The sequence below is a fragment of the Strongylocentrotus purpuratus genome, unplaced genomic scaffold (genome assembly GCF_000002235.5).
Source record: "Strongylocentrotus purpuratus isolate Spur 01 unplaced genomic scaffold, Spur_5.0 spur5_scaffold_3, whole genome shotgun sequence".
NCBI classification, from domain to species: domain Eukaryota; kingdom Metazoa; phylum Echinodermata; class Echinoidea; order Camarodonta; family Strongylocentrotidae; genus Strongylocentrotus; species Strongylocentrotus purpuratus.
This window is the reverse complement of record NW_022145609.1, coordinates 33,365,465-33,437,553: the sequence shown is the minus strand read 5'-3', so window position 1 is coordinate 33,437,553 and position 72,089 is coordinate 33,365,465. Positions and strand designations below refer to the sequence as shown.

Here is a 72,089-nt window from a genome sequence, read left to right as displayed (position 1 = left end):
GTGATGTAAGGTTGAAAAGGTCAATTTACAATATTTGTAAAGTCAATATCGGAAAGGAATGAGGATGGAAAAATTGATGGGTGCACTATCAGTAATGTTCCTCCATCAACCTCTCTTATGCTGCGCTACCCATCCAAATTGATGAATCGCCTTCCCCAGAAAACAAATAAGGAGTCACAAGCTCCAAAATGGATGCAAGGGATATCTTTCCGTCGTAATGATGCGCAAACATTGAATCCTTTCTCCTCATAGCGACTTGTGTATTTTCCACAAATCACATCGGCCATCGTACACGTAATGCCTCTCACGTTGTTGCCGTTCTGGCAGTTGTTTGCTGTTGCCAGGGAGACGCTTTCTGAAAAGGTTATTTACACGTTGGCTGGTGTGTCTCTGCACAATCCTTGTACAGTTTACTCCATAGTAGAGCATCATTGCTATAAAATCATCTGCCGTAATCTGGGCCACTTCCCCTACCCCCCCCCCCAACCCGCCTCGTGCTCTCCATTCCCATGTATATTTAAAAAGTGTAGACGAAATTGGAGCCAATTCATCATGGATTTTTGTCCGCTCGCTCGTAATAGAACGAGAAAGACAACACCACGATGTAGGTTTATTGATCAAATCATTGTGCATGTACTGCCTATTGTACATATAATGGCTGCCTTCTGCATTTAAACATGCGGTTATGCTGCATCCGTGTCTTTCAGTTTAATATAACAATACCAGTAGATATTGCTGTAAGTGTAGAATGATTTACTGATACTCAAAGGTTGTAGTGGGAGTTGATCGTTAAGTATTTCTTGCTCATTGTGTATTTGGATCACCTTCTATACTTGAACATGATGTTTCATTGTAACACATGTTTTGATCATTAAAAAAAAAATGATCACTAAAAGCGAAAGCATTTATTAATTTTTATAAGTAAATATTTTTAACAATGCTTTTCTGTACAAAGGCTGCACTGCATATTGTGTAGTATGACTACTCTCAGCGGTTTACATATCAATAATCATTAATGCTTGTTTTGTCTCTAAAAATGCCAGCATATTTTACTTTGAAAAGGAAAATATTTCCGTAATATATTATTTGAAAATGAGATATCCATTCATCAATATGGGTACGGGTAATGTTTCCATCAGGTATAATATACCATTTAAAACATACAAATTTAAGAAAAATAGATATTAACTCTCAGTCTCACTGCAGTGGTAAATCATTGATAATGCACCGCATAATATGTCCCATTAAAGCTTTAGGCGCAAGGTGTACTCAAATATACCATTTAAAAACACTTTTAAATAGTAAAACAAAATGATTAAGAATCATTTATATCATTAATCCTGGCAATCAATTTATAATATCACTTAGTCCCATAGGGCTATTAGATAGGAGATATGCCAATTAAAAACCCTTCAAAATACACTTCAGTCCTCGATGTCTTTCATTGCTGCATTCATTGTATGCAAACCCACAGTATCGTTTCATCCCATCGGGCTGTAATATACAAGAAATCTACATGTATCGGTTACATCGCAATTTGTACGCACAATCTACGACCGCTTACCCTGCATTCTGCCTGACACAAATACGCAACACAATCACATATTTAATGCATCATTCCGCCGCCAACATAATGCCATCCACAATCCCTCTAAAATTCCCCCGATAAAGCATCGTTCCCCCTTTCGTCATCCCCGGTCCATTAAACAGAATACAGATTCTTTCTCAGTGCTGTATATTGCCTATGTGTAACCTACGTCCAAGGCCCTGTCTTGAATGCATAAAGAAAACAACGTCTGGAAATTAATTTCGATATATCTTCCATCTCGTGTTTCTCCCCCTTTTTATTCCTCTTCTCCCTCTTTTTATTATTTTTCTCTCTCAGAGTATGTTGCTTTATTATGGATGTTGTGTTTCACAGTCTAACACCCATCTCTATGCATCACTAGACCCATGTCAGTAAAGGTTATGTGATATCGACAAGAGGGGTAGCTAGAGGGAGAAGGGCACATATCAAATACAATTTTTTTTCTTCTTCTGAGATGCAGTTCAATAACGGGTTCTTGCTCATTTTTTAGACATGAAGGAAATGTATCTTGAATATAAAGCGGCAGTTGTGAAATAGACTGTATACAGATAAATTGCATATACCGGTAAACCCCCAACAATTTCTGGGCAGGTGGCAGAAATATGCTGTTTATAGTACTACCTTTAACAAAAGAACAATATGTTTAAAAATTGTAGAGTGTAAACGATGATTTTTAATCTAAATTGGAATCTACTATGAAAATTACTTTCACAGATTGATTAGAAAAAAAAGCATATTAAAGTCTTGTTCTAAATAAGAAATTTGTTTGTAATGTATGATGAAAGTGCTACTATAACAAAATTGGAGCAAATGCTACGTCAAAACAACTTAAAGATTCATTTGATATTGATATAGATATAAAAATGAGTCTTGTGTGCAATAAACAAATGGAGATGAAAGCTCTTCTATTGATGCCGGGTCCCAAATCCATTCCGTTTTCTTCCGGCGTAACTTACATGCAACTTTCTGCCGCCAGAATCCCCCTTGTGTTTGTAAAGGATTGATGGAGCAGCCGAAAATAGCATCAATTTGGAATGCTGCGATATGTGTATGTTTGTCGATGTGAAAGTTGACAAATAGAGTCCGATGTGAGAAGGGCTTTGAGTGCTGTAGAGCCTGGGATGATTCAATTGGGCATTCTAGCAAACATCGCGAAGGCTGACGGAGAAAATCGTTATCTGACCTGTCCGGATGGTAGAGAGCATCTGTTTTAAAGAGAATGTCACATTTGTTGAAGGCTGCAAAGTATCTTGTGAGGTTATTTAGCCATTTTGGGTTTACATAGAAAAGCATTTTTACTATAAAGTTGCAATGACAATGTGCTTTTGTCTTTTATTAGTTCAATATTTTGTCAACTCCCATAATAACAAATTCAAACCACCGTTAAAAATATTTAATAATAGTCCCACGTGTGTATTTCTAGGTTTGTGATCTTAAAGCAAAATGCTGTAATTTTACAATGAGTTTGATGGTCCCAATGACTCTATGAATGATTAAACGGGAATTGCTATTTTCTGCTCCCTGCTCTTATTTACTACAACCTCAGCAATGAAACATAATTTCTTTCTGAACGTGATGTAGGCTAAAGGTTTTGAACGCGAATAAAGGATCACATACCATTAGGATCAATTATTTGCTTATATCGAGTTAGTATTGACAGGAAAGACTCCTGAGGCCTCGTAGAAAAAGTGTAATGCTGTGCAATAGAAATTATCGTCTTGCATTCCCTCGTACTTATGCAGCAATGCATACAATACTCAAGGATGACCTAGATGCCTGCTATTTATCTCAAGTAAGTTCCTTGGGAAATTTGTAGATTATGAATAACGTAAACGATTGAATGGGTATGGGATAACCACCCTATGCTAAGTCTATTGTTTGACATGAAGCCCAGAAAATGATCCGCCCGTCGTTCCGATTGTTCTCCTGGACCCTATCCAGACACCTCGCCCCCCTCTCCCCATCCCCTCAATAAAGGAAGGGGGCAGAACAACATCGTCATGCCCTCGCCATCTCTCCTTCTCGCCTATTCAATCGTATCGACCTCGAGGGCAAGCGGACTGACCCTGCCACCACAGCTTTCATAGCGGCGACTAGCGAGGGCTCGTGTGGCGTGGCTGCGGGGTTGTACTCGACCCACAATGCCGTGCAGGTGCAGAAACCACGATGCACAATGGGACCCGGGGGAAAGGAAACAAAAGGCGATCGCTGCGAGGCTTACGTGAAATGTAGTTGTGGTATTAGACAAGATTGGCTACTTATTCCTTATTCATAGCCTCCGTTTCATCATCAATCTCCTTTACATAATGTTAATCTTGATCAGCCTACCGATGAGATAAGTTTTTGATAGGCATATCCGTCTTTGGTGCGTATTTTCAGGAATGAAATATGCTTGAGGATATTGTGTGGATAGAATTTTTCCCAAGAACTGGTAGTATCGGAATGTACATCTATTACGCATACTGTAATTCATATTGAAGAAATAAGGCTTTTAGAGTTGTTATGAAAATAGATTGAAAGTGATAAAATATTGCTTTTAATGACGTCTGCTTTTATGTTTCAATGGTTTTTCAGTACTTGGTACTTCTTAAGTTCCTATACATCCTGATTTTTATGGTTTTAGAAATCCATTAACTTGGAAGATCATTTTCACGAAGTTTTACAAAGCTACATTCAGTTGCATTATGAGTAACAATCTAAACCCACTCTCTCGCTCGCTATCATTCTCTCTTTCTGTTTCTGTCTCTCTATTTCTCTTTTTCCCCATCTCCCTCTCTCTTCTTCAACTATCTGCCTCCATCCAACCCTCATTCTCCATCTCTCCTCTATGTATCACCCTCTGCGCTCCTTCTCTCTTCCCATCTCACTTTCAGCGTGCCTCTGTAACTCCCTTGCCCATGCTTTATAACATACCCATCAGGCCATCACTTACTCCCATTTATTTCATCTTACACCGTATAAACCGAACTTACGGGAGGCCGTGATAGCATTACATGTCGCTGCGATGTGCTTTTCAATATTCATCTCACATGCATCCCGCCTTCGGGGATGTGCATTGCACTCCTCCATCTAGCGGCAGGTGTTATGTCAGCTTGTTGTACTTCGATTGAAGATTCTACCAGGATCGGAATTATTTCAGGACTGAATTGATCACATTTTCTTGTTCAAATTGGCAACAATCATATTAACCTGTTATTGCTACATGGTTTGTTATAGCAATAATGTATCTAAAAATAAAATACATTGATCAAATTTGTGTCAAAGCTGCGAGAAAAACCCTGCCAATATGTATTGAAAAAACATTGATTCTCAACCTCTCAAAATTTTGCCCATTTAAGGATTTAAGAGCTTATTTTCCGTTAAGAAAATTCCTGGTGTCAACAATATTCATTTATAGAGAGAGAGAGAGAGGGGGGATTTGGATGTGGTTGTAATTTTTGCATCAATGATGAATTGATTTCTGGGGCCCAGTGACAAGGTTAACTAATTCATGGAATTATTATTTATTTCATGTTTTTTCTCACTGGTTCAGATCAGTGCCAATGTGGAGTTTATACCCTCATAGGACGTAACATAAAGACATGAATTCAACGTAAACCGGTAGATTTCTTACGTGTGCATCCCACATCTGATATTGATATGTGCATCAGGGATCCTCTTGTGTCCATTCGATGCAGTGTTTAGAAAGAATCCTGAAATCCAATCTCTTGTTTATCTGAAGATCTTTGCGGCAAAAGCCACCTGGATAATTCTCAAAAGTATGGTATGATTAGATTACGCGGCTACCTTGTGTGCAAACTCAAGTGCAAGAAATGCATTAGTTCTCAATATTTTTCTTCTTCTCTCTCTTTAGTCATTTCATATTTAGAAGACTGGAAAGATCGTAGAATAGGACTTGTTTATGGGTGACTCATTAACAGTCACCTGATAGTTACCTTGCCGAACTCCAAGTACAAGAAATTGTTCTCATCACTTTTTCTCATTAGTCATTTCTCATATCGTCCTTCCAGAGCCTGAAGGGCGTTAACTATGTGTTAAAGTATATGAGTTAACGCCCTTCTGGCTACAAACAGACAATGTAGAAGTATGATGAGATTATAGTGTGTGGTTTCATGGAAGGCTCATTAACATAAAACAGACACCTGATGGTGCCCGTTTATAAATGCTCCTGTTGCTTCGACATCGCAGCCTTCGAGTGAGCGAGCGCCAAGAGCAGAGAGGATGTTGAGTTCTGAGCAAATCGTTGCAGCCTTGGGAAGGCCGTTGTTAATGAAAAAGGTGGTGACAGTTTCCATGGATTTTCATTAGCCTGATGAGGGAGATGGGGAGGGAGGGGGTCGGAGGAGGAGAGAATAGGTGGTTGGGATGAGGGAGATGGGGAGGGAGGGGGTCGGAGGAGGAGAGAATAGGTGGTTGGGATGAGGCAGGTGTTTCAAGGAGGAGGAATAGAAAGAGAGAGAGAGATGGAGAAAGATAAAGTCAAGGGTAAAGATGAGGGGTGGAGACAAATGAACTTGATTCAGATTTTTGGTAGGGAAAATAATGGTGTATATAGGGGAAGTGTAAGAAAGATGGGTGTAGAGAAAATAAATAATACTGGAACAAAGAAAGATTGTGTGAGGAAGGTGATGGGGGGCACAGGAAGGGGTCCAAGATGGAGAGATGAGGGAATGTATTGAGTGAATAAAGCAATGTTTTTGTCACACTAATAATTTCTCAGAAACTAGTGTCCCCATCATTTCCGATTAAATATAATTTTGAAGCGACACCCACCAACCTGTAAGACTGTTCTAGCACCATTGATTTTCCAAATGGTTCTTTTCTAATCATGCTTCAAACTCCTTATGATAATGCTGTTATGCTCTAGAAATTATTGCCCTATTGTCCAACTTCCTACTCTAACCAAATTCCCACTGCTGAATCAAAAGCTTCTTTGCCTTGATCCACAAAAACCATTGCAACCCAAATCCTTAGCATATATCTTAGGCAAAAGAAAGCTGCGAGCAAATGTCGGGTTACCAATAAAGCTCACATAGTCCCAGGGTGTGATACAGAATTTCCCTGCCAGCTCTCCCTGCAATATCACATGCAATATGTTTAGCCCAAATCACCTGGATTTAGAGTCGTTGGAGCTCAAATTTGTGGGGCAGCAGCGAGGCGAAAGCCTAATTTAAGCATGATTACCTCAGACAAACCATTACCTGAGCCCCTTTCTAAAGAGCTATGCTCTTTCTACGATCTAAATCAAAGGGGAGAGGTCGAGAAGCAAAAAGTGCTTGTCGATTTAAAAGCTGGGGGAGAAAAAGTAGGATGTTTTGCTTCAGCGCGTGCTCAAGCATCTAAAGCAGCACTTAGCATTTTCACAGTTTCATTTTGAAGCAGGCAAAATTGGTGTATGTTACGCCGAATCCAGTTGAAATGCAGAACGTTCGTGCTGATGTCAACTTCTGCGTAGGCCACAAAGCATGCCTCCTGAAGATGTCTAGGTGTTTTGGCTTGAGGTTTTCAGTGAAGCATGCATGTTCCCTATGTCACCATTTAATACAAAAAGACTATACATTTCATGACTAATCTCTGTACCTTAACTCTTATTGATTGTTCATCTTGGTATATTTGTCCTGCTCTTGAAACTCTCATTTTCTCGTTTTTGTAGCGTCTATTTCTTAACTACTGTTGTAAGTGGAGCAGGAAGAGGTTTATCCTGAGGTGTCGCATGTTCTCTCCACCAATGCAAGGAGCACAGAAAGAATGTGGGCTGTTTTGAGGAACTGAGACGGTATTAGTTCTAGGGTCAGTGACTTTGGTTTTTGTTGGAGTTGACCTTGGTCTATGTATGGGACTATGAAAAATCAGAATTGTTTCCCTTCGTCTCATTGGATTACACTGTTGTTTTGGAGACGTTTGAAAGGTATTTGGTCTGGGGTTACATGGTTTGAAGAGAGGAATAAAATCTGAAAGGGCGAGAAGAATGGGTTTGGATTACTGGAGGGTGAGCGAACGAGACATTGCCTGGAATTGGCATTGAGACTATGTTGGAAAAATTATAATGTTGAAGAATGACTCCTGTTGTAACGAACTGAACTTTCGACTGTGTGTCTGAAATTGAAAGGCCCAGACAGAGAGAGACAGAGAGATAGACAGAATAAGAAAGAAATAGAAAAAAAATAAGGAGTGAGGCAGAAAGATTTTTTTCTCCCCCCCCCCCTCCTCTTAATTCTTTTTCTAAATGAAAAATACTTTCTGAAAAGTCTTCCAGTCACAATTTTTCTTGGTTCCTCTAACAAATATGCAAATTAGTTAACTTTGAGGTTTTGCCAGCTTTTAGTCACAACAACTGCAGGCAGGTAGGCTTGTAGTGTAAACTTTGAACACTCCTGTGTGAACCTGTGTTGTTGTTCATATGAGGCTAAAGATTTTTAAATATGTTGATGCTGTGCGAACAAATAGTCACATAGCTGAAAAAGCAGAGTATCCTTTATGATGAACTGTTCAGGTGTTGCTGTTCTCAGAGCGGTATTTGTCAGTAGCGTCACCTCTTGGGGTCATTTGGCCAGCGGAAGGGATATGTCACACGTCATTTAACGAAACCTCTTGTTTAGGATAATTTGAAGGCAGCGTTTTTGGTGAGCAGCCTGCCTGGATACGGGTGCTGCTGTTAGGATGGAAGTTATCCGAAGCATGAATCATTTTTAAAATAAAATTCACCACAATTTGACTCCTCTGTCCTCAGGTATCTTTGACTCTTGTAGGGTGATGGCTTATAGACGCACTTCTTAACTTTGAAATACATGTATACTCTGGCAACAAAAGATATAGACGAGGGTTGCATTTGGGGTAAGTTTAGGTTTAGGTTTAATTGTAAGTTTACGTTTGGGTTTAGTTGTAAGTTGAGGTTTAGGTGTAAGTTTAGGTTTAGATCTAAGATTAGGTTTAGGGTTAGTGTTTGATCCAGGGTTGATAAGATTTTCAACACGGGGCAATCGTCGCTTGAGCATGCATCGTAATAACCATCCCTGTGCTCCACTAGGCTTCCCCAGTAGGTTACCCCCTTGGTCACGTCTTGGAACAGGCACATAAGAAGATAATGGCAGAATGAATATGACAGCCTACTGTAGATGGATGGTAAAGCCTGCTGGCTAATGTAAGCATTAATCATACCCAGAGAGCGGAGCGAGAGGCACCGTTCACACTCGCGTTTAACCCTGGCATTTCACTAGGCACATTTCCCTTACTGCAGATACGGAGCTGCTATTCTTCTAGTCTTCCACTAGTCTTCAATCTTAGTGAAAATATCTAAGTTGCATATGTGTGTGGACATGAGTATCTACTTTTAAACCAGAAACTTTCATGTGTTTGAAATCTTAATGAATTTCAAGAGTGATCCAGATTTGCAAAAAATGTCCTGCCGTGAAAGATTACCATCGTTGCCAATTTGCGGAAGTTTCATGTCGTCATAGTTTCAGGATCTTAAGTAGTTTGAATGCAGAAAGCTGTTAGTGTGGCTTAATCATGATTAATTGCACCAATCTCTCTCTAGAAGAAGTGCATGATATTTTGTAATGTCGGGGCTCCAAGAGTATGAACGAGGCTGATCGACCTGGCATGAGTTACGATAGAAGTGATAATCGCTGGGAGTTAAGGGGAGAGTACGGCCAAAAGCAATGTATCGGTATGGAGTTGTCATTAAATAGGACCTCTGTCAATAGAATAGATGTTTTGCGATGGGGAATGACGATTTACTACAGGATTAGGCATGAAGCATAACTATTATCAGGCGAAGCTCCTGTAAAAAAGCAATTGCCTGATGATGGGGATCTATATTGTTGCATTCAGAAGTAGAATTCATAGATGTATGTTAAAAAAAACAGTGAAACTAATACACTGGACTGGAGTGAGTGGTTTTGATCTGAAAAGTGAAAAAACAGCTCTGCAAAGGTTAGAACGAGATGTACTGCAGCTGACTTTTTCAAGTGAGGAAATTAAGAAATGCTACCCTGGATAAAAGTGGTTGGTTAATTAGTAAAATTAGCACGACCTTGAACTGAGTACAATTACTCATTTTCTCCTTCCTGCTTTATTAATATTGTATAGGTGTATTCTTGGTGAGGTAAAATATCAAAAGGAGAGAGTGGAGAAAAAAAGATGGAGAGAGTAGGGGTACAGGGGAAAAGTGGAGTGGAGAAAAGAGGAGAGGGAAAGGGGCATGGGCAGGAAAGAGAAAGGTGAAAAAAGGAGGGTGGTTATAGAGAAATAAAGGAAAGAGAGAGAGAGACAGACAGACAGACAGTCGTAGAGCGAAAGAGAGAGACAGAGAGAGCAAGGACAAGAGAGACAATAATAGCCATAATTAAATCAAAGGCAAAGTCGACAGTTTGATTACAAGTACATGTATGGTATGTTGTTGAGAAAGGCCCAGTGCATAGAATGTGCACAAGGGCTTCCTATCAAACTGTGGTCGAGCTTACATTACTATGTGGTCTGAAGAACAACTCTTTGACCTTTATGCAGGATAGATATTAATCCTGTCATTACCAAGTGCTGATTCTCCATATGGTAAAGACAAGTAAATGTTGGGATGTTTGTAGCAGGAGGGTTAACTTGAACATTGCAGAGGACAGAAATACCTGTCATCTAAGGTACTACCATTTACATAAAGTCAATGTATGGACATGGTCGAGAGGGGAGAAGGTGGATTGGGGGAGGGGGGAGGAAGGGAGGGGGGTTCGGGGGTAGGGGGAGTACGGTTGAAAGAGTGTAGATGGAGGTCAATGATTGGTAGAGCATCTCTCCTCCCAGAAATGGCTATCATCCTGGCAGGTGCTGGTACCGAATGTACTCCCTTCGTATTGAGATGGATGGGTAGATGGAGCGCATCCGAAGGGAGAGCGGGATCAGGGGGGCTCTCCAAGACTCGAGATTGAGATAGATAATGGCAAGTTAAACTGTCATGCATCACAGGGCCCATTCTGGCAGCAACTTAATTGGAGTGGGAGTAGATTAAGTGTACCTAATGCACTAATGATGTTTGGTTGCCATGACGGCAGGGCCTGCCACCGATGAATATTTGATGCGCTGCGCGATACCTGGTTGGATATTCCAATAATAAACAGGCGATCGGGTGCTGCCACCGCCGCGCACCAGGTCGATGGCGTTGCTTGGTCGACTGCTAGGGGTCGTAGAGATACGCTTGACAGTCACGTTTTCATTAGGCCAATGAAGTTAAGTGTGTGCTCTCTTGGCTGTCAAGGGCCAATAAAGATGTATGAACCATTCCTCACTGGCAGGAGCTTGGCATGACATCAAACTTTTCCAGAACTCGCTTATGGCAAGATGAGCTTAATGGGCAATTATTACAATCACACAGTTAGATTTCTGTGCACTTCTAAAACAAGCAGCTTCGCAGTATTAAACCAAATGGATGGAGAGTAACTGAAAAGCAGGGAATACCAACTTTTTGTAGCCTGAAACAAAAGGATGGATTAAAGAATGAGACACAAGTCCAGCCCTCTTGAGGCACACTTTTTTTTTAATGTATGAGAGATGTTAGTTTTTCATATTTAAAAGTTAGTATACAGCAAAGTCAATCTGTAGCAACTACTTCGAAGATCAAGATACCGGTACATTAATCTTGCTCTAAGGAAACATGAACGAACAAATCTTTAAGGAGGAAAATAGTCTATGAGAATAGAATAAAAAAAAGAATAGACAAATACACAAATTCAATTTTTCATGAAGACAATAATTTTGACAGCTTTGCATTTTTAAGTCAATGGTAAAGTTCAGTGTGATGGGTTTAAGGGGTAAAGGAAGAAAGACTGGATAGTGAAGCTAGCAAATTAGCAGGCATCTCAAAAGGACTCCTATTACCCTGCCCCTGACCTTCAGACGGACGAGGAAAATCCAAGCCACGTTCCTTGGATGTTATTAATTTGAGGCTATCATACCTTGAACACACTGCGCAGGCAGGCCATACGGACGACGCCGTCATTGCATTGGATGGCTAACCAAGCGTCCATCTGGCCTGCTCCGAGGGAGAAATGAATATTGCAATTCTCGCTTGAATCGGCAGCCCAGACCCACCACCCCAGGGGTCTGTGACGATGATGAAAATGATTCCTTTATTTGGCTGATAGCTGATTTTGTTTCCTTCTTCTCCAGGTAATTGCTCGTGGTTATTGGATTTCTTGAGGAGGGGGGGGGGGGGGGGGGAACAAAGGGCATGAGGAGATACAGTTTTTATATGATATGATAGAGAAAAGTTTTTACAAGATTACTTATAAGTTCTAATGCTGTATTTTTAAATGAATGTGAAACTTTGTTAACTAGGGAATATGTGGCTTTTAGTCCCGTTAAAGGGACTACTCAGTAATATATGTAGAGGAAGAAAGGGAAATGGAGAGAGAGAGGCAGACAGAATGAGAGAGATGGCATGAGATTAATTTAAGCGGAGACTGACAGAAAGAGAAATATATATATAGAGAGAGAGAGAGCGAGAGAAAGATAGAGAATGAGTTTGTATAAAAAAGAAGGGCATGAGGCGATTGTAAAAGGAGAGGAAGAGATCGAACACTAAAGAGGGAGAGAGAGAGAGAGAGAGAGAGAGAGAAGATGAAAACAAAAGTAAAGGATTTAGTAAAACAACACTATCCATCCTTCTCATCTCACCCTTATACCAGAGTCTAATTAGCGCATGGAAAGTGAGGAAAGCCATCTCACTTGTCCCGCTCTCGATGCTCATGAAATATGAACATGCTCCCCAAATCCTTCAATCTTCTCAACACAAACAAACTTTAGAACATGTCATGTTGTATTAGCCACTACTCTCTATGCAGGTTGGGATCTTCCATCCGTATCTTCTCTTCTTCTTTTTTTCCTAGTTTTTTTCTCTTCCTCTTTCTTCCTTTTTCTTCCTTTTTTCTCTTTTTCCCAAGTGACCCACTCTCTCTGCCACTCTCTCTGTCTCCCTGTGTCTGTCTCTCCCCACCTTTAAAAAAAAAAAAACTTTTCTTTTTTCCTGCTTCCTCCTTTCTCTCTTTCTCACTCACTTTTGTCTTCCACTCTGCCCCCTCTCTTTCTCTCCCCCCCTCCCTCCCTTTCCCTCTTTCTCATTTTCTCTGGCTCTACCCTTCACTCTTTGCTATCTACTGCTGATGTTGAAGAACTCACCAGAGTGAATGTATGGGACTGAAGGCACCTTTTCTGTGTATGTACATGGAACCTTTACTATTAAGATAAACTAGTGGTGCAACAGTGCAACAGCTTTTTTGGATGAAAAATACATGAACATATGCATTAATATGGAATTGTATTACTCTACTGTTTCTAACAATATTAGAGAGCAGACATGAACAGTTATCATTTCAAATGATATACAATATTCAAGCATACTCTGTGCCTACACAAATACTTTTCATGCAGATTGGTACACAACTACACATACATGTACTTGCTATGATAGCCTAGCCTATGACTACTATAACCCATACAAACATATTGATAGTGCACTCCTACTCGGCTAAACCAAATAGCTCCAAAGCGTTATTCTTTCTCTATCCAATTGTGTACACGAGGTAGTGAATCTCAAACATGGACTTTAGCCAGCCACTTGTACATTGCCTGTGTAGAGATAGAGAGAGAGCATCATTCAATTTTTTTCTTCCTCTTTTCATTTTCATTTTGGTGTTTAAATGCCTGTGGCACCATGACACCACCGTAGCATCTGATTGATTGGTGTCTCGCAGGTGGAGATCAACCCCAAGTGTCGTCCGGATGCAACAGCCCCAGATATTAGTCTCTAACTTCAGCCCACTGCTCTCATGCCCCCTTTTTTGCTCCCCATCAGTCCCACCTGTGTGATTTTGTGTTTGCAGTGTAAAGGGATGGTGAACTCGTGTCTGGAGGTTATATTTTGATCCAATGATAAGTTGAACGATTCAGGGAAACTGCAAGGAGTAGCTTCCACTCCATTTTGTATTTCTATTTGGTTGGAGGTCATTGCTGCCTATGTACGTAGCTTGACTGTATTCATCATATGTATTCAATTATTCTAAAAGCCAGCTAATTGGAATCGAGCTTTTAAACCTAATGAGTAATTGAGCTGAAGTGTATATTGGTCCTGCTCAGATGGTTATTTGATAGGAAAATTAATGTAATTCACTTTAATACCAAGCCAAGGTGATTCATCCATTTTGTGAAATTGGCCTTGCAGCTCTAGGTGTGGACTGAATAATTAAAAAAAATAAAATTATTACTTTTAGTAGTGTGGAGACTGTTCTCTAAATGGATCTTGCTCTTCAAATTGGCACCATTAAAAAAAATGTTGATTTCTTAAGAACGATCAGAATGGATGGTGCCATGATGGAGTTCTTGATTAAAGATCTCACCTTTCTTTGCCTTAAAGGAAGATCACCCAGCGAGCTTGTGTTGCCCGGAAGAGGGATGATGGGCAAACTTACATTTAATTTGGTCATCATTCACAAAGACTTCTCTCTCGATCTGTATATCAATCAATTCAAAGTGCCTGTGTGTTTAGTTCTGACATGGCTATTTCTAGTCTACTCGTAAACTGTTTGGATTTTGAGTAGCATTTTAGGATTTCTTTCATGTTCTGTTTTTGCATTAGTTTGGCCAGCATGGATTAGACCTCCCTGCATGGTCACTGACAGGTGGTTATCTCATCAAATCAGCTCTCAATTAACATAAGAAAAAGGGGACCATGGGGGACCAACAATCACCACTTAGGCATTGTTTGCTATATCGAGGGCGCAAATAGCTATAAGTAGTGCAGAGGGGCTTTAAGAATCATATAAAGCAGTATGTTTGTTTTGTTGTACCTGATAAGTGCACAGATATCTTTCCCAACTGGAACAATCCATAACTATAGGAGAGTCTCTATGTAAAGGAAGAATTATCAAATAATTTGTTATTTGTGTTACAGTACATCTTCTTACTCTCTCATATTGGCATTTCCTATTGGAAAGCTCTCATATTGACGTTGTTGTACTTTCTCTTTTCCCCTTGCTCCCTCGCTCATTCCCACCTATGGAGCGGGTATCACCCCACATGTTTCTCAACCTATGGGGCAGTGTGAAGGCATGAGTGTATCTTAACTCTGGTTGATTTTACCCGAGCCGTCGTGTCTCGCATGTTTGTGTCATTTCTTGCAGCCTGTTTGCGGAGGCTGCGAGTTCGGTTGCCATAGCCTTCTGTACACAAGCATCACGATTGCATTGATTTTTGGGAGTTGGGTTTCAGGCAAAATATGCCGTCGACATAATACCTCTTGTAGTAAGAGCAGTATATGGCTTGCCTGGCTCTCACAACATGCTCGGTACGCCTACCCCTTCCTATCGCTTTTCTGTGCAATTTCAATTTGATATCAGGGTTTGGGGGGGCAAATGTGATATATCAAGAGAAGTGGGTTATTAGAATAACTGATATCTGATACCGATTCTGAAGTGATGAAATAAATATAGATAAACCGACCTACATTGGGTAGATGTTTGGAGTCACATATGGGAGATAGGAGTTGTAAAGGAAAAATGCATGAAAAAACACTTTTCTTTTCGAGAAAATTCCCTTTATAAGAGTTTCTACTGAAGTCTGTTTTTAGAGGAAATTTGCATATGAAGACCACTTTTCTTCTCTCTCTTTAGCAGGTTTCGCTGTACTGTGAAAGATGGTGATGATGTAGATGACGATCTGTGTGTTTGTGTGTGGGCGTGCATGCTTAATTTGTGTGTTTATGATTTATGTGCTTGCTTCTGGAAAAATTCCAGGATGAAAATTTAATGATTTGTCGAAACTCATTTCAATTAATTTCAAGCAATTTGTAATAGATCTTTTCCACTAACAATCCTATTTTCCCTTTTCTCATCTTCCCTTGTCTCTGCAGGTAAAGAGGGAAAACAGTGCGTCATCGCCTTCACGCGTGGTCCACATACGTAATCTCGCCAACGAGGCTTTAGACGCTGACGTCCTAAGCCTTGCCTTACCTATCGGTCGTGTCACCAAGTATCTCATGCTCAAAGGCAAAAACCAGGTATGGCTTCTATCATTCCTGTCAGTGAAATGATATCGTAAAGAGCAAAATTAATTTGATTTTTAGATTTTGACTAATACCTTTCTTTTTTTAGTGAAGTCTTCTTATAGTGAAGTCTTTTTATAAAACATGTACCTAAGGTAATTGTATTTAATTTAAAAAAAACAATGTACGAATAGTTTGCAAGTGAAAATGATTTGATTTGGCCAAATGGTAACACTTTGTAAATATTCTTTATTTGGTTCATCCTCCAGTAAGCTTTCCGTCCATGAAACACGATACTTCTCTGCCTCTGCAAAGAAGAAAAGAAGACAACAAAATGCTCAAATTTCTAGTAATAATTGCTGACTTAAAAAACTTTTCTTTGTAAACACATCCCCAAAGAAGTTTCACATGTTTATTTCAATATTATCATTTGATCCAATGCACAACAAATTAAAAAACTTTCTCAGATGTGTGAATAAGAAATGCTGTTAAATTTATTGTGGGAAAATAATTGTTTGTGAACGGGCAAGTTGGATGTGGAGATATTGGAAAAAGATAATGTAATCAACTTCAGTTAACATCTTTCAGTGTATTATGAGGGAAACAAGTAAAATGATAATATCATTGTGAAAGAAAAAATGATCAATGTATTGACCTTGGAGGCATATTGTCGATGGATGTCAGAAAAACCTCCATTTGCGCAATTGAAGTCCTTTTATTGTTTGAGCTGAATAGTGACTCCATTATGAGTGTCTGACTGTCATGATTATGGACATGACATGAGAAGAGAATCCAGGCAACATGCCGCCTTTTGTCACGCTTGCCTTAGCTGCCAAGCTTTCCCAGTCGAGTCGAGCCTTCCATTTGCCATGTTCTACTGCACACCAGAGCACCAGGCCACGTACAGCTCTCTCGTTGGTTGACTCGACGACGAGCAGTCTGGGACTGAGATGCATTTTTGATATGACTTGCCTTCCGTTGTCCATTGATAGCTCGAATAATTCACGTGGATAGGCAGGCAGGTATGTGTACCCTCGAGACGAGCAGAGCACTTGAGTGAATTGGATGTAACGAAAGGCAGCTAAGAGCCCTGATTGACTTTGCCGACTGCCGCTGCTCTCAACTATTGCTTCATTGAAGCTGCCGTATCGGGAGACTACTAGCCGTTTGTCTCTTCTGTAGCAAAAGGATTTCCTGTGTACCTACCTGCACATTTTGGCACTGGATTTTGTGACTTGGAAAGCCTGAAAATGTTTGTGAATCCTGTAAGCTTACAAATTGTTCTGAGAATTTTGTTGAAAGATGTTTTGCATGATATGCTGCCCAGGGCAGTGCTTTACTTGTCTATTGTTAGAAGTATATGTGTGCACCACGTTCATGGGCCAATGAGTTTATTCTTCTGTCGAGTGACAGCTTTTCTTGTGTTTAGAAGACATATTTGTACAGGATTGCTCATGAGCTATCCATTGGTTTCGTGTGTTCATTGATTACTCAAAGTTGCTGAATATTGTTCATAGAGTTAGCCTACCGTATGTAGTTTAGTTTCTTGTTTGTTGAAGTCTTCCTCATGGCTACATGTCTCGTACACCTCTCTCTCTCTCTTTTCTCTCTCTCTCTCTCTCTCTCTCTCTCTCTTTCTCTTTCTCTCTCTCTTTCTCTCTCTCTTTCTCTCTCCTTTCCCTCTTTCCTTTCTGTCTTTCACTTCTCTCTCTCTCTCTCTCACTCTTGCACTCTCACATTGATTTTAAAAGTTTTCTCAGACTCTTCTTCTCTCCTCTCCTCTCCTCTCCTCTCCTCTCCTCTCTCCTACCTCCCCCCATTGTCCCCATTCCCATCTCATTCTCCCCTTTTCTCTCACTCTCTCATTTACCCCCTTTTCTCTCTGCATCTCTTCCAATCTCGTACAAATCATAATGTTGCACACTTTCTCATCTGTCCTCCCTCATCAATTATTGTGGCACCCTTATTGGTTCCGCATCACTGCTTTTCTGACGGCCTTGTCGTGGTTGGTCTCTTCTCCATAACACAGACATCTGTTACTTTTGGTGTTGCACATTTGTGGCCAAAAAAATGCTTGAACTTTCCCCAAAGTTGTATGCATTCATTCTTTGCTGTAGTCCCATCCATTCTCTTTGTTGTAGGTCATTGTCCTTGTCTTTTTTTAATGTCTTTTCTCTTTTATTTGTCCTTTCTCTATAGTCTTTATGGTCCTTTGTCAAGATGTCGATTCTCTTTGCTACTTTTTTTTAAGCAGCTGAAAATAAAAAGCTGTGAAGTTGCAGAATTATGTTTGTATTTGCTCTGCATACGTGCTTGTCAACAGCACATATGGTAGGAATGGTCCTGAATGTATCTTTTGTTTGGTCCAATATCACTCTGCTGTTAGTCCCATTGGTGTGGTTTGGGGGTATTCAAGTACCAGGGATTCTACACATGAGAGTGGTTCGATGCCTACCTGCATTTAAAAGTAAAAATCCTTGCACAAGATGCCATCAAACCTGTCTTAGTGGTCACCTCTCTGTGGAGACCACCTGTCTATAGTGACCATTTGTATTGTCTCCTGTTTAAGAGGACACAAGTGTTTTAGAACTTGTCTGTAGAGGGGTCAATACTGCTCACCTATATTGTTGGCTACTGTGAAGAAACTTAAGTTGTGAACCTGTCTAGAAAGGTCGTCTGTTTGGCTTATGCAGTACCCACCTCTTTATAAAGACCACCTGCCTATAAAGGGATCATTATACTCTAAGGAAAATTATGTGTTACAGAACCTCTCTATAAAGACCAGTTGTCTGTTATCTTTTTTCTTGTCTTCTGTGAAGAAGAAACATGTCATAGAACCTGTCTAGAAAGGCCACCTGTCTGCAATAGCTATCTTTCCTATCATTCAATTCAGGCCTCTATAGACAGGTTTGACTCACTGTACACACACCATTTAATTGACCTCTGACCTTTGACCTTTCCTATTCATTCTACAGGCATTCCTCGAAATGGCAGATGAAGCGACAGCACAGACGTTTATCAACCATTACACGCACATGCCCAGGAACGTCCATGGACGACAGATCTACTGTCAGTTCTCGAAGCACAAGGAACTCAAAACCGACTTTGCCCACACGCAACAGGTGAGAACCAGAGGATTAACTCTTAGGTGCGATGGCGTCCAAGCTTGATATGGGATATCTCCTTCGGGAAATGAATACCCAAATTACATCTGAAAGTTTTAAATCTTTTACAGTAATAGCTCTATAAATTCTTACAAATACATGCTGTACACCCTGTAGGTGACCGAAAGAAGTTTCTGTCTTATCTTCGGTAGGAGTTTAGGATTTATGCCTACACATGTACTTTAAATTTAGCCCTTGCTATAGGTAACTAGTCCTTCTTCAGCTTTTAAAGTTGTTCAGATTAACTGTTGTTTGAATTTAGTGTGAAATCACAAATTTCCGTTATCCCTCACAATGATAAATTTGGAGCTGAAAGGGATAGGATAATGAATATTTAAAATTTGATAAACTAAAAGATATTCTAGACTTGACAACAGGTTTAATTGGTTTTGCCTACAATAATTGGATACAATATAGAGGAACTTAGAGCATTTACAGTTGGTAGACGTACCAAATGCATACAGACTTCTGTTAGATTGTAAACACATTATAGAAACGGGCTTTTGTTATATGTTCAGTTTTATGTCCAACTTTCTGATGTTGAAGGCATGATTATGACGCATTTATTAGAATTATCTGGGGAGATCCATTAAATAAGTGGAATGTTAGACAGGGATTTTTCCAGACATTACATATCACCTGATAAACACTACTTCGTCTCGGCCTTCAAAGAGATTCGTCTGTTTGCATTAGCAGTCTCCAAATATGAACAGATATAATAGGGAATATGACAATAGCTTTAACGCTTTCAGAAGTATGTATGCGTAATTACAGACAGGGACAGATCTTACCATGGATGAGTGATCCTCTAATGTAGACTGAAAATCAACCTGTTCATTGAATTCTGGTCATGTTACAGTGGATAGGTGATCCTCTTATTGTGTTAAACATTTGGACAGAAATTTGTCCTGTTAAATGAATTCTGGACATGTAGGTATTCTTGGAAGGGATGAGACAGAATTAGAAAGTTGAATAATAGAAATGAGTGCCAGAAGCTTAGTGAAAGCATACATAGTAGGGCTATGGTAGGAGTCACAAATAAAGGAGTACTTACAGGGTCTGATCACCTTGATACGGTTTAGGGGTAAGAAAAGACGTCTAGGAGTGGTCTTTGAGTGAATTTAAGAATGTTCAGAGACATGATGGAAAGCCTTGAGACATGGGCTATAATGGGGGGGGGGGGGGGGGGGGCTTGTATCGCAGACCGCATGCAGTTCGTTATATAGTGCAACTGGGGTGGAAATGTTCTTTCTTTGTATGCAACTTCTCATGCATGCCTTGTTGATGAAATTCATGGGAGACTTTTGGTAATTGTCATACTGGCATGTCTTCAGAGTCGTCTTGATACATTTCTTCCTTTTTCTTATCATTTCAAGATTTTTTACTTCCTCAATCCTTCTTCAGTAGTATTAAAGTGAGAGAAGGAAGGACTCATTGAAAAAACGAAACAATAGATATGTAACTCCTTTTGTAATTATGTTTATTTTCTGCAAATTGTATTGTTACTTTTTTTGAAAGAGAGGAAAAAGAAAGAAAGAAAAAATGGGTGGAAATCTTCACATCATTATGAATATTGTATGTACATAATTTTTGTCTGATTTAGGTCTACAGTACATGTTTTTGTAATGACAAAATATTTGTATAAGTGAGATTCTCGGTTTGACACTAGATTGGTCTTCTTCTATTCTTCATGCTTTGTTTACTCTTTTGACTTCTGCACAATAACTATATACTTTATATCTTCATTGACATGATCTATAACTGTTTTTCACTTTTGTTTCTCTTCCCTACTCTTCGTTTTTATCTCTCTCCCTGTCTCTGTTTTCTGCCTGCCTAACTGTCTTTCTGTCTGTTTGTCTGTCTGACTGTCTTTTCTGATATTTCTCCATCTTGTTTCTTTCAATGTCGCATTCTATGTTTTGTTTCTTTTCACCCTGTTTTTTCACTCTCCCTCTCCCCTTCTCTCTCTCTCTCTCTCTCTCTCTCTCTCTCTTTCTATCTCTCTCTCTCTCTCTCTCTCTCTCTCTCTCTCTCTATCTCTCACTCTTTATCTCTCTCTCTCTCTTTTTATTTTTCTCTTTTCTCACACTATAACTCCATCTGAATCTTTCTTTCCAAATCTCTCTTTCTCCTGCTCTCTCATGATAATTGTTCTGTAAACCATTGCTTCCATCTTCTACACAAATACCCAATGTCCCCTTACCCCACTACCCTTCTACACCCTATCCCCTCCTCTTGCACACCAATAATCAATCATTATATTTACCTGCAAAACATTCAATATTTTTCCATTTCACTGCCCATTCTGTTCTGTTTCCCAAAAAACAACTTAAAATCAATCTTGTAAACAATGCAATCTTGATGTCTTTTCATTTGACATATAACCGGCCGCAAACCCGCTTTCCCACGCCATTGCCTTCTTTTTGTGTTTAAAATGAAAAATCCCCATAACCTTGCCAATTCTGCAAAAAAATAAAATATATAACAATGGGATTGTTTGGTGAATGTACTGCTTTACTCATTTTGTTGTAATCCTCAATCTTCCACGCTTCGCTATTTCTGTCTCACGATTGGGTGCTGCCATTTTCTATTCATGCCCGCTTCCTTGTTATATTGCGTTTGTCTTTGTATGGCTTCGTATGGCTGCATGGGAATTTATGTTGCATTTTTCTTTGCATGGAATTTGTTACCCATGGTTTCTTTCAATATTGCTCTTTCTCCCTTTCTCTCCTCTCTCTCACACACACCCTCTTTCTTTCTCTTGGTTTTCCACCAACTCTTCCCCCCCCCCCTGACCCCGCCTTTGTGCGCTCCTGCCCTCTGTACCTTGTTGACAATCGTCTGGGAAAAATCCACACTCTTGCATGTTTGTTCGTTGTTGGAACCACCCCAATCACACAATGGCTCTATGTCCCGATCCGTGGTGAACTCTCTGTACATAATGCTAACCTGTTGCATTCATCCCTGTTGACTCTCTATCACACTCTCTTCGGCTTCATGAAATATCACATGTTGCTTTCAAACTCGATCCCTGAATGTGATGTTGTTAACTTTATTGTTCTTTTGCACTATTTTCTGTTATTTTTGTGTGTCTTGTTCATACTAATGCTGTTTCCTCTCTATGTTCACTCTAATTTCATGATACTTTCTACTTGTAAACGCTATCAAAATTAATATTCTGCAAACTGCAACAACAAAATATTTCCATCTCTTTCTTTGTTAAAATCTGATGCCTGTCATACCTAATATTTGTTTCCACTACTCGTCATGACTACTTTTATCACTTCAACACCATCACCTCTTGTTGCCATCATCCCCCTATCATCATCACCATCATCATCATCATCATCATCATCATCATCATCATCACCGTCATCATCACCATCATCACCGTCATCATCATCACCATCATCACCATTATCATCATCACCACCATCATCATCATCATCATCACCACCATCATCATCATCATCATCACCACCATCATCATCATCATCATCATCATCACCATTATTCTCATCATCATCATCATCACCACCATCATCACCATCATCACCACCATCATTATCATCATGAAACCTTCACCATCTACTCTACTACAACCATCAACATAACATCACTACCACTACCACCATCACTATCACCATGGAAACCCCTCACATCAATCAATCAATCAGGCCCTGGCTGTGCAAGCTGCCCTGGCTGCTGTGCATGCAGTCCTCAACACCTCCTCCGCCTCCTCCTCCTCCCCCTCCTCCTCCTCCGGCCCCTCTTACTCCATGTCTGGTAGCGGGGACCACCCCATGACCTCTTCATCTTCTGGCGGCGGCGGCGGCTTCGGAGATCATCTCCGCGACTCTCCTCCTCCGACGTCCTCCTCTGGATCTTCTAACCTGGATGCAAATACCATCTCTGTTGGTTTCTCTTTTAAATTTTCTATTTTTTAATCTCTCACATATAATTATTACTCTCTGTTATGATTATTACTACTCTGCACTTACTCTTTTAGCTTACGTTTCATGTTATGAGCATGCAAAGTTTTACTTGAATATTTTTTGTCTTTCGTAAAATGACATTTATTTTAAAGTCAATTTCTAGCATCCAAACTACATTTTTCTGGCCTTTTGGAATTTTGGGATCAAACAAATCTACCTGAGACAAAAGCCATCAATTGTTACAAACATTCATGTTCTTTTATTTTAGTAGTCACACATTTCTACTCTCTTTTCAGTTATATTCAATTCTCTCTTTCGGTTCATTTCCTTTCTTCAATGTTCAAATTATAAACTTCATGCATCTTTATGGGAAACTGTTGGAGCTAGATGATATGAAATCAATTTAAATCCCCTATGATCACTGTCAAGACAGTTGAAATTTAAAGATATCTTTTTAAAGATCAAATGAGAGTTAAATAGCCACATTTAATTCATTAGCTTCCATTGAACTAACAAATAATTTGTTTACTCTGATGTGAGTTCTCACTCTCAGTGCAATTCTTAATGTCTCTGTCTTTGTGTAATATTTCATTTAATACTCTGATTTTCTAAAATATTCTTTTCTGATAATTTCTCAAAACCCTCCTTTTTAATATAATAAAATGTATGCAACAACACTTACACCAGAATCAAATTCCAAGTACTGAGTGATAGGGTATGAAAAAGTTATTTATTATTAATAGATGCAAATGCAAGAAAACGTGCTGTATTTGAATATCTCATCTGTTTTTAAAAGCTGACCATTTTAATACATTCTCATCAATATTTGAACCAAAATGGCTAATTTATGTTATGAATGTGCTTATAAGAGATCTATTAATTGGCCAAGACTGAATAGACCATTTTCGTAATGTTATCAAATTTAATTGCATCCATAAATCATTGCTAGGCAATACAAACATGGCTTGTTCTACCAAACAACACGTAATGTATGCAATTCGCATTCTGACTATTGAAATTTAAGTATTCGTAACAGGTGAATGAACTAATTTGTAAAGAGGCACTCAAATTTGTTTACTTTACTAAAATGGCATATTGGGTGATTATCCATGTCTGCACACATCAATCGCTAGTATTGTGAAGAATTAATTGTTTCTTGGGCAGTATTGTGATCCTACCTGTTGGATAACATTTCTTTGTATTGCAAGGTGCAAGGTGCAGTCTAAACATTCACACAGCCTGCTAACACTTTACTTTGGAATTATTTGCAAGTTGCTAGAAGTATTTCTTATTATGAACTTATAAATAGAACAGTAACTATTAAACAATTTTATTTTATTCCCTGATAAGAAACAGTTTATACGCAGTTCTCATGAAAAAACAATTGCACCCCCCAAGACTCTGATTATAAAAATAGAATTAGAAGTAAAGGGAGGGTGCCAGTAATCTTTTATTGGCAATACCCAAAAGCACAATTATCATAATTAGGAAAAATTCATGGAAACTTGAATCGCCTCGATAGCATGAATGAATCATTTTGCAATACCTAATCAGATGATGGTTTGTGGAATGAGTTACTTAGAAAGTGGATTAGCTTCATACCTGAGTGAGTTAGACAGCCATTAAGGGGTAGTAATATAACAAAGATCTCTTTATGTTCCCTTCATATTCTGAGATCCATTTTAAATAAAATTAGGATGGTGCGCTATGATTAATAACCCCTTGCATGCTTCTAGGGTCACAATGCAAAATAACTTTTAGGCATCAAGTTTTGATAACAAATTTTTTTAAATCTTTTTAACGGGATATATCTTGTTCCTGTTTGAGAAATAAAGAAAAATCTAATATTTGTTCCAAACATATGGAATAACAGTTGCAGTCTTTAGGTGGATTTTGCTTCTTATAGTGTGGAAGGGGTTAACATAGATTGAATTTTCTTTCACCAACATGGTGATAGAGTTGGCACACACATCAAACAAACACTGTCTTGCTCTTGAACCTCACTTCACAAATCAGAGCTGCAGTAGGTTCTTTAAACTCTTGCAGTAGCCAGTCTTTAAGAAAAGACCTTTCTATCTACGCCTTCCTAACCCGGTTGCACCCCTCCTCTCTCTTTCGCCCCCTTCCAACAGCAAATCGCCTCGCAGGTGGCCCTCCAGGCGGCGCAGCAGCACCCCATGCTTCAGCCGCATCCCATGCTACAGCAGCACCCGCAGCACGCCACACACCCCAAGGTACCGGACACCGGCGGTGGAGTCAACACCATCCTCCGAGTCATCGTGGAGAATGTGACCTACCAGATCACCGTCGACACCCTCCATGAGATCTTCAGGAAGTATGGCACCGTGCTCAGGATCGTCACATTCATCAAGAGCGGTAAGGAAGCTTGAGCAAGATGGATGGTTTGTCTCTTAGGAGTACAGTCTAGCCTGTTTATAGCGACCGCCCAAGGGAAACACAAAAAGTGACCTTTGTAGAAAGGCTCCTTTAGTACATGTACATGATTCAATGAGAAACCATTTTCAAGGGAAACAACAAATTTGGCCTTTGTAGACAAGTGGTCTTTTTAGACAGATGGTCTTTGTAGACAGGTGGTCACTAAAGCAGGTTTGATTGTACTTGAAAGGAATCCTCTAGTAGAAGTGTCGTAGTTAAGTGGTTTAAGCGCTTGGCTTGAAATTCCAAGGCCGTGGTTCGATGCCCGACACGGCACTAATGTCCTTTGGCAAGGCATTAATCTGCATTTGCCATACTCGACCTAGGTGAGATTAATGGGTCCCTGGCAGAACTTAATTTCTAGAAATGCGAGAGTGCTTGTAATGGCAGCTAGGATAAAGCCGGGGTAATAATGAATTTGTGCACCTTGGAATAGAAAGACGGCGCTATATAAATGCCTATTATTAGTAGTAGTAGTAGTAGTGTCTGAAGTATTGGACAGTGCTTTTCAATGAACCTGTCTTGCAGGATGTTTTTAGACACAGACCTTTGAGAATTCCCTCTGGTCAATTTGTGAGGAAAAGTCTACTCAAGTTAATAAAGCCTGAAACTAAAAAATATCCTGCTTAAATTCTTCAAGAAAGCCATTGAGGATGTGAAGGATACCCTTGGTGACTTCTTAAAAGGGCCAGTGCTAGTAGGCAACTTCTAAATAGAGTCTTCTATAGACTATAGAAGGTTTTGTCAGTCTCTTATTCTGTGGACTGCAATGCTCGGAAAGTCTCTTAAAAACAGTTTGGATGTGTTTGGAGGGGGTTAATTTAGTTGAATGAAAGATGTTCCAAACTGAAGAGCTGTGAATGCACCATGTTGAATCAATTTCTTTGAAACAACCTGAAATTGAAGCTTGGACCAAACCCTGTTCTGGACCAATTTGATGTATTGTGGACTTTGTTTCCAAGTGACCCATTTTTACCCTGCCTGATTGTATAGTACACAAACTGTTAGAACTCACAATGTCATTAGAGTCTTGGTCAATGGGACAAGAACGATGCAGAGCAGCACTATACACTAACAGTTTGAAGATTACATTCCTAAAATTGTCACGGGCGGTGTCTCAGACATCTATTTGAGATATCTTCTTTCTTGTGTTTTGGTCCTACAGGTCAGTTCCAGGCCCTTGTACAGTTCTCTGATGCATCACAAGCTGCTGTAGCTAAATTGGTAAGTATCCTCTCTCAAGAGCTCTTCACGTAGCAGCCAATCATTCCTCTTTTAGAGGAACAAGTCCTGGGCCCCATTTCACAAAACTTGTCAGCAGTGACAAATGACAGTTTTTGTTATAAGCTAGTGATATTCTTGCTTCTGATTAGTTATCAACAGATTTGTCACTGACTTTTGTCAATGAAAAAAGGCTTTGTGTAACTGGTCCTTGTTGTTTGGTCTTCAAACTAATTTTTATGATTCCTTAATTTCCTCTCCTTTTTTGAAAGCCTCCATTTAATTAAGATCATTCAAAATGTACACTGTTTTTTCTAATTGTTCATTGACGTATTTCCTATTGTCTTTGAGGAAGGTTGTAGCAATTTTTTTGAGTGGTTAAATGTCATCGAAGTAATTAGAAAAGAGGTTTAGTTCATGTTGTTTGAAACAGTAATACCTCGGTCTCATTCCAAAACTGACATGTCATTCATTGACACTATGCTATTCAGTACTGACGTGATGCGAAAGTGTTTTCTTTTTATTCAACAGGAAATAACAGTAAAACATTGACTTCCTGTATTTTAATATTGTTATAATCATCTGGAGTCGACTAGGTGCATTGACTGAAAACCTGATCGCAAGTTTTGCAAACAGCACTGCCGCGAAACTATTCATTATAGGCAATGCCGGGGGCATGCCTGATATAGTAACATGGATTGTTTTTATGACAGGTTATTGGTTGGTATTGTGAGAAAACCGGCAAGGTTATTGTGAGCAAGAGCACCCGCCTCAGGGCTCCTCTCTAGTTATATTGCTAAACAGTCTTTGAGCAACGACCTAAAGAAAACAAAAATAAGAGAACAAAATGGCTACTCTCTCCCCAGGACTTGTGCCATGTAATGGTCTTACATGTATGTCTCGAAAAATCAATAAGCATCTAGGAAATTTCATCTAAAGTCTTGATCTTCTCTCTAGTGGAATATATAAACATGCACAACAATGGCAGGAAAGTGAAGTAAATGGGAGAAAGCAATGATAATGAAAACAGCCTGGAAAGTTTACCTTGACCTCAGTCAAAGAAAAAAACAATACTTACACTTAAATGTAGGTGATTTGTGACCTAGTGTTATATCAGTTGAGATGAATTTGTTTTCACTCATCACTTTAAGAATGGTTATTGAAAAGGTGATATATTGGGGGGGGGGGGATATTCCTTTTATTTTTGGAAAGATTATTATCCGTTTGAAAAACCTGGTAACTACATGGCCGTGTTATGTATTTCCTGCTTGGAATATAAAAGCACCTCAAAACCTTTCACAACTATGATATGTGCTGCTCTTTTAGGCTTACTACATACAGCATTGCACAAAAGCATCGGAAATTCCATAGATTAAAAGTTTGTGAGTTATTGTACATGTAGCAATGTTTTGAAATCAATGGTTTCTCAAGTGCACTTATGTGCTCAGCCCCCTCAGAGAGGTGAAAGAATCTTCTACTAATCAAAAGAAACAACCTACCTCCTTCCAACTCTTGAGAAAAACCTTGGCTACGGGTGAATTTTACAACAAGTCGCAAATCATTTGTTAACTTTAGACCCTTTTTTTGAATAATTGCAGGAGTTAGATGGAAAGAACATCTACAACAACTGCTGCCAGCTTCGCATCGACTTCTCCAAACTGACCAACCTCAGCGTCAAGTACAACAACGAGAAGAGCCGCGACTACACATGTGACCTACCGCAAGGTGACGGACTCACAGGGGTCGATCCTAGCACTGCTGCCATGTTAGGTAAGCCACTCTCAGGCAAGTCCCTATGGAGACGGTACCGGTCTTCTACCGCATTAAAGAATGATGCGACGATAGACTCGATCTGTTTATGAATATCAGTAGCCCCGTGTGCCTTTAGTTGGAAATGAAATTACCAACCCTGATCGCTTACTGCATAACTATTTTGCTTCCATGTTTTGTTTTAAATTGTTAATGATGAAGTTGATTCTCGATTATATCAGACCTCCTGCTAGCCCATTTGTAAAGTGAAGTAAGGCCTACTCTTGTGTGTGTATGCAGTCCCACACATAGGCTTTTCATTCGTCCATGTTGAGTCCAGTCGCATGTTTCGAATGTACAATGTAACGTGTCCCCCTTCCCCATCCATATTCCTAAATTACCTGCACTCCTGCTCCACCCCATTTCCACCTGCATAACCTCTCCCCCTTCCCTCCCTCTCCTTCTCCCCCCCCCCCCCCTCCCTTTCCCCTCCCCATCACACGTTTGCCAGGATGCTAAACTGAACTTAAGTGATACTCTGAATAATACTACTTTTAAACTGAAAACAACTTTGTATGAATCGACGTCGAACGAATGCATGAAATTGCAATTCCTTATCAACATAATAGTTTAGTGCATGATTTTGTGCATGGCATATTTGAAACCCCATATTGAGTAATAACATTGATATTATTACATTCAATTAATCGCTCTGAATTGAGAATTGCCCTTGAAATGACTTCCTCTCCCAACCCTTAATAAAAACAATATTAGAAAAATGTAAATGAATGCATACACAACAATAACAAAGATAGAGACAGAGAGGTCCATAAATGTGTTTTCATGAATGTACTTAACTTTTCTCTGTTTGGTGATAGTTATGCCATTTTTTATTTTCATTAAATTATTGAACATGATCACATTCAAGCATGTTACAGAAATAATAATGGATGTTGATATTGTTTTTGAGCTGAAAGGAAGCTAGTGCGTGCAGTAGCTGCAAGACCAGTCAATTTCATATTACCCTTCCTCTCATAAAAGGCTCTTCATTGTGTTCTCTGAATGTGGAGAGAAAGCAAATGCTGAAATTTTTGAAGCGAAAGTAATTCATTGCGCGCTCCCAAACCATTTGCCCCCAGTTTCTAATTTATAATTCATAGTGTCTGGTACGGATGAGAACAATAATAGAAAGAAAAGCATCGTTGTCTGCGCTCTGTATAGGCACTGCCTTGTGTACTTCATAAGGCTATTGTTCTTTATAGAAAAGAGAGTTGAGAGAGGAAAAGCAATTAGACTTTTTTTCCTCCTCCAATTTCGAAATTGGGGAAGGAGATTGGTAGTTGTGCTTCCAATGGCCGTTACCATCACAACCAGCATTGCGTTAGAGATCGCACTGCAAATTGGCAACACTCCGCAGCAAATTATCTGGAGTGTTACACTTTCGTGCTTTCTCTTTTACAAGAGCATGTTTTTGGATTAGAAATTCTTGCTAGTAATAGAGTATTACTCATCTTTGATCGCATCCTAGCATGTTTAAGGCCAGCCCCCCCCCCCCCCCCCCCAAAAAAAATATATACATAAACAAATTAAATAAAAACAAAATAAAACAATCCCTTCTGATGGATACGAGCCAATGTTTACTGTTTAGCTGTACTGAGGCTTGTGCAGTTGTCATGGTTACTAGCATCAACAAATGCTCTTGCACAAACACAATGGTAGACAAAAGATTGAGTGGGAGGATTTAAAAAAAAAAAAAAATTTAATTACTTTTTTGTATTGCCATAACTGATTCTCAATTTGATGTTGCTTGTATGATCATGCATGCATTAATTTACATGTGTATCTTATAATAACAGCAAAATGTTGATAGGAACAACAACAAAAAGACCTTGTAACGCAAATCATAGGCATTTAAGAAAGTATTGCATGTATCACGTTTGTTTAATAATGTTACATAAATGCAGATATTCTTAAATTTAGGGAAGTTGAAATAAAGCTAATGTACTAGACTTGAGGTTCATATTTGTACTCATTCCATGTATTCAACCATTATTTGTGTTAAATTGCACCAAGTCTGCTTTTTATGTTTCATTTTAAGCCCTCGTTTTATTTTATCTTGGAGATGAGATTTCCATCCTCAAGACACAGAGGGTGCAATAATTCTTGTGCATGTTATGAATAACAATTCATGCTTGTAGAATGCTTGACTGACCCCCCACCCCCTGTTTATTATGCAATGTTTTGTTTATGTTTTCATTAACAATAAGAATACATTTTAGGGGTATGAAATAGTCCAACTGTGTATGCATTGTGCTAACCTTTCACCACTCTGTTCTTCACTGTCTCTTTCGCTTCGGTCGGTCTCTCCATCTTAGAGCAGTACTGCAATGCATGGACAGTCTTGAGAGCACTTCAAGTAACACATGGGGATAGACACACTGATCCATTTTCGTAAAGAAATGGCAGGATTAAGAAAGATTTAAGGAGGAAGAATAGTTTAAAACCAAAAGCAAAGGAGCAAGGTGATGTGCCCATTATCTTGCAATAGATTCATCACTGATTCAGTCATGATTGTTCAAATGGAACATAATTAATGAAATGTATTAAGACTTGTAAATTGCAATCAAGAAGTGCCTATGAAGATCACTTTGGAAGGCATCATGCAAAGTATGGGAAGGGACAGTGTTCAATGTCCGCATTGCAGGACTGCTCTCTGCATCACACACACACACATTGCATTACGACACGCCCCCTTCTCTCTACCCCGCCCCCTTTGTTATCGTCTTAATGCCATGCCAATCATTTAAATGGAATTAACACACTCTATGTTCCCTGTGTATACCCGCAACCGTTTCAGGATTTGGTGGGGCAGCTGGCCTTATATCGCCTTACGCCACAGGGCACGGTCTGCCTTTCGCCGGCACGACGCCGGTCTCACTAGCAGGATATCATCAAGCAGGTACTTGGTTCACGTAATAATCAGTTTGTACCACCTCTCCTTCTCTTCTCTTTCACGTCTTGCACACTCACGGTCTTCTAGAGTCTAACGTAACATAGCTAAAGGGCTTCTGATCTATCCTCTTCACTCCTCCGTCGACTGGACGGTCTACCATCTCCTGCAAATCTGCTCCTCTACGCTGTTCTTCTTGGAAATGACATGACTTCTTCTGTATCCCGATTCTTTTCTTTTTTTTGTCGTTGTTTGCTTGTGAGCGTGACTGTTGAAGTGATCTCATCTATGGACTTTCCTCTAATTCTGAATTCTAATTCACTCAACAAATCTTTTTCCTTTCTACAGCTCTTGACAAGTTTGTTATGTCTCTCTGTTCCGATGGTCATGTCGTGCCATTATATTTCGGGTTTTCCTAGCTTCACTTTCAACTTATTTTGTGATATCTCACTTTGATCATTCTTTTATTTCCATGAAGAACTCCTTTTCTCTTCTAGCTTTGCAGTCTTATACGCTACCTGGCTCCTTCTATTTCTAGGGGAATTTCATTCTTATTTTAACCAACATATCTTTCCTTCCATGTAGACCATTGAAGCATGATGACTCTTCTTTTTTGTAGTTCCTTTGGTGTTCACTGCCGTGTGAATCTTCTTGCTTCATTGGTCTAATACATTAGGGTCTCCTTTATCGACCAAACATGTTTGCAATTTAGGTCAAAAGTTACATGTATGATTACTGATTAGTTATGTAGATATTGATTGATGCCTTAGGGCCCTGGTTTAAAAAATGCATGGGGTTAGTGTGGATATTCTTTCTCTGTTCTTAATATCGTTTTGTCTGTCTAGAAAGATTAGATTGATAGATCTCTCAATTTGTTTCTCTTTTGCTCTCTTTCTTTTGTTGCATTGTCTATATTTCTCTCCATCTCCCTTTCTCTCCAACTTTCTTTCTCAATCTTCAGTTATTTGCATCTGTCTCTCTTTCTCTCCATCTCACTTTCTAAATCTTCAGTTATTTGCATCTATCTCTCTTTCTCTCCATCTCACTTTCTAAATCTTCATTTATTTGTATCTATCTCTCTTTCTCTCCATCTCACTTTCTAAATCTTCATTTATTTGTATCTATCCCTCTTTCTCTCCATCTCACTTTCTAAATCTTCATTTATTTGTATCTATCTCTCTTTCTCTCCATCTCACTTTCTAAATCTTCATTTATTTGTATCTATCTCTCTTTCTCTCCATCTCACTTTCTAAATCTTCATTTATTTGTATCTATCTCTCTTTCTCTCCATCTCACTTTCTAAATCTTCATTTATTTGTATCTATCTCTCTTTCTCTCCATCTCACTTTCTAAATCTTCATTTATTTGTATCTATCCCTCTTTCTCTCCATCTCACTTTCTAAATCTTCATTTATTTGTATCTATCTCTCTTTCTCTCCATCTCACTTTCTAAATCTTCATTTATTTGTATCTATCTCTCTTTCTCTCCATCTCACTTTCTAAATCTTCATTTATTTGTATCTATCTCTCTTTCTCTCCATCTCACTTTCTAAATCTTCATTTATTTGTATCTATCTCTCTTTCTCTCCATCTCACTTTCTAAATCTTCATTTATTTGTATCTATCTCTCTTTCTCTCCATCTCACTTTCTAAATCTTCATTTATTTGTATCTATCTCTCTTTCTCTCCATCTCACTTTCTAAATCTTCATTTATTTGTATCTATCTCTCTTTCTCTTACAGCTTTCTGCAAATATTCCCTATATTTCTCTCCCTCACATACACACTCTCTCTCTCTCTATCCCTCTCCCTTTCTCTCTTTCTCTCTTCCAAGAACTCTTCTTGTATTTAACACTCTCTAGTTGCAAATTTCTCCCGTTAATTGATGAACAAATATGAACCACACACATTTGGCATTAAAGATCAAATCTTGAATCTGAGGACTTCTCTGAACAGCACTTTTTTTTTTATCAGGTGACATTTCTGCTATGATATTCTTCCACACCATCAAATATGTGTTAAAAGAATACGAAAGCTCACAAATTGTTTCCCACCGTTATCAGAACGCGACCTTTTCCTAAATATCTCCGCTTTCCTTTCCTGTCATATTCAGGTTTTTCTCTTGGAATGCCTATATCTTGTGTATTTTTCATGCTGATGGTCAACTTCACTACTTCCCGCTCTCCTTGGATATTTACTAGATGTCTTGAGAGACAGACAGTGACCATGCCGCCATTTTCTACATATCTTTTTTTTCCCTGTCGCCTTCAGAAAACCTCTTTTCACGAGGCTCTTGTACTGACATTTCAAATTTGCTACACAAATTTGGCATTTACATGTGTAGTTGCTATGCAACTTCCAATGTCGCAATGCCATGTTAGTAAATTACAATGTTTGTTGCGTAAATGGGCTGATTAGTCTTTCGGCTTGTTTGGCTTCTTACAAGAGAATCGTGTTTTCCTCCTTGAAATTTCAGGCTTTTCATCTCCTGGAAATATTCTCTCCTGCAAGTTTTGTAGATGCTATTACTTTTAATTTTCTCTTTACATTTTTCTTAAAGGGATCCTTTCCATTTCATATGATTTTCATATCCTCTCTCATGCTTACATGTATTAATCTCTGTATTGTTCTCATTATTTTCAATCTTGTGGTGTCTAACATTTTGGGGGCTATTTCCCCTTTATTTTTCTCCTTTTGTTGTGATTCCTTTGCTCGCTCATTGTCCTGTTTCTGCTTTACGCTGTTCCCCCTTTCCTTTTTCCTGTTTAGGTTGAATTCATATGTGGTTCAGTGATTAGATAACCATTACATTGTCATTGTAATACCAATCACTCGTATTGTTGTGACATTTGGAGAAAAAAAATCAAGAAAATGACCCCCCACCCTCTAAGTCTTCATTATTAAACTTTTTTCCCCTTAAAAGCTTAAATATGACACTAAAAATTATTTATCAAATCACTACCCCTCTCGGAACAGTTTGTAGATTTGTTTATGTTTAAAAAAAAATTGATTATATTTTGTCAAATGCTCTTGAAAATTTGTTGGTACACAATTTATTTATTATTTAAACTTGCCATTATTTGTTGGATTATATGATGAACCATTATAGTTTTTTATTTTAAAACCCCAACAACAACAACAAATCTTAATTGTATCATGTAGCTTAACACTAATTCTTGCTGTGCACCTAACCAGCCATTTCCCAATGATAATAAACCCAATCAATGTGCCTCATATGCTGTTTTCCCCAGCATAGCTTTTTGTGACCTCTGACACATAACCCTAACCCTTGCATGCATTCATCACTGATCTATAATGCTCCTTTCCTGAGGTTTTAGAAGTTGTGTCTATCAAAAATTGTGATTTTGTAATGATTGATTTATGAAAAAAGTATTGTTTTGGGAACGGTATTGTGATTTTTTTTGTGTAAGTGAAGGGGCAACTTACGTTTAACCTACTTTTAACTTTTCGAGAATTGGGCTTACATGTACGTGTATAATCATATCAAAAGGGTTCGACAAGCAGGAGATTATTCAATTAATGACAATAATGGGAAAGTGGAGTAACTTCATTTTATTTTTTAGAAGTTTTGAGACTATGGGCAAAAATCTCACACTTTAAATGACATTTGTTTATCTTCAGAGAATCACTGTTATATTTTTGGTCAAAGCAGTGCCCTTTCATACTGGTCTGGCATAGACAAAGACGAGTTACAAAGGGCCCTATTCATTTATGAATAACACGGCAAGGATTTTTCCCTCTATCTGATGATGCAAACTTGTGAGAATTATGAAAGAGGGTGTGTTAAAATGGCCCTGTTAAGAATTGTACATGTACATTTACATGTAGTATCAGTTTTAAAAATGACAACTGTTGCTATGTCAGAACATGGTTTTCCTCAGCATCACAGAGGAAAAACAGAATTCTAGGTATTATTATTATTGGTTAGAGACACCTGTGTGAAAGTGCACAAAACCTTAGATGCTACCAGTGCAGGCCCAGTTTAGTCGAATACTGCAGTATTTTAGCCATGATTTAACCCAATCTGATTCTGACCACGCCCTTATTCTTACCCCCCTCCCTCCCTCAACAGGTGTGCCTGGTTTCCCTGCCGGTCTATCTGCCTTACCCCACCACGCTGCTGCAGCGGCCCAGGGCATGAGAATGCCAGGCATGTACATGCCGTCGGGCTCCTCGGTCATCCTCGTTAGCAATCTCACCCCAGAGGTAAGGATACAGTAAGAGAGACAGAGACATAGAGGGAGACAGAGCGAGAAAGAGACAGAGAGAGACAGAGAGATGTCTAGAAATAGAGAATGAGGGAGATAGAGAGAGAGATTTATATATATCTGGAGAATAGGGGATAGACAGAGAGAGAGAGAGAGAGAGGGGGGGGGGGGGTTAAAGAGAAATACACAGACAGACTGAGACAAAGGAAAAGACAGAGACAGACAGTCATGGGATTTGTTTCTTTTATGACCTAGTTGTTTCCCCTCTAGAACTCCCCCATTGAGGTAAGAGTTTAGAGGTTAAACTAAATGCTTGGGCCTCCGTTTGGCCTTTTTACATTCAACACTGGAAAGAGGAATGCTGTTTTTGAAGGATGTATAAAAAGAATTTGCTTAATTCTTGGTGTGTGCATTTATTCAGTGATGTAAAAAGGGGGTTAAGTAATGTAGATTCATGTGACATTTCACGATAACAAAGGTTTGGAGTCCTAGCTTGATTTTATTAGAAGGTCACGGTGTTTGCTGCAGACAGACATGTAGATCAGTTTAAAGTTAGATTGGAAAACACCACAGAATCAATTGCTTTCTTCTCTAAACTAACAATCTTCACGTCTAGGAAGGTACAATGTAGAAGAAGAGAAGAAGAAGAATATAATAGTCAAACTGTCAATGCAGCTTTAATACTTTGAAATCTTTTATTCCACTCTATGCTTACATTACTTATTATTTATTATTTCAAAAAGCATTTATTCTTATCCTTACTTTTTTTATTTTCATGTTCCCCCTTTTCCCTTCCGGTGACTCAGAGTATACTCTACAGCAGGAAGACCTTTTTTTAATTCTTTTTATTTGTTCAACTAACCTTTATTTCAAAATGATAATACACAAATCTTAACGAACATCAATCTCTTGCGAAGAGGTTCTTGTTTTCCTGAAGAATGTATTTATCCTCTGTGCATGTTGGATAAAGATTTACCTGTTCAATGCCCCCCCCCCCCTCCACATCGGTACTATTTCCTCTCATTTAGACATTTTAAAGTAGAAGAATCAATTTGACGTGGTCATATTGAAGGAAAAGCTGCCTTGGTCTTTCTACTACATTATGTGACTCCGATCAAGTTAATTTCAAGTAAATAAGATGGAAGTAGCGCAAACATGTGAAGTTTATCAAATTTGAATAATGGGAAGATAGAAATGATAGACCCTCGTCTTTTAATTGAGAAATTGTATCTTGCATGGTGACATCTTCCTCTGTTTTCTCGAATAGATAATCGCTATTATATTTCTTGGTGCTAGGTATGCTTCTTTCAAAGTATAATCGACTATAGTATTATGTACATGACGGGCAGTATTTCTTCCCTTCATCATTTCAACCTTTTTTTATATTTTCTTCTCAAAATTCAAACTTAGCCTCTCTTTCTGATGATCTGTAACTTCTCTCTTTCATGAAAAAGAAAAAGAAAACTCTCGAGAGAAAACCCCATTATTACAAGCAAGTTTTCAATTTCAATCATGTGTATATATTTATATATATGTATATTTTTTTATTTATTTTAAATTCACTTTTCGTCTCTCTTTCTCTTTCTCCCTTCAATAAAAACAAAACCAAACCCTCTGGTCTGTTCTTCTGTCGATCTTCATCCGTTCGTTCGCTGTGCCCTCTCCGCTGTTGCATCCTTCAACCTTCCGCATATAGCTGGTCACACCTCAGGCTCTCTTTACCCTCTTTGGTATGCACTACATCATTCTCCAAATTTTGTTTTGAAAGATAAAAAAGTTGAGTTCTGGTCAGCCGATTAGATCGTGAAAAAGAAAACGTTCCGGAAGCGAAAGGGAAAGTTTGATCATGTGATAGTACATAACAATTGATGTGTACTGTGAGGTTTTGGAATGATCAAAATGATCAGAATTTGACCCATTCTTAATAACTATAAACATGCGCTGCACACAAAAATGGGTAGATGGGATTACACAAACGTGCGGTGTGAAAGTTTGATCCAAAACTGTACCTCATTCTCTTTATGTTTCAAATATGAACGCATTTGAAGAGCGATTGTTTTTCAGGGGATATTTCTACTTTGATCTTCTTCCAAACTGACCTAAAAGATTATGAATGCTCCTAAAATTCTTTTCGTCTTTACCAGAACTCAGCCCTGTCTTTTTCCTGTTGGGGTGATACAACATTTTATCATGACTATTGTATTACTCCTGTTAGTTTTCCATAGAAGGTTGTATTTTAGACTTGGGACTTTCTGCTTTAGAAATTCTCTTTTCATTTCAGTGGGTTGGTAAGACCTTCTGTAGTAGCTTTCTCAATATGATTCTATGAAGATCATATGTAACAAACATGTCATGGTTTATCTGTGTTGATGCTGTATTTGATCTCTAATAATATAGCATGAAATAGTGAAAGTTTTTGAATCGTGAATGTACTAGAAAATCATCAATTCTGCACCAATTTCTACCAGCCTGAAGTCGTATGTCTAGGGCCTAAATAGGTTTTTTCCTATTTTTTTATATAGATTTTGTAATTTGAAAATAAACAAGTTTCAAGAGATGCATATCTGACACATTTAAACAAAAAAGAATGTCCTTAAATCGTTGACATTACGGCTGGCCAGAATTCAAGTTTTTGTCGTTTTTTGGTGTGTTTTTACTTTAAATGAATAGTGTAGTTCTTTCTTTTTTGTCTTGAAAAGTTGAAATAATGTTTTGGGGGATGGTAGATATTTCTTTATTTTCAAATCTTTAATTTTGTCAATTTTTTGTCTTAATTTGTGAAATGGCATGTTTGTGAAACTTATTGTAAATTTTTACAGAATTTATTATAATTTGTTTAAAGGGCAAAATAAGGCATTGGTCATTTAGGTGGAAATAAACAACACAGGATTATAATTCTTTATTTCCTTTTATATTTTCTTTTCTATGTATTGCCCTATCCAAAATCACATTTCCAAATGCAGCACACTAATGCTTTACATCCACTTATCTAAACATATTTGCTATATCTTTTTCCCTGCCCATCTTATATGACATTTGACCAGGAGGGAGAAATAACCCTTAATCATTAGACCTTCCTAATATTAAAATCAAACTGGTATAGGATAGGAACCAATGAATGAAAATTCGAGTTTTCTGATCGGAAGATAGTTATCTCTATTTTTGTGTTACTCATCTCTTTTGGATAGGTGGGTATATATTTTCTGCATGGTAATTCTACTTAATTTTTTTCTTTTTGAAATGAGAACTTTGCCTTTCAAGTTTAGGTGGGGGGGGGGGGGGGTAAAATTATGTCACTTCAGATTTGTCTTTATCTACATGTACATATATGATTTTTCTATACCTACATATACATCTGTACAAACACATAGCGGCCAATACTTGCACATTCATCGTTGAGGTAATGATTGTAATCGCTACAAGCATGCATGATACTCTTCTAATTTGTAATCTTTCTTTTTTATTGACTTTTTGGAATTAGTGTCTCAAGTCTGTTACCACAATGTGCTTTTTTGTAGCAGCATGCCTTAGATTTTTTTTTTACTGAGTATCCACAAAGAGATTTTCTCCTCCTGCCCTTCCTACCACCCCTCTCTCCTCTTCTCTCTCTGACGATCTCCGTTCTCTTGGGTTGTTCCATTTTTCTTACAGGCGTCTACGGTGATGTGCAACGAGTCAAGATTCTCTACGAGAAGCGGGATAACGCCCTGATACAGATGAGCGATCCCAACCAGTCACAACTAGGTAGGAGGCAGAATGTTGTAGTAGTAGTAGATGTGGTAGTCGTTGTAGTGGTAGTGGTCATTTATTGCGCTTTTCTAAATGGTTAACTAGGCACAACCAGGTATGAGAGAGAATGTTGTAATGGTGGTAGTTGTTGTAGGTGTTTTAGTGGAGTGATAGTGGTAGGAAGATGCTGTGGCATAGATGAGTGACACAAGGAGGAGTGTTGTGATGAGTCCCCGTCTAGCTCGATTCAAGGATTCAAGGATTCAAGAATACACCCTACCCACTTGGTACATCTGGGTTGGATGCAGGAAATGTAAGATTAATGCCCTGGCAGAGGAAATTAGTGCTGTAACAGGTTATCTATACATCAACCGTTTGATTCATAGTCTGGTGATGAAACGACAAGGGTTACCCGAGTCACCCGGCATATGCTCCTGTGGCAATTGCTCTGGGCTTTTTTTTTCGTCAGAAAGTATTTAGTTTAAGGTTAGATTTGGGGTTGGGGTTTGGGTTAGGTATGAGTCAAGCTTTGAAGTAAGGACTTATAATTTAAGAAACCTGATGCACAACAATTTCAGCATGAGCAAGTGTCATAAAAATGATCCACTAGACTACAATACATGTACCTCATTTGTTATTTTTGAAATTGTGGTAGTGGTGGTGGTGGTGTTACCATAAATGTTTTTTCTAGAGATCCTGACTTGACTATTTGTTGTTGTCTTTTTTTCTGTTTAGCCATGAAGCATCTGTCCGGTGTGAAGCTGTATGGAAAGCAGATCCGTGTTACGGCATCCAAGCATCAAATGGTTCAGCTCCCCAAGGAAGGACAACCGGTAAGAGAAATAGGGATTGCAGGGGGGTGTTTCACAAAGAATCTAAGTTGGACTTAACAATTATGGAAGCCATTAGCATCTATGAAAATATTTTGTAAAAGTCATCTTAAAAGGCATAAAATGTTGATTCAAATCATTCATATTTTCTATTATCAAGGAGATTTCATGTTCTTGATGTGGAATTTATAAAAAGTCTGAAACACTAGAATTTTTGCTTTTGCTTTTGCTTTTTTTTTTTAAGGCTACAAATGACTCTCCATAATTTTTAAGTCCTAATTAGAGTGAAGTTCGACTTAGGATCTTTGTGAAACACCCCCCCCCCCCCCCCCCCCCCCCCCCTGGAGATAAGGAGAGGGGCGAGGATGTCTATGTGAAGAATGGAAAGAACACAGTGACAGAAAGTGGAGATACAGAAGGACCAAGGAAGGAACATTGGGGAGAGAAGGGAAATAGAATAAACAAAAATTTAAAGAAACAACGAAAGGAAGGAAATTAATGAAATAAGAGAGAAAATAGAAAGTGAGAAAGATAAAAGAGGGAAGGAAGAGAAGGAAAGTGGAGAATTGTATGAAAGTAGTAACGCCAGTTGTAACATATTTAGCTAAAGGAGGGAAGGCAAGAAAGGAAGACAAAGGGGAAATAGAGAAAATATTAAGGAAGAAATGAAAAACTTGAAGAAAAAGAACTTGAAAGAGGTAGAGAGAAATGAAATGGAAATTGATAAGAATGGACAATGGGGAAAAACAGGTTTTAAAAAGGCTCTAATATGGGTTTGAAGATGAGAATGATAATCAAATACAGATTTTCAAAATGAAACAAACAACTCATTCTTCTAATAGACAAAGTATTTGAGTACAGGATAGTTCCTCACCAATTCCATTTACTTGCAGTTATTGTTTTCACTTTCTATCCTCCTGAAAGACATTCTCTCACTTTTTTATATCTCTTTGATTGATCCACAGGACGCTGGTCTAACCAAGGACTTCAGTACGTCGCCCCTTCACCGATTCAAGAAGCCAGGCTCCAAGAATTTCCTTAACATCTACCCACCTAGTTCTACACTGCATCTCTCAAACATTCCGTAAGTTTCCAAACAACATTGGTTTTAAACAAAAACTTAAGTTGGACTTGAACTATGGCAGGTGATTTATGCCCTTAAAAAGTCTTGAACCAGATGTAAAATTTGAGGGAAAAAACCCTTAGAAATTGTGATCTTTAGATAATGTTTTTTCCTTCAATAATGAACTATCAAAAAGTGTGAATTCTGTAGATTTGTGAAGTCCCTTGAGAGACCAATGGTTGAGAGCAACCAGTGGCATGAATTGGCCTGCCATAGTTCAAGTCCAACTTAAGTCGATCTTAGTCTTGTGAAACACCCCCCAGTTTTCCGACCATAGCCTAATTTCAGGCCTTGACACCTCCCCGTTTCAGGCTTTTCAGGCTTCATTGTGTACAGCACATATGTGACTCCAACATATCTGAGTCCCTTTCCAGTCTCTTTGGATGAAATCAATTTCGATTAAGTTAGAATCATGACATGACCTTCTAAATGCACCAAGCCAGAAGCCACATGGACCAGAATTGAGCAGCCTTTCAGCAAATGTTGTACACACCAGTAGTCCAGAGAACTTCCAGGGACTACACCTGAGTCATCCAATGCTCTTATCCCATTAATAATAATAATAATAGTGGGTTCTTGTATAGCACTCATGTCAGGCAGATTTGACCCTCCTGGCGCTCCCGATTATTACCCTGGCTTTAGCACGGCTGCCATACAGCGCTCTAGCATTTCAAGGAATAAATTCCTACCAGGTACCCATTTACTTCACCTGGATGGAGTGTGGCTAATGTAGATCAATGTCTTGCCAAAGGACATTAGTGTGACAGCGGGACTCAAACCGCGGACCTTGTGATCAACAATCAGGAGACGTATCCACTCGAACACAACACCTCTACCTAAACCTCATTTGTCTTCCTCGCACTGCTTCCAATCTTGAGTTCATCTTCTCGATAGGCATACAGCCCTTTGAAGATTACCAGAAGAAGGAGAAGAAAGAGACTTTAAGAAGAACTGGTATCTCTGATTACTGTTGTCTATTATAATCTTTTGCTTTTTTTAATTTGTTTTTACACTTTCTTTGTGTTTCCTTCATACCCTCCTTTTCTTTCATTTTGGTTTGCCAGTAGATTGTTGACAAAAATGCAAAAATAAAAATTCATTTTGCAACATCTGTATAGAAGACCACCTGCTAATGACTGCTTTTCTTGTTACCCTCGAGTAGTCTTTATATACAGGTTTCACTGTAAATAACCATTATTCCAAATTCATTTTGCAGGCCCACTGTCGATGAGGAGACATTAAAAGAGGCATTCTCTCAACATGGTACTGTAGCTAACTTCAAGTTTTTCCCGTAAGTATAACTGACCTCTGTCGTCTTTCATATGTATCCCTGGAACTTTGATAGATAACCTGGACTTTACTTGAGTAATATTTTCTTTAAGAGTGATTAAAGAACTTTCATCCATTTTGAGGATGATAAAACAACCCAAAGATTTTGTGTTTTTATGATACCCTCCAGTTTTGTTTGCATCAAGAGGGAAATGTAGGCTTATTTACTATACATATAAGTAGTCTCAGAATTATGATGGTGTAAAAAATTGACGATCAGTACATTTAGGCCATCCTTAATTTTTTCCTGATTAGTTGACGTGAAGAATTTTTCAAACATATTACAAGATAAAATCTCAAATTTGATTGATTTTATCCTTGATATCAGTAAACATATGAAAATCTTTGTCAAGTATTAGTGATTGATAAGCATACTTAAGATGAATTATATTTACATACAGAATAAGTTTTTAGATAGGACTTGTCTAAACGTACAAAAGATGCTTGTAACTTGCATCAGTTCAATAGCGTTATTGGATATATTTGAATTCTCAATAAACTATAATTCTAATTTTCCATTGACTCATTGAGCTATTTTAGCCTTACCGGTAGTATTCATCATGCTAATGTTTCTTATTTTGTCCCCCTTCAATCCTACAGAAAAGACAGGAAGATGGCACTCCTGCAGATGGGCTCTGTAGAAGAAGCAATCCATGCTCTAATTGTAAGTCATTAGTTGGTGTCCCTCAAGGTACAGTTGTTGGACCAATACTTTAGTCTGATATTTAAGCCAACATTACAGAGACCAAGATTTTATGAAAGACTTGGTCATTGCAGTGTACTCTATCAAATTTTCATCAATGACGTTTTGCCGATACAATGTATGGTTATTTGACTTGTGGGCTATGACCAGTGGAACTTTGGAGGTGCCACAAGGTACAGTCATAGGTCCTATGCTTTTTGCAAGACACTTCAACTCATGAAGACATCACCACCATTCTTTTTCTTTCTTGTTTGTGGAATACAGGCAATGCACAACTACCAGCTGGCTGAGTCGAATCATCTCCGCGTGTCGTTCTCGAAAGCACAGATCTAGACGCGAGGCAGTCCCGCGAAAGTCAATGCATACATGGACCAGTACAACCAAGCAATGTCACAACGAGATCGACATGTCTAAGCAGAAGTAGGAAGGGGAGACCGCAAAAACGAACTGAGAAAGATTAAAAAGTGTATCTGAATCACCCTTTGTGCCATTTGAATATGGGATCATGCAATGCAAAAACCATTTGATGATAACAATAATGATACAGAGAAAATAAGTAGGAAATACACTGAGCGGAGACCGGAAGGGCTCTCTAATAAAAACTCTGATTTACCATGTGTGAGACTTGGCAATATTGGACGGATTTGATTTAATGGTGTTTTAAAGATAGAAATAAGGAAAGAAATGTGGATTATTGACGAGAAAATACCAGGATGCTTTTGTAAGCATTGTTTACAATATCCTGTTTTCTGGACAGGGTTTTATATGGTAGCTTACACGGGATAAATCTTTCCCCTTCCCTTTCATTTTTTTTTCTTTTTCTTTGTTCCTCCCACTCCCTCCCCCTCCCTCAGTCACTTTTGGACTCTCTCTGATATGCTTACTCATTTAGACTTCTGCAAGTTTTCTATGAAATACTTGTGTGTGCGAGTAATTTATACCAAAGCATAAGTGAAAGTGCTTATGGTGAATCTGGACAATTGTCTATTTCTTTTATCCCCATTTATCCCGAGAAAGCTTAAGAAATTGATGTGTATGATGTAAATAGATCTAAGAAAAAAATTGATAACAGAGATGAGAGAGAGAGATATATTGCATTTGTAATTATTATACAACTGCAATGTGTTATTTTGAATGAATTTTTGAAAACATTTTGATTGCATGTCTTTTTTTTTCTGTGAAAATTTTTTGGTGTCAGACAAATTTTACTCTTAGCTGTATTGTGGTGTGGTGTAAATTTCATTGATTTTTCTTGCATATTTTCCTCTCTCTCTCACTCTGTTTTTGTCAGTAGTTTAGAATTATTTCTGCAAGGAAAAAAAAATGTCACAAATTGTTTTTGAGATATCCTCTTTGGGGAATAATTGATGTCGTCAATAAATCATGTATCATTTTGTTGAAGATTATTCAACCTCGTATAATCACCTTGGTTAAGCTCAGAAACTTTTATTGTGTTGGTTTTACATTTCTTTTCTGACATGCTCCAAGAGCAAAGTTTTTCTTCTCTGCGCGACGCAAAAAGGACGTCTAGATCCGACGCTCAGGGTCGTTATAACGTAACAAGTTTGTTGTCTTTACGTATAATCTTTGTAGATATTTGCCTTTGTTAATTTTGGTCTTTGCTGTGAGATAATTTGCTAGAATAATTCTGAAACTAATTTCTTTGAAAAGAGTCACAATTTCACGTTGCTTGGCGGCTTCTATCTTCCGAGAGCATATAGAGTTTTGCCTTTTTCTTTTGTGAGTCACTGACAAAGAATGAACATTCCACATGTGTTGCACTTTACTCTGTTATTTTTAATTAATTACTGTGGCCAGATTGTTGAGGTGAGGCCTGCTTATATAATAGTACAGCTGGAACTTGAAGCAATACATCTCGCGGTCGAGATATGATCTTTACACATTCTTAATTCTCTGTATCTAGCATTCTTACATTTACAAATGTTAACAATCTCTGTACTCATGATGCTCTAATGCTGTGTTCATATTAAAGCAGTACATCTTTGTTCTCGCATGATATTGACAGAGCTCTGTCTCACAAATTGTTTGTTCCAGCGAACATGTCTGAACGTAAAAGAGACAATCACTCGCAGTAAAAGGAGGTTTAACAGAACGTAATTTATAACGTTTACTTTCTTGGTCTGTGTTTTAAGGATATGTGCAAACTTTGAAAAATGAGGCTTTGTTCTAGTCACTGCTGTTTAAAGTGGTATTTTGATAATTTCATGATGATCAGGCAGTTTGATATGTGAATTGATATGTATTTGTAGCAACAAATGATATTCTGTACATCGTATCTAATTTTCATTCTTATCCAACGTACGCTAAGCTATGTATCGTCTTTTTAAGCAAATAATGACTACTTGTGTATATTCAGAGACAAAAAATTCTTGTACATGTCACCTTTTTTTTAGGTTAGCCCATTTTCCATTTGGATCTGCTGTGGTGTATTGTGTAAAGAGATAAGCTAAAAGAAGCTTTGCTTAATTATTTTGTTTCAATTCTGTATTTCTCTCCAAAATTGAGAAAAATGTGTCACTCTCTTTATTATTTTTTAAATCTGTGCACTCTGCGTGAAACAATTTCTTTCTCAAGCCTTTAGTCAAGGCTGAGTGGGGGAAACTCTGCTCCTCTTTATTTCTTAAAACCTCTATGGAGTTTGGAAGCTGGGCGGCCGATTTTTAATGTGCCTTATAATCAGGGTGACATACCAGTACCATAAAAGGTGTTTCTTTAAAAGCCAGAGATGCATTGAAAAAGTAAGAAGACAGATTAAAAGGGAGGTTTGCTTTCAGGCAGTGTGTTGAACTTTGGAGAGCATTTTACCTTGTCTCTTTTCCAATCATACTCATCTTGCTCTTGGTGGAGCAGAGCGTATTAAAGCAGAAAGTTTTATGTCCCGGATATATTTTTGTTTGTCATCTACCTAGAAATGTATGCTGCTCTCATCATTGCGTATCATGTAAGAAGGATGTACTTTACTCTTGTAAATGATTGAAGTACATTTCTTTCAGAATGTGGTAGAGAGCATGCCAAGAATCCAGAGGGAAATGCTGAAAAACCCTTTTTTTCTTCTGATTTATCAATCTTGTATATGTAGTGTATAGGCAAGTTTCACTCTATTATTCCATGTATTTTAATCTCTGTGGTATTCATAAATGTGGCTTTGTAAAAATTTGACACAAGATAATAATATTGTAGCTTTCAAGTTATCTTAGATATTTAGAACATACTTGGCTAGGTAAGAAGTTTACTACAGCTAAGAAGTGGTTTCTAGGGTATGTAATGCTGTTTTTCTCTTTTAATCTTCTCTGTTTTCTTGTAAAGGCTATGAGAGTTGTTTCTTCCTCTTATTTCATTCAAATTTCCTTAACTTTGCCCGTTTTTTCTCCTTGTTCATGGCAGTGCCTGTCGACTGCACACAGCAAAGTGAGCAGCATCGTTGGCGTGTTTTCTGTGCACATTTCTCAGGCTTTGCTTTACCATGAATAAGGATAACACTTTAACTCATCAATTCTACGTCTAGCTGCATGAGGTATTTTTTTTAATATCCTTTTGTTCTGTAACAACCGTTTTTCCCCATTCTGCAGAGTGTTCCAACAAACTATTAACATGCACTCTAGTTTTTCTCCTTCCTTACGTTTCCTACATGTATATAAATCTTTCCCTTATTCACATTTTTGTTTGGTAGCGATTTCACCTGTTTTTCTTCATAAACATTTGATTTGAAATCCCTAACTGTTTCACATTGATACTTTGTTGTTCAAGTCACTCATCTATATCTCTATGCTCTTTCTCTCTCTACACAGCCGATTGAGCGCACACAGCGTTTCAAGGCCTATTGCTACGCTATTCTCGCTTCACAATGCTGCAGTTATATAGGCTTTCTTCACTTCATTATGTTGCTATTACACTCTCAGTTTAACAACAATCGATCACCTCAAAGTCTTAACTCTACACGCTTTTTGCACTGGAACTTGTTACAATGAGCTCTTGGTGCAAGGGGCATGATTTTGCCCTGAGGCTGTCAAAGGGTTAAGATTTTGGGATGGTCTTTCCAGAATGTTTTATTCTTGAAGATTGTTTGTACAAAGAAAGTGTTGACAGGACTTCCAATGCTAGAATAATGTAAGAAACATCATTTAGGGGCACAAGGGACTGGAAAAAGCAAATCTTTTATCGTGAAAAACTGGACTAAAAATCATGTGTTCACAGTAGAACAAGAAGGTTTTGGACCATTTTGGAATTTTAGACACTTGTGACTGATAAGTCAAAAATGCAATTCTGTCTGGATATAATACTTTATCCTGTCAATGGTACAAGTACCCAAGGGGTTACACTCTTTCTCAATTTACCCTATCTCTTGCATCAAATAGCCTTTCCATCTGAGCTTATATGCCTCTATATTTGACTAATATTTGGTTCTAGCATTGTTCTGCCAGCACTTTCCTGACTATGTTAAGATATGTTTTGTTGCTTATCATCCACCTTCCACGGCCATAGTCACTCTCATAGCCACACCTGTATCCCGCCATTTTTTATTGAGTTATTTTTCTTCTCTCTCCTCCAAGAATTTATCCTTTGTTGATTTTTTTTTCTCTCTTTTCTCCTATTTCTGCTAATAAACTCTCAAGACTGTGCGAAAAATCTTCTCTCGTGTTCTCTTTCTTCTCTTCGACTCTTACTACCACTACTTTTACTACTACAATCACGTATTCTCTGACGACACAAAAAACAAAAAATTCAAAACTATGTATTCCTCTTCCGGTCTGTATTCTATACTCTTCTCCTTGCAACATATGTTTGTGTATTATCTCAAGCGTGAGGCTGTGAATTTTTAACGTGTTATCCTTCTATAGTCAGGATTTTTATTTTATTTTCCTTCGAAATTAACATTTTGTTGCTACTTGCTAGATGATTTTTTCATGAAATAACCAAGTGCATCTTCTTTTTTTAAATTAGTAGTTGTGATAGGTTTAGCATGTCTCATTATTCTGTTAGAGACGTTAATTTTGTGTGGTGTACCTAGATCTAAAAAGAAAAGAATTTGTTTGTACGTGATTAATTTATTGATATTATATATATACTCCAATCCCAGCCCGACATCGTCTTTCATAATACGCTGGCCTCCGACCTTTGACCTTGCACCGGAGGTCGGTCACGAGCACACATGATGGGTCATTTACAACTTGAAGACATTCCTTTGATAATAAATCTGTGAATTCCTCTTCTTTTTTTAAAACCAAAGTTGTTTTTTATCACAGGAAATATAGAAAAGACTTTTTTATATACAAAATTTGCACCCCTTTATATGGATGATTTGAGCTGTTAGCTAGCAATGCTACACATTTTTTAACAATGGATTTGGACATTTTATTTTTTCATGAAGCAATCATTGTACAGACATTATTATGGAAACATTTTTTCTCCTTTTTTTTAGGGTATTTAATACCAGGCCTTAATACACCTTCATTTCCCCCCACAAACTTAGTGAACAGTGTAATATTCTGAAACTGAAAAATAAGATGAAATACCTTGAGATAATACCTTGGGATTAAGTTGAGCTTAATCTCGTGGGATCAAACATATCTTGAATGATGGCCCTCGACTGATCGATCCATCGATTACGACGGAGAGGCCCGATGATGACTCGACTATGACCTCGTAGTTGCCTGAAATATCCAGGGATTTTTCAAGTGTGTTGTAAAAAAAAAATATGAAAGAAGTGAGAAAAGCTTAAAAAAAGATTGAAGAGATTGGATATATTAACGTGTGATTTTCATGGTAAATTAAAAATACTTGTTTTATACAAGAGGCTGATGGAATAGAGAGCTGATGCTTGTGTGTGTTTTAATGGACATTAAGTATTTATTTTATTTTTTGTCCCCTTTAATTATCTAGGGTAATTTTTGGTTGCATGGTGAGGGGAGAATGTTTTCAGAGAGAGAGAGAGAGATAGGGGAAAGGGTGGTGGGTGTAGGTGTGTGTGCATTGTTTGTTTTATTTCCACTGTTCAGTACAGCGTTAAAAAAGAAAGAAAAAACCTCACTGTCATCCTGTCAAGTCTGTTTTCAGCAAGTCTGTACAGAAGTGAAGACAACATTACAAATATTACATCAATAACAATTACAACTCGTTTGCAAAGAATACTAATAAGGAAAGATTTATACAATTAAGTTATAAACAACTTAATAAAACAAGAAGAGAGAGATAGTGGAGAAATAAAAGAAGACATACAGGATACGAACAAAAAGTATTGGGATCGAATGTTGGTATCATTCTTTTAAAAGTCTTTGGGAAGATATGTTGGATGCATTTGATAAAAGTTGATAAAGTTTGGTTTGCGTTCTTTCAATTTGAGAGAGGTTATTTAATAAATGACTGGCAGTGTATATCGTGCTTGATAAAAGTTGGTGTGGGGTTTGGGAAGGATAGTAATGTTTTATATTTATGAGAGAGTGCAGGTGAGTTAGTTTAACTTCAATTTTGGAACTTAATATATACATTAGGGAACAAATCATCTTAAAGGTAAAGATCAGTTTTGGTCATGCGATTGCATTGTGAAAGAAACGTGGAATCGATCAGAAAATGTTGATCATCTAGCATATAAGTATTGGTGTGTACTGCAAGGTTCTGGAATTATCAAAATGATAAGAACTTTGGCCCAGTCTTGGTAAAGTTACAATCACTGTACACAGCAAGATGTACATGGGACTACGTGACACGTGCGCGATGTCTATCAGGTCCAAATAGATATAATAATTTACCAAAATTAATATATCAATTAGTAGGCGGTTTCCCGGCAAAATTTGTATCATCATGTATTAGTCAAAACATATTCTTTCACATGATTGGTAATAAGAGCTTCCATTTCATTTTTTGAGAGTGAGGGCGTTTCCAAAACTGATCTTTACCTTTAAGGTCAAAATGACCATTCTTTTCTTTTACATTCAAACAATCTAAAGAAAGGGTTCTGTGTAATAAACTTCTACTGAATCGAGAAACCACTTGAATAACGATTCCGAGTGCTCTGTTTTGAAGTACTTGAAGTCTTTTCAAAGGCATAGAATCCAGACTCATCTACACGGTATTACACCAATCGAAGTAAGGGTGAATCGTTCTGTATAAAAGAATAGCGATGGCTGTATATTACGAGTGTTGGCAAACCTGAATGCAGGGTGTTTGTTTTATTACCGAAAATCATCATTAAAAACAACACAATTTCCTATTTTCACGAAGTGACGGTAGTGAATGAAAATCGCATACAATTTGCGTGCGGATTTTCTTCACTGCCGTCACTTCTGAAATTAGGAACGAGAAAATCAAAGACTTGTATAACAATAATAGAATGATAAAACGGTCGGATAGTCCATTTCAGAGACATTAACCTAATGGCTCTGTTCTTCCATGGAGTCCAACAAGGGTTGTCTTTCTGTATATGTTCCTTGATCCGTTAAATCACATTTATATTGGAATTCCAAGTAGATAAACACTTATGCATGTATTTCCAACCAGGACATTGAGGGTATGATAAGGCAATTTCATGTATACATGTAGCCTTATAAAAAGAAAACCTCATTCCAAAGAATAAGTGTAGGTATTCTGATAAATGAGATGTATTCCTGCCCTTTGATGTACAATATTGTTTACGAAAATGTACAAGAGATATACAAGTTGAAGATATTCTTTGCATGATGTTGATGCATTTGAGCGTGATATGGGCGTAGCCATTTTCTTGAAAATGTGACGTACCAGGTGAAGTTGTACACGTGTCATGCACCAAGCTTTAGTTGGAAAGACTTTTTAAATCAATAACAAAACCTTTACTTTTTAATGAGGAAAGTCGTAGCTGAGAAGATAGAAATTATATTTGGTGAAAAATATGTAACAGGGAAACAACTGCAACTAATTCATTCAAAAATACTAAAATATAGCAGTTGACAAATATTTTCCGTTTATGAGAAACCTTTACCCAGAAGAGCACCAACTTATTTACAACTTATGCACAGGATAATAGGAGGTGAATGAAATGATTCATCACCACATACACCTGGGAAGGGAGCATCCATAAATTTAAATACATTTTACTTGATAAACTACTTCACAGAAAGTACGTCACGTTATCAAGAAAATGGCGATGCCCATGTCGTGCTGAGAAGCTGTACGTTATTCTTGCTTTATGCCTCTCTCATACACTATTGTGAGGAATCTTAGAGATTAATGGGCAAGAATATAATACATCTCTCAGGATAAGAAAAGTTCTTTCTTGGGGTGGGGTTTCTTTTAAGTAGCTTTTTCGAGAAAAGAATTGCGACCGTATTTGCAGTTTATTTTCACAGATGCAAACGACATAATACTTTCAAATATATTGATTGAAAAGGTATTATGATTGCACTTCGCAGCCCAAAATGAATTATGTACAATTTACATTGGCAATAATACATACAAATGTGGTTGATATTTGCACAAAGTTTAATATACAGTACATAACAAAATTCATAACCAATATGACTAAGGCAATTAATAACGGACAAACAAAAGTTTAAGTTATACTTCATGAGGTGACACAAGAGTGGGTCAAAGGATGAGCACGTTCTTTTAACAACCTTGAACAAATCAGATTGCTTATTCAGGACTGAAGGTTAACTATTTTGATGAAATGTTTAAAATATAAAGCAGAAGGTTTTCTGTTACCAAATTGCCAATGTTATGCCCTCTGTCCTCTTACGAAACCGTTAGCAGACCTTTAAAAAATGAAATAAATATGAAACTGTAATTATTGTGATAACTATCACCACTAAATGAACAGGAATAACAATTACAAATAGGGGTCATTTCCATGCTCCCTCCCCCTGATAAGGTGTAAATAAAGTCTCAATTCTAAATAAATTTTGAAAATTTATGACAATAATATTTTTTTTTTCTCTTTACCTCTTCAGAGGGACTTTATTGTTCCATTTCAAAATACATATATATTATTTACAAAACAAGTAAAATGAAACATTATATACAAGATCCATATAATATCTTAAAATGATCATTTTAACATTTCTAATACTTTCTTAACTTCCTCAATATCGAAGTATTTTATAATTTCTTTGTATTTCAAATAACATTTTAATGATGAAATAAAATTATTTATTAACCTCTTTGGATTGGTTGGTACTTCTCCAAAGTTCCGCTTTACGTAGTCTTTGTATATAACCAGTTGAGCATAATTTATCCAAAAATTAAGTAAAGTAAATTTTCTGTTATCTATTTCATATCCAATTAATAACATTTTCATATCAATTTCTATTTTAAAAATGAAATATGTAATTCTTGAGATAATTTTCCAGGAAACTCTTAATTTCTTGCAACGAAATATAAAATGTTCAATAGTTTCTTTTTCACGACAAATTTCACATTCGTTAGACTGTACGATTTTCCATATAGAGAGATTGTCTTTAGATGGCAATATTCTATGAATTAATTTAAAATTATAATGTTTGATCTTATTGTCTCTTATGTACGGTGGCCCTGAAGGGACATCGCGAATAGACTAAATCGTGAAAAATATGCGATAAAATTCACGATATCGTCAATTTTATCGCATATTTTTCACGAAGAAATTCACGAAATTGACGATATCGTGAACTTTATCGTGAACTTTTCACGATGAAATTGACGATATCGTGAATTTTATCGTGAAAAGTTCACGATATAAAGTTCACGATATCGTCAATTTTATCGTGTACTCTATCGTGTACTCTATCGTGTACTCTCCTGACGGGCGCTTCGTAAACAAAACCAGCCCTAGCTGGGGGAGACAGAGAGAAGGAAAAAAGGGAAAGGGAAAGAGAAGATAAAAGGAAAGAAAGAATAATAAGAAGAAAAGAGGGAAACGGGGGGGGGGCGAAGGGCTCTTGCCTCCTCCTCACCCCCCCCCCCCCCTCCCCGCCAAAAAATAAATCAGAGAGAGAGAGAGAAGGGAAAGGGAAAGGGAAAGAGAAGATAAAAGGAAAGAAAGAAGAGGAAGAAGAAGAAAAGAGGAAAACGGGGGAAGGGCGAAGGACTCTTGCCCCCCCCCCCCCCGCCAAAAAATAAATCAGAGAGAGAGAGAGAAGGGAAAGGGAAAGGGAAAGAGAAGATAAAAGGAAAGAAAGAAGAGGAAGAAGAAGAAAAGAGGGAAACGGGGGCAAAGGGCTTTTGCCTCGTCCCCCCGCCCCCCGCCAAAAAATAAATAAGAGAGAGAGAGAGAGAAGGAAAGGGAAAGAGAAGAAAGAAAGAGAAAAACGAAAAAGAGGGAGAATAGGAAAGAAAGGAAAAGAAAGAAAAGAAAGGAGGCAAGAGCCCTTCACCCCTGTTTCCCTCTTTTCTTATTCTTTTTCCTCTTCTTTCTTTCCTTTTATATTTTCTTTCCCTCTCCCTTCTCTTTCCCTTTATGGCGGGAGGGGGGAGGGGGAGGTAAGAGCCTTTCGCCCTTCCCCCGTTTCCCTCTTTCCGTCTTCTTCTTCTTTCTTTCCTTTTATATTTTCTTTCCCTTTCCCTTTCCCTTCTCTCTCTCTCTCTCTCTCTCTCTCTATTTATTTGTTGGCGCGGGAGGGGGGGGGGGGAGGAGGCAAGAGCCCCTCTTTTCTTCTTATTCTTCTTCCTTTCCTTTTTTATTCTCTTTCCCTTTCCCTTCTCTCTCTCTCTCTCTCTCTTATTTATTTTTGGGCGGGGGGATGCAAGAGCCCTTCGCCCCTGTTTCCCTCTTTTCTTCTTCTTCTTCCTCTTCTTTCTTTCCTTTTATCTTCTCTTTCCCTTTCCCTTTCCCTTCTCTCTCTATCTCTTATTTATTTTTTTGGCGGGGGGTGGGGAGGGAGGAGGCAAGAGCCCTTCGCCCTTCCCCCGTTTCCCTCTTTCCTTCTTATTCCTCTTCTTTCTTTCCTTTTATATTTTCTTTCCCTTTCCCTTCTCTCTCTTATTTATTTTTGGCGGGGGGGGGGGGGAGGAGGCAAGAGCCCTTCGCCCTTCCCCTGTTTCCCTCTTATTCCTCTTCTTTCTTTCCCTTTCCCTTCTCTCTCTCTCTCTCTCTCTTATTTATTTTTTTGGCGGGGGGGGGGAGGTAAGAGCCTTTCGCCCTTCCCCCGTTTCCCTCTTTCCTTCTTCCTCTTATTTCTTTCCTTTTATATTTTCTTTCCCTTTCCCTTTCCCTTCTCTCTCTCTCCTTATTTATTTTTTGGCGGGGGGGGGGGGGGTGAGGAGGAGGCAAGAGCCCTTCCCCCCCCCCCCCCGTTTCCCTCTTTTCTTCTTATTATTCTTTCTTTCCTTTTATCTTCTCTTTCCCTTTCCCTTTTTTCCTTCTCTCTGTCTCCCCCAGCTAGGGCTGGTTTTGTTTACAAAGCGCCCGTCAGGAGAGTACACGATAGAGTACACGATAGAGTACACGATAAAATTGACGATATCGTGAACTTTATATCGTGGACTTTTCACGATAAAATTCACGATATCGTCAATTTCATCGTGAAAAGTTCACGATAAAGTTCACGATATCGTCAATTTCGTGAATTTCTTCGTGAAAAATATGCGATAAAATTGACGATATCGTGAATTTTATCGCATATTTTTCACGATTTAGTCTATTCGCGATGTCCCTTCAGGGCCACCATACTTATGTTATTAAATTTGAACTGGAATACATCTTTCCAAACAAATGTTTCTGATAGGCCTAACATATTTTGCCAAAAATGGAAACCAATTTTCTCTTTTTTCCTTTCTAGCATTAAATTATAATAACTTTTCGCCGTAGTAAATTCAACGTTTATAACATCTAAAGTTGTCTCAATGTACATTGTTTCATTGAGACTTGAAGCTTTGTTTAAACGTAAATTTTGTGACCAATATTTTGGGAATGCTTTTTTTAATTTTGACATTTTAAATAAAAACAACAGATTCTTTACATCAAAATGGTTATTGAATAGAGAGTTATCTATCCATGTACTTTGATTTATAACATGTTTGATTTGACAAATTCCTTTTTTTATCCACGACGGGAAATACAGAGGTTTATTATCAATTACAATATTACTATTATTCCAAAGTATTTCATTGGGAATATCTTTTACTTCAAATTTATTTACATATCGAATTTCTGACCATGTGCAAAGCGAATCCATATAAAACATTGGTAAATTTCTTTTTTTACATATCATTTTCATGTGTTTAATATGACAATTATACTGTAAACATAACGGCATCCCGCCAACTCTTTCAGTCCAAAATGAAAATAATGTCTTCCACATTGCATCATCTGCATTAAAAAACTTCTATATCCAAGATAATCTAAGTGAATTAGCTTTCAAAATCAAATCAACCATACCAAGCCCCCCCCCCCTTCTCTTTCTGACTTGATACAAACGTTCCGTTTTACTTTTTCACGTTTAGAATTCCATACAAATGTATATATAGTCCTATGTAAAGCCTTGCATATATGAATAGGCATTGAGACAGCTGTGCCTAAATAGACGAGCTGAGGAATTATCAAACATTTTAAAATTATTATTTTTCCATAACAGGTCAGTCGTCTCATTTTCCACGTCTTAAGAATATTATTGATTTTTTCAACTTTCCCCTCCCAATTCATACTGCTAACATATTTATCATTTTTACCAACGTAAACACCTAAATGTTTAATTGGTTCTTCTGTAAATTCAATATCATATTTTGTCGTATCTAATTCTTTCATTTTCATTACTTTTGTTTTATTCCAATAATATTAATAAGACTGCGGAAAATCTTTTCTCATGTTCTTTCTTCTCTTTGACTCTTACTTCCACTTACACTACAGTCACGTATTCTATGACAACACAAAAACCAACAAAAAAAAGAAGTCAAAACTGTAGGCCTATTCCTCTTCCGGTCTGTACTCTATATTCTTCTCTTTGCTACATGACTGTATTTGTATTATATCAAACAATAATAATAGTAGTGTGTAAAACAAAAATACATGGCCCTAAATCATGGTCGTGTGTGTGGGCGAGGGCGGGGGGGGGGGGGGGGGAGGGTCGATGGAAATCCGTCAAAAATTGGAAACATTGGAACATTTCGGAATATAAACAGAACTTCGGATTTACAAATCTTCGAAAAAAAACGACAAATATAAGCGAAAAGACATGACAAGAGACAAGAGCGAGAGATTGGTGTGTATGCTAGTTGTATGTGTGTGTGCGGGGTGGAGAGGGGGCTTGAAAATAACAAGATGATATTATGAACCATTCCTTCCCGAGTTGGGGGGGGGGGGGGGTACTTAGATTTGGTTTGGACGAGAGTGCCGCTCAAGCCTCGAAGCTCCTACCCAATTCTAAGGGTCATTTTGGCAGATTTGTTCTTGAAATATAGGCCCATTTTTCACAATTTCCGGGTGTTCGCCATGCAAACACCCGAAAATTTGAAAAAAATTGGAAAGCGGACCCATGTTTAGTGATATTTTTGTAAAAAATGTGACCCATGTTTGGGGATTTTTGTGTGAAAAAGCGACCCATTAGAGTGGCACATCCCCGTATGTGTTAAAATATGAGTACCCCCCCCCCCCCCACCACCTGGGCTTCCTTCACACACTCCCACAGTCCCTGGCATTATTGTTAATCTCGCAAATCTATTAAATCGACAAAGCACCGCTCATGATAGGCCAGAGTGACGGTGACCCTCATTGGCTGTACCCCTGCAGCTTTACCTCTACGTCCAAACATAAATACTGTTACGGGGGGGGGGGGGGGGTAACAAAACAAACGATACAGATCTTGTACAAATCCAAGTCGATATGTAATACACAATTATGAATGTTCATAACTTCGGAGGTTCATAATTCTGAAAAAGAAGTAGACTGTAAAACCCCACATCATTCGGGAACCAGTGGCGGATCTAGGGGGACTGGGGGCCCGGGCCCCCTATCCTGGACAAAAAAACAGGTAAATTTACCTTTTGGGCCCCCTCCCCCTGGCGCAAGGAGGGGGGGGGGGTGGGTGTTGATTCCAAAAAATAGTGCTCACTACCCCTCTCCCCCCGCCCCCCCGCCCCCCCCCCCGTTGAGCAAAAAATAAAAAATAAAAAACAAAATAGTGCTCACTACCCCCCCCCCCCCCCCCCCCCACCCAACCACTATCCAGATTCAGAACATTATCTGCTGTTATATACCTCACTTAAGAAATCCAGCCATCTGATTGGTCGAATTGCATTCATAAACTTCAACTGTTCCTGTAAAATTCTCGGTAACCATGCATAAAACATTTCAATATTTTTAATAACCATGGTTATTAAAAAAAGTTGGTCAGCGTCCATGGTTACCCCATAGGTTTACATGTTAAAAAATGGTTTGAGCGATGGAGGATGCCGTATGTGTGCGAAGGATTGGTCGGTAATTTCAATACTTGAATCTCGATCGATCTTACCGACAATTTTATCTTGCATTGTTGACATGAAGACGAAAATAAACTTCCAAAAACAAAAAAAACAACATCTGCCGATAGATCTTGATCTAAGTTCGTGCCAATATGCATTGCAAAAGTAAAAGAAGAGTCCGTATATGGAGCTTTTGGCTTTTTTTGCGAAGCATTCATCACACGCGAAGCCGGTTTCAATCCATTTTAATGTATATATTGGAGAAAATTGCCATGCATGTTAATAACGCGCGATGGCCGAGAGGTCTGAGGCGCTGACTTTAGATACATCACCTTTTTGTACGCAAGAGTTCGAATCTCATCTTCGACCAAAAAAAAAAGTATTTTTAATTTTTCATTTTTTAGTCTATTTTTTTTCGGCATATAAAAGTATTAATGACTGCTTTAATATTCGAGAAATAGTTGTTTTCATACGCTCTCGGGAAGGTTAGAATTGGGCTATTCCCCTCAGCACGCCTCGGGTAATAGCACAATTCTAACCTTCCCTTGAGCGTAATAAAACAACTATTTCTCTCAAAGCAGTCATTAATACTATAATAATAATACAAGCATCTTATGCAGATAAACCAAGGCTATGCATAGCGAACGTATCAACCAATCAGCGCACTTGAATGAGCAAGTAAACTTGATGCGCAATTCTGATTGGTCAATGCCCGTCGAGAAATTTCTCCCACACACGTTGCGGTGCTGGATGTTGTGTGGTCATCAGCGATATGGCTGCCAAAAGGGGGGGGGGGGGTTCCCCATGTACGTAGGATGGGGAATGTTTGTTTGGGTGCGCATTGAAGTTCATCGAACTTTGATTACTATAAAAAGAATCTTCGCTGCATTGATCAGAAGTGGTTCGCTCAGTACGTTTGTGTTGGTGTAGTAGTCCATTCACAGTGTTTTGGTTCAACAAACTCTGATGGAGACCCCAAACATCAACAACGATTCCAAGGTCAAATAAAATGGAAACAATTTTCTCGTCCTATAATTAGAACAAAAAGTGGAAGGAGTTCTATATTATTACTTACCACAATACCCTGCTTCTTTAAAGGGATCCGGTAACTTTGTCTCAGATTCTGAAACAAAATCCTGGATTTAGCTCATGCTGCAATGATAATTAAAAACCTTTAGGTCAGTCAAGAACTACATGACTTTTACAAGCCGATCGCCTGTCTGATTATCATGGTATTTATAATTGGATATCGAAACCAAATTTTGCGTTTGCCAAACGGTTTTCATAATACTACAGTCTATTGGGGAAAACGAGTATGGTAAAACCGGTCACTCAAAGATTTTTTACCTTTTTAAGGCACTTTTTTTTTTTACTCACATTGTATAGGCCTATAAAGAAAAATAAACATTTGCAACGGAAACGTGGGATTCGATAGGGAAAATTATTTTTATCGATTCATTTTTTTATTTTACGAGACTGGAAACCCGACTACAATAACAGGGATATTTACTTTAAAAAATTAATGGTGTATTCAATAACCAACTAAATTATAATCTAGAACAAATTATTTATTTCAAGAGGGAAAATCCATAGACTAAACTGTTTTAAGTTTATATAGAGCATCATTCATCTTTGTTTATATGTGTGTACAAAGTACATGAATATAGTTTCTACATGTACATTTCAAATAGGAAATATCAATATTATTCCACTTCTCCTTTTATCGTACGATATCGGCCCGCTAAAGTATCACTGATTGCTGATTCTGTCATCGTATGCTTACACGTATGATTTGGAAAAAGAACATAATTTACATCAAACGAGGAACATCTGAGGATGGAAATAAGGCATGACAGTGCACTAGGGGGGGGGGGGGTTAAATGTTGTTAACCGCCCAAACTGTTCATTAGTATGTGTGTAAAATGCTTTTCATCCCGCAAACCTAATTTTAGAGATATTTGTGGCCTGCTTCAATCATTAATTCATAACCCCTTGTATAAAGAGAATCCAAGAAAGGCGAAGTTGGATTATATAGTACTGTACGGAAAAGCACTCACCACTAGATGGCGCTCTTGCACCATATTCTTTGTGCTAAATTCGAGCATTCGACTTCTCGGGTCTATACTACTCTCATAGGAACTACATGTACATGTCATGTATATTTATGAAGATTTTGTCATTCAATGTTAATCTTTATGTTTTTGAAGGATGCGCAGATGATGCCCCCCCCCCCTCCCCCATTCAGAATTTCTTAGCTACATATTTGTCTATTTATTGATTTCTAAGCATATTTTGTTCATGTTTTATTGTAAAATCAGCATGTGAGGAACTAACACTTCAACAAGCTCTGCTTCAAGTTAGTTCCTCTTTTTTTCGTGCTATTTCCATTATATTTATCGTTTCATTGCATATTTCTTGTGATATAATTATTCTTGCATTATGTGTTGCATGAGAAATAAATCATTTGAATATTAAAAATGAACCGAAGCTAACATCGCCACACAGGAACATTTATAATTAATATCGTTTGCCAACAAGCATTATGATAAAATATTCCTACATTATAGAATATCACGTAACAGCAATAGTAGCCAAGTTGCAACCGTCATTAGATTTTTTTCTTCTTTTTTTTCTCAGCCAATTACACATTACAACAACAACAAAATTAGATCACTTTTGAATTTTATTATTATTATTGCCTAGCTTCTTGCATCATTAGGATGTGCACAGTGTAACCTGCTTGAGTGACCCCCTGCATAGAAAGACCACTTGTCCACAAAGACTGTATTTTAAAAATTTCCCTTGAACAGACTTTGCCATCGTTAAATAAATTACAAAAACCTGTACACAAAGACCACCTGCCTATTGAAGATCAAATCTCTTGTCTCCCTTGAGCGGTCTTTATAGACGGGTTTCACTGTACTAATTAATGTAATGGAACTCAACAGGCCAACATTTTATTCTCTGTGGGATGACGGAACCTGGGATATTTTAATGGGTGGCATAGTATGAGTCCATCTACTGAGACAACGGAGGGGGGGGGGGCATTGGTCCTAGTCTGGAAATGAAATGCGAATTTACAAGGCTACCAATTTAGGTTGGGTGGTCAAGCATTTTTTCTCTTCCTTTCTCACTTTTCCCTTTCCCTTTTTATTTTTATTTCTCGCCTTATCCTCCTTTTGATGTTATTTTCAAACAATCGATTAGGAGGGAGCGGGGTGGGGGGGGGGGCACGTGTCCTCGTACAGCCCCCCTGTAGCCACTACACTGTGACTCGTATCTAGTGTATGATATATCAAGTGTAGTAGGATTACTGACCAGCCTTTCACAAAAAGTGTATTATTTTGTCAAGGTTTGCCCAAAGTTGTATGCTGCATTTATACTATAGGAATGTCTTCTCCCCACCCCAACACACACACACACACACGCGCACGCACACACACACACACACACACGCACACACACGCACATACGCACACACACACATACACGCGTAAGGATAGCCTGTCACATCGTACTTGAAAATTCATTGAGAAAACAGACCTATAATCTAATCTTCTTTATTTTGGTTACTGTGAAACGTCAATGTCATTGTTTAGTCATACTGGTTATAACCTGTTCCATGTTTATAATTCTTCAATGGGGTCACGTTGGATAAAAAGCCATAAATATTGTTTACATCATTCCACAGCCAGACATCCTACCATCTCTTTTACAAGTTCAGCTTTATTTTGTATAATGGTATCTATTCCAGTTGGTTGAGCATATGGAATTTAAAACCCTCTGGTGTTTGATTCATCTCTCTCTTTATTTCATTTCGCTCATATAATGACATTTTCTCTCTCTCGAAATGATAGAGTTCAAATTTTGTTTAGGTATTTGTAAAGAGATAAGCGAAGGAGCCTCTTTTACATCATAAATTTTCATTTTGTCACAAACTGAATAACAGATTATAATTGATGGAGTGCACACATGTACAATTGTACCTACTTCATTATGAAGCATGAAGCGATGGCAACAAACAGGCGCCACATTATCAAACGGGGAATTCAAGACAAAATAACTCATAGAATGCCACGCAGAATCATGTTTGGGATTTACATGCGGGGCAGGGGCGGATCCAGCCGGCGGCAGGGGAGGGGGCCCAAATCGCCAATTCGTGAGAAAATAGTTAGCGGCGAAATAGCCGACCGATAATTCGCTCATTCGGGGGGGGGGGGGGGGGGAAGGAAGTGAGCACCAGTTTTTTTTTTGCCCTTGACAATTTGAAAAATCGCCCCCCCCCCCTCCATCTAAAACAGAAGGTAAAATTAACCTGCTTTTACAAGTTTTTCCCAGGGGTGGGAGCCACCGGCCCACCACCCCCCCCCCCCCTCCCCCGATGGATCCGCCACTGGTACGGGTATGTTAAAAAGTGCTTTAAAGTGACTGGGTAACATTGTTGAAGGTTGATGAAAAATGCGTAATTTTTGTATGAAATGTTACTTAGTATATTGCTTCTACTGTTTTAACCCTCTAGCATCCAAAAAAAAATCCTGAACAAATTCTCAAACCACGAAGATATTTTTTGTTTTCTTCGAAAGCGTCACTGGTCAACACCCTCTATAACAGTGAATTCTCCCAACCATTTTTGAACTTTTCCAACCGTTTTTCCATGAAAATAAAACAAAACACAGGTGTTCAAAAATCTTTCAACAATGAAATGACGAGATGGTATATAGAGTCAATGCATAGCTTTTAGAAGATTTACATTCACCAAAAATTTAATCAAATTGTAATAATATAGTTGGGAGGATTAAAGAATCGATCAGATCAGTTTTTCTCAATTTTAATCATTAGTAATGGTCTGTTTTCACAAAAACTATTAGATTATCTTTAAAATATACACCTAGCATTGAAGTCACTACCTTCGCACCATTTTCTCTCATCTCAACAATGTTACCAAGTCCCTTTAATGACACGGTGTGGGTTGTAATGACAAAATTGTGCATGGAATCATATCCAATCATTTATTACCACTCTACTGATTAACAATGGACTTAAAAGGTGTATTTGCACTATTCCAAACAATGTTCATATTTTTTCCTTTCGTGAGAATCGTGACCCTCCGCGTTTCCAAATAACCCACATTGACCCCTTTGACTGTGAAATTCATTTCTTTTAATGGAGTTCCCGCCACCCTTTTTAAATCTTTATAGATCATACAAACCCTTGGTCGCTTTCAAACGTTTATGTTTATTCATAATTATTGCTGAACGGGTTCACTTTGGATTTAGCGCCAGAAATTGTATCCTCATCGTTCCACAGCCCGACATTCTACCATCTATTTTACAAGTTTAGCTTTTTACATCTCAAATGTGTTTATTTCTAATGGTATCTATGCTGTTGGTTGAGCATATAGAACGTAAAACTATCCGGTGTTTGATTTATCTCTCTCTACATTTTATGCCACTTACAACGAATTTTTTTTTATCGAAATGATAGAATTCAATACTTCGTTTGGTTAGTTGTAAAGAGATAAGCCAGTAATTTTCTTTTAGTGCCTCGTGAATTCTATTTTGTCACAAACTAAATAACAGAGGGGTTATAGTTTATGGAGGGTACACAATGCACAATGGTACTAGGTACGCACTTCGGTATTTGAAGCGATGCCGAAAAACAAGCGCTATATTTTCAAAAGGGGAATTCCAAAAGAATTTAACTCTAAGAATACCAGGCAGAATAATGTGGGGGATTTATGTGCAATGGTCTGTACAATAGTGTTTTTATTGCAAATCATGGGTTAACATGACCAAATTGTGCATGAACAAAAATCCAATCATATACAAACTCCATTGATCTGCAATAGACCTGTAAAGTGTTTTGTCCCTTTCCAAACAATGTACATTTTTTCCTTTCTTGATGGAATCATAGACACTAAAGTACAGTAACCCTTTACTGAGATGCAACATACATCGTGTAAGCGGGAAATAATCAAGACCAGAAGGTTTTAAACTGCTATCATTGGTATTTGCATAAGAGAAATTTGGTAAACGCATATGGGCAGCCTTTCATCGTGGTTGAAAATTGATTTAAAACACAAAGCTATAATCTGATCACCTATACCTCGGTCACTGTCAAACGTTGTCGTATATTCATAATCATACTGGCTCTATAACCTGTTCCATTTTCCAAACTGTTCAACGGATTCTCGTCGGTTACAGAGCTAGAAATGTTATCTTTACCGTACCATAGCAAGCCATTGTAAAATCTCTCTGACAAGTACTGCTTTTCATCCCCCAAATGTTTTCATTTATAATGGTATCTATGCCATTGGTTGAGTATATAAAATGTTTAACGCTCCTGTTTTGTATTCATCCCTCTCTACATTTTATTCAACTTTTTTTTCTCGAAATTATAGAGTTCAAAAGTTTTTTTGGCTAGTTGTAAAGAGATAAGCCAGGGAGTCTCTTTCACTTCGTGAATTCTATTTTGTCACAAACTGAATAACAGAGAGGTTGTGGTTCAAGCGCGTAGCCAGGATTTAATTTTAGGGGGGCGGTAGTGAGCACGCGAAGCGTGCGAATCAGCTCCCTAGGGGGGTGGGTGCAGGGAGGGGGGGGGGAGTTCTGAAAGCTTTGAAAGAAGACGATTCGTTGTACCTTTCTCGACTCATAACCCTTGTCTGAATTCAGTTTCCTCCCCTCCCTCGCAAAGCGCGGAAACTGTTAAGTTTCATTAAATTATTAGAGAAAGAAGACGACTCAAAGTACCGTTCTCGACCCTTAATCCTTGTCTGAATTCCCCCACCCCTTCTCGCGCGAAGCTTTGACGTTTCATTAAATTGTTAGAGAAAGAAGACGATTCGTTGTACCTTTCTCGACTCTTAATCCTTGTCTGAATTCAGTCCCCTCCCCCCTCCTCCTTCGCGAAGCGCGGAAGCTTTGACGTATTATTAGAGAAAGAAGACGATTCGTTGTACCGTTCTCGACTCCTTTTCCCTTTTTCTTCCTACTTCCTCTTACTTTTCTTCTTCTCTTTCTCTCTCTTTTTTGTTTTGGCCGGCGTTTTTTTTTTTTTTGGGGGGGGGGGGCGACCGCCCCCACCGCCCCCAAACCCTGGCTACGCGCCTGGTGTGGTTTAAGTAGAGCTTTGGGGGGGCGACCGCCCCCACCGCCCCCAAACCCTGGCTACGCGCCTGGTGTGGTTTAAGTAGAGCTCAAATGCACCCACTTCATTATTTGAAGCGATGCCCAAAACAAAAAACTCGAATAATACTATAGGCAGAATAAGGTACGGAATTTATGTGCAATGGTCTGCATAAAAGTGCTTTAATGGCACTGTATGGTTATCATTACGAAATTGTGCATGGGCCTAACATCCACTCATGCACAGAACTCAACTGATCTACAATAGACCTGAAAGGTGTTTAGCACCTTTTTTTTTTTTTTTTTTACAAACAACGCACATATTTTCCTTTCATGATGTGATTATAATAATAATAGCTCATTCTCATATAGGGCTTTTCAGGACCGCATGCCCTCTCATATTCTCCACTCCCTGGGGAGCATTCCAGCCAGGCATCATTTCTACAAGCGCACACTTGCTAATCTAACCACATTAGCTTCATATGGAAATGTTGTATCATCCGCTTAAAGGTATAGACCAGTTATGGTCATGCGATTGCATTGTGAAAGAAAGTTGTGGAATCGATCAGAAAAGGTTGATCATCTAGCATATAATTATTGGTGTGTCCTGCAAGGTTCTTGCATCATCAAATTGATAAGAAATTTGGCCCAGTCTTTGTAAAGTTACAAGCACTGTACACAGAAAGATGTAAATGGGACTTCCCTATATCTATCCAGTCCAGATGGATATAATAAGTTACCAAATATATTAGTAGGCGGTATCCCAGCAAAATTTGTATCATCACGTATTAGTCAAAACATATTATTTCACATGATTGGTAATAATAGCTTCCATGTTTTTGTTTGAAATGGAAGCATTTCTAAAACTGGTCTTTACCTTTAAAGATAAACTTGAGTTCTGGTAAAAAAAAAAGAAAGAAAATGAATTCTCACAGAATCAAACGAAACTTACACTGAATGTTCAAGAGTACATATAATTGTCATTTGCCAAACAATTTTGGTAGAAAATGTATACTGGCTGAGTAATGAGCATAAACAGATAAGGAAATCAAGGTTAGTAGCCCCGACACCATATGTGTTTAGTCCCATATACATCTTTCTGTGTACAGTGCTTGTTACTTTACCAAGACTGGGGCAAATTTATTATTATGTTGATGACTCCAGAACCTTGAAGTACACACCAATACTTACATGCTACATGATCAACTTTTTCTGATCCCTTCCACACCTTTTCTTTCACAATGCAATCGCATGACCAGAACTCCACTTTATCTTTAAGCATATAGAACAAATAAGCATTTTTGCATGAAAAATTAAAATTTTCTAAAAAGTTTTTTTTTCTTCCAGCATTGGGGTGCCCGAGAGTCACTTCGGGACCTTTCAAAAAGTATAATGTAACAAATAACATGCAATTTATCTGTACTTTTGTCGGGAAAAACATAACAATCAAGCACAATGTCGTCTCTTTTTGCATTGGAGAGGAGCAAAATAGTGTTTTTCAATCACAGTTCGGTCGCTCTCGCAAGCTCTCACTCGTTCCATTGTGTTCAGGCAGCTTTGGGGTGCACGGCTAGTTAATAATCTAATCGATAGCTTTCTTCTGGTATTAAACTTGTTTTGATTGATATTTGTCGATATTTACTTATTCACATAATGGAACTACTTGCCCGATGAAGCCAGTGGCCGTGAACACAGAACTGTAAATATACGTAGAAGGCTCAAAGTGGTTCGAAAAATGTGGCCAGCGCTCGTACGTGATCACATGATCTCAGCCATCTTCGTTAGTCCTCTGTTGTGTTCGCGGCTTCTTTTAACGACAGGCCCGGCTGGAATTCTTGAAATATGTGAGCTGAAAAAAATTGAGGACTATCTAATTATTATGATAGAATACACATGTTCAGTCAACTAAGGATTATATTTCTTCCATCGTAATCTGTTATCGTGTGTCCCTAACGTCGAAGAAAATAAACGAGGGCACCTTAAATGGCATTTTCGTTACGGGTCAGGCTATTTCATGATCCATGTGTGAGCACAATAAATGTGCTTATGAATTTTGCTGTTGCTTGGAATAAATTTCATCCAAGGTGGGGGGGGGGGGGGGGAGAGAGGGGTATCCATTCTTTGATATATGTTTTCATACAATTATGCATCTTTCCTTTCTTCCTTCATTCGATGTTTAACAATGCATCACGGTTAATATTAATACATATTGACACATTCATGTGTACATCAATCCTACGATGCAGGTTACCGTTCTCATGAAAGCCTTCCGGGCAACCTAGGCTGTGACGGAGAATTTATTTCGTACCCAAGGGCATTATGCCACGTTGACTTCTTTTCAACCGGCACTTCCATAAAGAAGACTTCGTAAACATGTATTTTGCTTTAAGACATGCATTTTCCATGGACTGCAATGCAACAAATGAATACTGTTGAATGGAAATAATTTGCCATCATCATCTACACCTCCATTACCGTGATCACCTTAAACATTAAAACAATGGACACATCATCGTCGTCGTCGTCGTTAATGAAATGTTGATGATTGCTACCAATTGTTGATGAAAAAGAAGAAAAAGAGAAGGAGATAAGCCTAACAATGGAATAGGAAAGACTGACTTTTGAATTACGTTGCATATTTACATCACGATTTAGTACACTGCACAGGACTTTGGAACTTATGGAAACTACAAAACTGACGTTTGCCCATAGTAATTATGAATTTGTAGAAGAAGAACAAAATCAGTGGAGTGTATACTTATGCTTGCAACATGCAAAACGCAATCGGACTATCTGTTACGAAAGATTTCAATTCGTAATAGTAACATTTCAAAGTCGAGCGTAATAAGAGAAGTAGTCGATTAAAACAAAACTGTGCTAGATTAGGATGTCTGATAAGCCGGTGCTTCTTCAAGTATGGAGGACATAAATAAACAGCTTCATGAGGCAGCAATGAGTGGTAAAATAAAAAGCGTACATAAACTGCTAAAACAGGGTTCTAACATAAACCAGACAGACCAAGAAGGAAACACACCCTTACACATAGCGGTCCAGTATGGCCAGGAGAATGTCGTTGAGTATCTCATTACCCATGGTGCTGATGTGGAGACGGCGACTGCAGATGGACATACACCCTTACATCTTGCTACATCACTCGGACTTCTTAAAGCAACGAAATGTGTACTCTGCCATGGAGCTAATATGGGCAGGGAAGACGAGAACGGCTTCTGTGCATTATACACCGCTGTTTGGAATGGTCATATTGATGTCACCAAATATCTCATCAGTCAAGGAGCTCTGGTAAAAAAAAAAAACTATTTCGGTACGACTGCATTACACCTTGCTGCTCATAAGGGTAATCTTGATGTCACCAAATATCTCATCATCCAAGGAGCGGAGGTGAATGAGGGAGATAATGAAGGTAGGACTGCATTACATCTTGCTGCTCAGAATGGTCATCTTGAGGTCACCACATATCTCATCAGTCAAGGAGCGGAGGTGAATAAGGGAGATAATGGCGATAAGACTGCATTACACCTTGCTGCTCAGAATGGTCATCTTGATGTCACCAAATATCTCATCATGCAAGGAGCGGAGGTGAATGAGGGAGATAATGGAGGTAGGACTGCATTACACCTTGCTGCTGAGAATGGTCATCTTGATGTCACCAAAAATCTCCACATTCTAGGAGCGGAGGTGAATAAGGGAGATAATGGCGATAAGACTGCATTACACCTTGCTGCTCAGAATGGTCATCTTGAGGTCACCACATATCTACACATTCTAGGAGCGGAGGTGAATAAGGGGGATAATGACGGCATGACTGCATTACATAGTGCTGCTAAGAATGGCCATCTTGAAGTCACCAAATATCTCACCAGTCAAGGAGCTGGGGTAAATGAAGGAGATAATGGCGATAAGACTGCATTACACCTTGCTGCTCAGAAGGGTAATCTTAATGTCACCAAATATCTCATCAGTCAAAGCGCTGAGGTGAATAAGAGAGATAATGGAGGTAGGACTGCATTACACATTGCTGTCCAGAATGGTCATATTAATGTCATCAAATACCTGATCAGTCAAGGAGCTGAGGTAAATAAGGGAGATAATGGCGATAAGACTGCATTACACCTTGCTGCTCAGAATGGTCATCTTGATGTCACCAAATATCTCATCATCAAGGAGCGGAGGTGAATGAGGGAGATAATGGAGGTAGGACTGCATTACACCTTGCTGCTCAGAATGGTCATCTTGATGTCACCACATATCTACACATTCTAGGAGCGGAGGTTAATAAGGGGGATAATGTAGGTGCGACTGCATTACACAGTAGTGCTCAAAATGGTCATTTTGATGTAACCGAATACCTTAACATTCAAGGAGCGGAGGTGAATAAGGGAGAAAATGTAGGTGTTACTGCATTACACCGTAGTGCTCAGAATGGTCATCTCGATATCACAGCATATCTGATCAGTCACGGAGCGGAGGTGAATAAGGGAGATAATGGCGATAAGACTGCATTACACCTTGCTGCTCAGAATGGTCATCTTGATGTCACCAAATATCTCCACATTCTAGGAGCGGAGGTGAATAAGGGAGATAATGGCAATAAGACTGCATTACACCTTGCTGCTCAGAATGGTCATCTTGAGGTCACCACATATCTACACATTCTAGGAGCGGAGGTGAATAAGGGAGATAATGTTGGTGTTACTGCATTACACCGTAGTGCTCAGAATGGTCATCTCGATATCACAGAATATCTGATCAGTCAAGGAGCTAAGGTAAATAAAGGAGATCTTGACCATATGACTGCATTACATAGTGCTGCTAAGAATGGTCATCTTGAAGTCACAGAATATCTGATCAGTCACGGAGCTAAGGTGAATAAAGGAGATTATGACGGTATGACTGCATTACATAGTGCTGCTAAGAATGGCCATCTTGAAGTCACCAAATATCTCACCAGTCAAGGAGCTGGGGTAAATGAAGGAGATAATGGCGATAAGACTGCATTACACCTTGCTGCTCAGAAGGGTAATCTTAATGTCACCAAATATCTCATCAGTCAAAGCGCTGAGGTGAATAAGAGAGATAATGGAGGTAGGACTGCATTACACATTGCTGTCCAGAATGGTCATATTAAAGTCATCAAATATCTGATCCGTCAAGGAGCTGAGGTAAATGAGGGAGATAATGGCGAAAAGACTGCATTACACCTTGCTGCTCAGAATGGTAATCTTGATGTCACCAAATATCTCCACATTCTAGGAGCGGAGGTGAATAAGGGAGATAATGGCGATAAGACTGCATTACACCTTGCTGCTCAGAATGGTCATCTTGAGGTCACCAAATATCTCCACATTCTAGGAGCGGAGGTGAATAAGGGAGATAATGGTGATACGACTGCATTTCACCTTGCTGCTCAGAATGGTCATCTTGATGTCACCAAATATCTCATCAGTCAAGGAGCGGAGGTAAATAAGGAAGATAAAGATGGTAGGACTACATTACACCTTGCTGCTCAGAATGGTCATCTTGATGTCACCAAATATCTCATCAGCCAACGAGCTGAGGTGAATAAGGGTAGTAATGATGGTAGGACTGCGTTACAAGTTGCTGCTCAGGAGGGTCATCTTGATATCAACAAATATCTGATTAGTGAAGGAGCTGCTGTAAACGTAAGTGGAACGAATGGTTACACAGCCTTGCACTGGTCTGCTCAGGAGGGTCATCTTGATGTAACCAAATATCTCATCAGTCAAGGAGCTGAGGTGAATAAGAGAGATAATAAAGGAAGAACTGCATTACGAAGTGCTGCTTTAAATGGTCAACTTCATGTCAGCAAATATCTGATCAGTCAAGCATCTGAGGTGAATAAGGGAGAGAATGACGGTTTGCCTGCATTACACCTTGCTGCCCAGAATGGTAATCTTGATGTCACCAAATATCTCATCAAGCAAGGAGCTGAGGTGAATGAGGGAGGTATTGACGGTAGGATTGCATTACACAATGCTTCTCAGCAGGGTCACCTTGATGTCACCAAATATCTCATCAGTCAAGGAGCTGCGGTGAATGAGGGAGGTATTGACGGTAGGATTGCATTACACAGTACTGCTCAGCAGGGTCACCTTGATGTCACCAAATATCTCATCAGTCAAGGAGCAGAGGTTAATAAGGGAGATAATGATGGTAGGACTGCATTACACCTTGCTGCCCAGAATGGTCATCTTGATATCACCAAATATCTCATCAGTAAAGTAGATGAGGTGAATAAGGGAGAGAATGAAGGTTTGACTGCATTACACCTTGCTGCTCAGGAGGGTCATCTTGATGTCATCAAATATCTCGTTAGCCAAGGAGCAGAGGTGGGTAAGGGAGAGAATAAAGGTTTGACCGCATTACACCTTGCTACACATAATGGCCATCTTGATGTCACCAAATATCTCATCAAGCAAGGAGCTGAGGTGAATGAGGGAGGTATTGACGGTAGGATTGCATTACACAATGCTTCTCAGCAGGGTCATCTTGATGTCACCAAATATCTCATCAGTCAAGGAGCTGCGGTGAATGAGGGAGGTATTGACGGTAGGGTTGCATTACACAGTACTGCTCAGCAGGGTCACCTTGATGTCACCAAATATCTCATCAGTCAAGGAGCAGAGGTTAATAAGGGAGATAATGATGGTAGGACTGCCTTACACCTTGCTGCTAAGAATGGTCATCTTGATACCACCAAATATCTGATCAGTCAAGGAGCTGGGATGAATAAGAAAGACAATGACGGCTGGACTGCATTATTTAATGCTGCTAACAATGATCATCCAGAAGTCACCAAATTTCTGATCAGCGAAGGAGCCGATGCGATTAAGGGAGGTAATGATGGTAGGATTGCATTACACAGTGCTGCCGAGGAAGGTCACCTGGATGTTACGGAATATCTCGTTAGCCAAGGAGCAGAGGTGAATACGAGAGGGAATGATGGTAGGACTGCATTACAACATACTGCTCAGAATGGTCATCTTGATGTCACCGAATACCTGATCAATAAAGGAGCTGAGGTGAATATGGGAGGTAATGATGGTTGGACTGCATTACACAGTGCTGCTTACAATGGTCATCTTGATGTCACCAAATATCTTATCAGTCAAGGAGCTGAGGTGAGAAAGGGAAACAATGGGGCTTGGACTGCATTACAAGTTGCTGCTCAGAATGGTCATCTCGATATCACCAAATATCTCATCGGTCAAGGAGCTGAGGTGAATAAAGAAAGTAATGACGGTTGGACTGCACTACACAGTGCTGCTTACAATTGTCATGTTGATGTCACCAAATATCTCATCAGCCTAGGAGCTCAGGTGAATAAGGAAGATAACGATGGCTCGACACCTCTACACTATGCTGTACAGAATGGTTCCATTGATGTCGTTAAAGACCTTCTGGCAGGAGGAGCACTATATGACACACGAGACATTCGCGGGCAGACACCACTACAACTGTCTTCCATTCTCGGGTTCGAAAACATCACTGATTTATTCATCGACATTTCCAAGTCGAAGGTATGCATTACAAATGAAAACCTTGATGTCA

At 38.5% G+C, this 72,089-nt stretch overlaps 2 protein-coding genes across 5 annotated transcripts in view; both read left to right on the top strand.

Moving 5' to 3' along the window:
* The first annotated feature begins 15,454 nt into the window (after nt 1–15,454).
* On the top strand, nt 15,455–48,842 carry LOC574897 (polypyrimidine tract-binding protein 1). 4 transcript variants are annotated; one of them, XM_030996714.1, is made up of 15 exons: nt 15,455–15,629; nt 18,590–18,736; nt 22,456–22,692; nt 24,846–25,089; nt 26,315–26,373; nt 27,969–28,140; nt 30,977–31,078; nt 35,162–35,295; nt 36,994–37,027; nt 38,949–39,041; nt 39,762–39,859; nt 40,822–40,940; nt 42,196–42,270; nt 42,909–42,972; nt 43,276–48,842. In XM_030996714.1, exons 1-15 carry the CDS (start codon nt 15,609–15,611, stop codon nt 43,342–43,344), a joined length of 1,668 nt encoding a protein of 555 aa, XP_030852574.1. In that variant the 5' UTR covers nt 15,455–15,608; the 3' UTR covers nt 43,345–48,842. The 4 variants fall into 4 exon arrangements, with proteins under 4 accessions (XP_030852574.1, XP_030852575.1, XP_030852573.1 ...); XM_030996715.1 differs by lacking the exon at nt 22,456–22,692; XM_030996713.1 differs by lacking the exon at nt 30,977–31,078 and having other exon boundaries at nt 15,464–15,629.
* A 19,239-nt stretch (nt 48,843–68,081) lies between these two features.
* LOC756182 (ankyrin repeat domain-containing protein 50-like) overlaps nt 68,082–72,089 on the top strand; it is a 5,098-nt gene continuing 1,090 nt past the window's right edge. The window contains exons 1-6 of the mRNA XM_030995900.1: nt 68,082–68,118; nt 68,188–68,448; nt 69,078–69,536; nt 69,771–69,877; nt 70,460–70,592; nt 71,850–72,058. Of these exons, the coding sequence (XP_030851760.1) occupies nt 68,082–68,118; nt 68,188–68,448; nt 69,078–69,536; nt 69,771–69,877; nt 70,460–70,592; nt 71,850–72,058 (1,206 nt within the window). The remainder of the gene's footprint in view (nt 68,119–68,187; nt 68,449–69,077; nt 69,537–69,770; nt 69,878–70,459; nt 70,593–71,849; nt 72,059–72,089) is intronic.

Coding starts and splice junctions, on each gene's coding strand:
- LOC574897 (XM_030996714.1), top strand. CDS start 15,609: ATGCTCAAAGGCAAAAACCAG. Junction 22,693..24,845: donor TGGATGCAAATACCATCTCT/GTTGGTTTCTCT, acceptor CCCTTCCAACAG/CAAATCGCCTCGCAGGTGGC. Junction 39,860..40,821: donor TCCCCAAGGAAGGACAACCG/GTAAGAGAAATA, acceptor ATTGATCCACAG/GACGCTGGTCTAACCAAGGA.